Genomic DNA, 69431 nt, shown 5'->3' with positions numbered 1-69431 from the left:
GAACATGTTCTCAGAGTAGGGCTTTTAGATAATGAGACTGGTAACTCTGCCAAGGAAAGCGTATGACCCTTATACTTTGAGGCAGTCCTCTTTCCCTCTAGTTCATGACAGTAATTTGTGGTGGATAGAAATTGTGGATCCTCTATCCAAATCTGCCTCACATGTGATACAGCCTCTGGCAAGTCGCATCTAAGCATCCCGGCCCCTGGTTACCCCAGTTAAAACAAGAAAATGCTCGTCTTAAATATGTGCTGTGGAGCTTTGTGAATTAACATTTGTTAAATGCTGTGCATTGCTCTAGCACCGTAGCTCTGTGGTTTGCAAAGTAATGTTATATAGTCTCTGTTGTCTTTGTTTCCTGCAGACTTGGCAGCTTAGTATACTAAGCTGGCATGGGTGAGTGGGGGGGAGCCTGTTTAGATTTAATTTTGAGAGAGAGAAGAGAGAGTGAAGAATTGGTTCAGTTTTGTTGATCCAAAGGTGGTAATTTGATAAATAATGCTAAAACAGATGAACACACTATAACTTGGATAGACTGAGTCTGTTTTCAGGATATCAGATATTTTTAAGTGATTATTATGACTGTACAAGGCTCTACAGCCAGCTTTTTCTGTCTTTATTTTAATTTTAAAAATCACCTGTCTGCATGGTGTTGCATATAGCCTCTTGCTGCCTAACAGACCTGTAGTAAACCACCGTAGTTTCTCTTCCTTACCTACTTTAGATTCACTGTTACAGCAGTTTACGTTCACATACATGTGGAAAATTTATATTCATGCTCTATACTAATGAAGTATTCTGTTTCAGCAGTTGACTGGTGGAGTAGGGCAATACTCTGCTGAAGTCTTACTGATATAAACAGTGCTTTAGACCAGAGGTTCCCAACCCCTGGGTTGCGGCCCAGTACCGGGCCAGAAAGGATTGGCTGCCAGTCTGCAGGAGGGTTGGCTGCTGGACCGGAAGTCCTGAAGTGACCAGCATACTGCGGACAGGCAGCCAACCCTTTTTTTATATTGAGTATAAAAAGGGAGTTGGCTGCCAGTCCACAGTATGCAGGGTGCTTCCAGGCCACAGCATGCTGGTCTGCTGTTTGTCAGTCCACAGTCTAAAAAGATTGGGAACCTCTGCTTTAGACCCTTCTTCCTTCTTTCGCGTATTGAAAAGTCTTCCTGATCTTTACTTAAGCTTTTTCCTCATGCTTGACGGATCGTATTTAGCCCTTGTGTAAGTGGGTATAGTGCTGTTGATTTCTGTCAACTTATATCTGTTCATGGTAAGTCTCATTTTGACTTGATGTACAACTCATTTACACACAAGGTTGGCTAAAAAATTATTCCACCAATGTAATTATGCATTTGTCCAACAGAATCTACCTTTTTAATGCAACTTTCTCTATAGGACAAGATTTTATTAGTTTTCCCAAAGCTCTGAAAATCTTCAGGAGCATCATTATAATATTAGGTAGGGGTGTGCGAAGCGGGCCCTATTCGATTCGGATTCAGCCCAAATCAGGGACATTGATTCAGTTTGTTGATTCAGATCACTGTCCCTGATTCAGTGCAGCTGAATCAGAAATACTTCCAGACCACTTCTGGGTCTGCTGGGGAGCATGCAGGAGGGCCCCCCCCATGCCTTCCTGGCTTGGTGATCGGCCGTGGGGCGCCCCCAGTGTCCCCTCAGACCCAGGAGGGACCAGTTGCCGAGCCGGGGGACACAGGAGGGGGGCCCCTGCACGCTACCCGACAGACCTGGAAGTGGACCGGAAGTGCTTCTGGTTCACTTCTGGTCTGCTGCCAAGTGCGCTGGGGAGCCCCCCGCGCTTCTGTGGGACACTCCATGTGCCCCAGCATCCTAGCACTCATGAGCTGCCTGCTACCTAGAGGTATGTAGAAAAAACATTTAAAGCTGCACATATGTCTGAATCTCTCTGAATCGATTCGGAGAGATTAAAAGCTCCTCTGATTCAGTTCAGTGGCCAAAGCTCCAAATCCGAATCGGGTCAAATCATCTCCACCGAATCAAATCAGGGACCAAAGCTTTGCACAGCTCCAACACTAGGTCATTGGGAGTTGCTTATTCATATCTAAGCACAGCAAGTGGCCCTTGCACTGTAATGTTTTTTTCTTAAATAACTATTTTTTTTCTTTCATCCATCATCCTCAGGTTACATGTTTTCAAGAATTGAAGAGGAACATTTATGGGAATGTAAACAGCTGGGTGCATATTCCCCTATAGTCTTATTGAATACACTTCTTTTCTTCAACACCAAATACTTCCAACTAAAGAATGTCAATGAGCACCTAAAGTTGTCTTTTGCTCATGTTATGAGACGTACCCGGACTCTGAAATACAATACCAAGATGACATATTTACGGTTTTTCCCACCTTTTCAAAAACAAGAGATAGAATCAGGTATCTGACCAATTTCTGATTATTTTGATGTTTTAATTAGTATATACAGAGCAACAGCAGCACTCTCCCCCTTCCCCCATTTATTGAAAAATGAAAGAGAATTATATTATGCATTGTGTAGATTCAGGAGTGGTTTGGCTTTTGCTAATATTTTGTTACTTTTCCAAATGTTTTTTCACTTCTCCCTAAGTTTATACCAGAACTTTTTGCATGTGCCCAAATGTTCAATAGAAATTTGTGAATGATTGTCTGAAAGATTATAGAGCATCATAAACATAGTTGACATACCACCAACCAAATGTAGGAGGTGCATCCTCTTCAAGGCCCAGGTTCATTAAGGTACTTAGCACTCTTAACTCCCATTCAACTCCATGGCATGTAAAGTTAGTCTGCTTAACAAGATCCCGTTGGTACAATACACTGGATTAGGCCCAAAGAACAACAAGGCCCCCAGCTCTGGATGGTCACTGAGAGTAAAACAAGCCAATCGGAGCTCCTGAATGACAGGATTAGGAAGTGAAAATTGTCCTCTTCAGATGTGAAGAGATTGTCAATTCTCTTGGACATTGAGAGGTAGTTTGCTGTGGATATTGTGTTGGTTCAGCAATGTGTTGCTAAACTGGGGAAAGCAAAAGGAAATCTGATTCTGAAGAAAATGACAATGAGCTTTGCCTGAGGAGCTGTTGATTGGATGGCGTGTTTAACTTGTCCTTACAAAGTCACTAGCCAGTGAGAGATGCAACAGCAAGATAATTAAGCTACTGGCTACTTTAGTTAATGGTTCTGTTACATGATTAATTCTGTCTTTATTAAGATGGGTGTTATTGTCTACATGCTTTAGCCTGGTGCTAGTTCTTGTTAATTCCTCTACTTTTCCCTCTCAGAGCAAAATCCTTGACAAGATTGACATTGTGTGCAGCTTTATTTTCTGAGTGAGTGGCCAGAGAATATTTCTTAAGTGAATTTTAGGTGGTTTCTGCTGTTATAATGTCATTTGATTTTTTTCATAGCATTCTTCATGTGGGGCGCTTTTGTATCTGATTAAAGTAGATTAGTCGGTAGACTCTGGAAGATACTGGCCCAGTTTGTGTGTTGGCTCGCACTTAGTGCATGTTTTGTAAATCAGTGCAGAATTAGACTGTTTGCACACTGTTGAAATTTACTGGAAAATGTAATCTCTGTCCTGACAAAAAGCATTCACATAAGCAAGATATTACACTTGTGTTATGTTTAAACTTTATTTCATGTTCTGTAATTACTACCGGTATTAAAAGTGCAGGGCAGGGTTGCGTGTTAATGAGTTGGAGTGGATAATTTAAGGATACAGCAGGTGGAGAAAGTGATCATAAAAAGGAGAAGCTCTGCTTTGACAGGAAAGAAAAGTGGGAATAGACATAGGAAGACCATGCATTGTTACTCCAGTGTTTTCAGAGCTTAGGTACGTGAGCAGTGATGGGGAAGGAGGGAATCTTACCCATGCCCGTAAGTCAGCAATGAATCCAAATGTCGTTTAAGCAACTACGTTCCTGATCCAGCAGATGGATCTGATTCCGCACAGATTTATGTTGCTGCATTGGATTTCTTTTTCGGTGATCAGTAACACGCATTGTTTTGGCAAAATTGTTCCCAGTGGCCTACTCATCATTTGCCAGTTTGAATGAAAAATGAGCCATCTCAAGTTTATATATGGTGCAGACCCCCATCAGAGTGCAGCACTAAGCTACATGACTTCAGCATGCTTGAAAATGAGAAGGACTGGTTTCTGAACTCATATGGTATCATTTCCTGTATCCAGATAAATTATCTGTAGGCAAAAGGAAACGCAGTGAGGATGAGGAGGTTCCAACACCAGTGGAAATGGCTGAAAATACAGATAATCCCCTGAGATGTCCAGTCCGACTTTATGAGTTTTACTTGTCAAAATGGTAAGTGACAACAGAATCCACTTTTTGGATGGTATAGGAACAAGGATAAGCCTTCCAGCAAGAAACTTCATTGGGTGGGGCAGTTCTCTGGTGGAGCTTTCTCCAAGCCCCTGATAGGATTTCCTTTTCAGCTACTAATGCCCCTAGCATCTTTTAAGAGTAATGAATCCCCCAACCCCTTGGAAACCAGGAGCATTCACCTGAGCCCTTTTACTCTGTACTGGCTTGAAAGCTGCTTATTTTTCCTCCCCAGCACCACACCTCAAACAGAGCCTTGAAGACCGCTTCTACAGTAGCAGTGCTTCTGGTTTCAGCATTTGGGGGTAGTAATACAACTATGATTGGCAATAGTTTTAAGTGTTTCCCATGCTTTTTGGGGAGGAGAAGGAGGAGAGGGAGATGAAGAGGAAGATGGAGTAACACCCTCTGTACTTTGCCCTTCTGCTTAAAGATTATTGGCCCAGTAGGCCTTGAAGTGCAAAGGAAAGAGCAGTCCTACTGTGGCACTTGACTTCCCTGCCTCCTTTCTTCCCACACAGAAAACAACATACACATACATGTGGGCTTTTCTTTGTGGATCTCAAATTATCATTTGTCCCCTTGTTCTGAGAGGCACAACCAAGCTCTATATTGCTGGAGTCTGACCCAAGATTCCTTACATCACATACCGCATTCTCTGTGAAAGAGGGTGGGTAAAGTATGAAAGACAGAACATAGTCAGTGATGTTGACTTTATTTCCTGAAAGGTTAGAGTAATTTTTACTGCAGGAGTTACAAAAAAGTCTACTGAACAAGGACATTTATATAAATCATTCGCTGCATCCCTCCCACTATCCATACATTATGCTTAGATCATTGAGCAAATGGAGTACTGCATTCTTCTCTTCAAAAGAGAATACACATGCAAGAGAAAGCAATATCTCATTAGTGGTAGTTAATACCCTTATAAATCATTCTCTGAAACACACAGAAGTTTAGTGCACAATAGCCCTGCTCCTCAGGGAAAATCATGTCCAACAACCTTCTGGAGCTTTGCTGTTTTTTTTCTCATGTCCCTTGTGTCCACCTGCAGCGAGTAGGAGTCTTATTGGGCTGTCAAACATTTTGTTGTACCAATTCATATGACATTACAATTCAGCCTCTGCAGTGGTGCCTAGTGGCAGTCTGAAGCCACTTCCTGGATTTTAGTATAATAATACAAAGTCAGTAGGGGAAGGAATTATTTCTACTGAGGTCTTTGCCTTTTGTTAGGAGAGGTTTGCAAGGCCTTTTCAGATGCCGAAGGTCAGTCTTTTCAAGCGGATGGTTCACCATTCTGCTATTTCTGCCAGATGGACTAGGATTTAACTTTGTTTATCACTGGCTCTTGAACTCTTAGTACTCTAAAAAATGCTGCAGAAGTGTCAGGTGTTCTAAGAAATACCAGAAATGCATTTAGCCTGCACATGTTTAACAGCAGTTCCCACAATTGTCTGCATTAAAAAAAACAATTTTATTCAGAGACTAAATGCCAAATGCACCTGTCATATTGGCCCTGATAAAGAACGCCTTGCATTCAAAAGCTTTTCTAACTTTATCCCAATCATGCAGCTGGTCCAATAAAAGATACTGCCCACAAAAATCCTTGCCTCTTGCATGTATTAAGACAATAATAGCAGTATCATCCTATTACATGGTATTAATCACAACTGAAAGGAGACACTGCCATTCCATTTGGTTGTGTAAGCAAGCAATGGGCTTTGAACTGGAGCTAACTAGGCCTCACTGGGTGCATCTACATGTGCCTTTTTTAAGTGGGCTTAGCCTAAAACAGGGGTGGGCAATTATTTTGGGCGTAGGGCCACTTACTGAGTTTTGGCAAGCCATCAAGGGCTGCATGACAGGCAGCCCAGGGCAGATTAATATTAATTTTCTAAATTTTTTAGGGGCCCCACAGGCCAGATAGAATGGCCTGGCGGGCCACATCCAGCCCCCAGGCCACCCCTGGCTTAAAATCACCATTTTGAAGACACATTAAGGGCACATGTCTACATATGTATGCCCTTAATGCATCTTAAAAATGGTTATCTAAGGCTATGTGAGCCTAAATTTAATACCTTCATAAAGCAGGTATCAAATTTAGGTGAAAATAGCTAAATTGCATTAGCGCACGTGTAGATACACTAACACACATTAACAAGGTGTGTATCAATGGATGAAGAAGGTATATTTAATCACCAGTAGAGAGAGCTAAATTACGGTGATCTAGTCCAAGAGTAACGTCTACTTTCCTTGCTCACTCGCTCGCTCTCTCTCACGAACTGTGTTGTGACCAGGACTCTGTTAATACTGCCTTTTGATACATGGTCTTACTTTCTTTACACTAACAGTTCTGAAAGCGTGAAGCAGAGAAGTGATGTATTTTACCTTCAACCTGAGCGTTCTTGTGTACCTAATAGCCCTATGTGGTACTCCACGTTGCCAATAGACCCTGGGACCTTGGACATCATGTTAACACGTATTCTTATGGTGAGGGAGGTACATGAAGAACTTGCCAAAGTCAAATCAGAGGACTCTGATATTGAGTTGTCGGACTAAGTGAAGTGGGGTATTTTCCTTTCAATACACACTGCAAGCATCAAACTGTGAACGCATCCAGCCTTTGGAAAATGTTGTGTATCAAGTAAGCCAAGTCAATATCCCTAAAGAGGCATATTTTGAACCACAATGGGTGTGCAAACTGGAATCGGAAGGAAGAAAATTACATAAGCTGCAAGAAAGGACAGCATCTTATGGCAGTGATAAATCATCTAAACAAACTTAAGATAAACTAACCTGTTCAAGTGGTGCATAAATTCTTTATTTGTTTGGGATCTAAAACAAAAAATTGTGAAATATTTTTAAGGAAAACTGTTGTGTAACTTCTACCATAGTAAGAATGAGCACAGAGAGCTAGACTGTGGCACACGTGACTTCCCAGCCTGATGGCAGGCCATCCATTACTGCGGAAAAAAAACCCTCTGGAAACCTGTGAGCTTTTTCCCACATGGACAAGAGACGAAGTACAGTGATGTTCTGACAAACAGATGCCTTCTGTTACACGCACGCATACCTACACATGCACACACACTTTTTTAAAAAACCTTTTTTTAAAGGCCAGAAACCAATGGTACTATCCTACAGGACGGCTATCTAGACTGCTGTTGAAAAGTTACATAATGCTGGAGTCTAGCTCTCAGTCCATACTAATAACTATGGCTCTGATGGAGCTCTGATACAAGTGAAGTGCTGTAAATCAAGCATCAGAGCAATCATGTTATGGGACAAAAATCTCTGGAGTATTTATAGGAGAGCAAGAGTCCAGGGCAATGTGCAGAAAATCCCATGAATAGCCCACTTGCCTCCACAGTTTTGATAAAATTATCAAACGCTGTGGCACGCAGAAATTTTTTTTCCTTAAGGCGGCTTTCCTTTCCCCTCCTTTCCCAACTCCTACGTAATCCCCCTCCCCCCCTCTTTTTTTTTTTTTAATGAGGCAAGTCTGGAGAGCCTTGTCATTTCAAGTGAAGATATACACAGTCTTTCTCTTTTCCCCTTACAAAGCCTACAGTGTTGTACAAAGGATGCAGTATTACTTTTGACAACAGAACTATGGTAGAAGAGTACCTTGTGCATTTTTTAATCCCACCCTGCCCAAAGAAGTTTAGTCATAGTGTTGGAAACTGAAAGAATTTTTTTGATGGCTTGGCTGTTACTGCATCTCTTAGATGTGGAATTCTTCCGTATTGCATCTAAAGGACAGGACACTAATCAGATGATAACTGCGTCTCCATTTTCTCAAGCTCGAGATGCTTGTTTCTGAAGACCAGGTCATGAATGCATTGGAAACCCAAATTATTTTTAAAGAGAATTGTAAGGTTTTTATCTGTAGTTTTGGTCAGTAGCCCAGCTTCTGTAGCAGGGATCTGATATTTGACCTTGTCACTGAAATTCAGGAATTGAAAATCAACAGCCTTGAAAGAAATCTCTTTTTTGTTTGTTTGTTTGGGGTTTTTTAATTTTTTTTTTTTTTAGCAGTAACAAAAGTAATTTAACAAAAATAAAATCAAAGTAGTCTATTGACGTTGTGTACTCAGTAGTCCTGTCCCTGCTTGTAACAAATTTCACTGATGTATTTTTTAATACAGAAAACTGTGTGAAAAGTAAACCTGCCCCTGATTCTGTATGATCCAAGTCCATCTGTGTCTGTCATTTCTGATTGGAGATGCTGTTTACTTCACATCCTGGCCTGTCATTGTCGAGAGGAGATACTTAAGCCAACATATATTATCCTACCAATAAACTACCCAGACCCATGGAGGCTTAATGATTTCAACTATGTTAATTTTATAGTGTATAAACACTAACCTTTCCCTCGCTGTAGTTATATTAAAGTAGTAGTTAAATAGCAGGTGCACTATTCTGAGTTTGGAGATTTGGTATAATTCAGAAAAAAATCAAGTCTATTGTATGATGTAGCGTGCACATGTGTGCACGCACACACATGCAAGCAGGCAAGCACAGGAGATGTCTCGCTTGCGTGCAAGTATGCCCAGAACTTCAATATTAATACAGACCAGGAAATGTCCATGTATTATTGTAATTCTTGGACATTCACCACACAAGTGCAGCTATTCAGGTCTGTTTCAGGTTGTTTTCCCCGTGTTTGATTTTTCAGGTAATAAGAAAGGAAAATGGTCAAGACCAACCTTGTTTGTTTGTGGGGGGGGTTTCCTTTAAACAACAACAAAAACAAAAATCTGAGTTTTCCCTTGATCAAAGTTATAGAAATATTCCCATAGAATAAAATAATCTATTTGTATATGATGAGTGACTTCATTCATTTTTCTTTCTGTCTCTTAAGAACCTCATTCTCTTTCCTGTCTGCAGAACTACAGCGTATCAGTTCGGTCTCGGTATCTGAAATGATTCTTACCCTTCATGCCCTCTTCAGAAAACAAACCTAAATCACTTTAGCCTAGCTGATTGAGAACAGAGTTGTTGAACATTTTTGTCTTTTTTTTTATTTAACTTTTTTTTGATGTTAAATGGTTCACTGCAGCTTTTTGGTAACATTTAATAGGATCATAGTTTGGGTTTTCCACAGTGATACCTTCTGCTTTGTGGTTCTTCATTAGGGACAGTGTACGTTTCCTGGGTATTGCACTGTTGTCTCAGCCACGCAGAAGATCTGTGGTCAATTTGGTTAGGGTTTCTTAGTTAGAGGGCCCTCTTATTTAGAAAGGTTTAAATATATTTATAAGTTTTACGTAGAGTATCAAAGGAACTGGATATCCTAAAACACTTAGACATAACTATTTATAATAAAAGGTTTCTATATTGTTTGCTGTCCACGCAACACTTCCATTACTTGAAATGCTCTATTTAAAGAGAGAAATCACTTCCTTTAGTCTATAAATGAGCATAGAAATAACAAAGATGTGTGCAAGAAGGATGAAGGCATTTCTCCTAGCTAATAGGATTTCTGTGATTATTTATATGCCTTCTAACCCCTGGAGGCTTCTAATTTTGAGTGTGCTATCCTATGTATGCACAGAGAAACATCTCTGTACAGGCTGTTACGCTTGAGGGCCTGGGAGCTGAAATGTCTTGCTAGTTATTATAGGGTGTGTTATAGTAAATTACAGCTCTATCCAGTAATTAGAGTCCTTGAATTTTGCTCTTTTTATTTTATAGCCTTTCTGGGGTATGGCTGTGCTCTGTGCAATTCTGTTATTTTTCTAGTGTGAGTTACCCTAAAAAAATGCTTAGTACTTAATGTACTGAGCTCCTTCAGCTTCAGTTGACTTTAGAGGGAGACTGAAGGCACTTGGAGTGTCACAGAATCAGGTGTAAAGGAAGGTGCATGTTTTATAAATTATTCCATCAACCTCAGTCACCACTGATCCAGAAAAGGCTGGATTTATCTGGCAAGTCTCCAGTTTGATCATGTTTTCTCAGAGGCTTGAAATCAAGTGATGGCAGCATCATCTCTTTCATGCAGTCATATAACAACCAGGCAGCACTGATGAAGCTTTAGTGCTGGGGTTACAAAACTGACTCAGAATGTGCAATAAAGTCTTTCCTTGAGCAATAGGTTCACTGTTGCCTTAAAACCTAGAGAACAAATGATGTGCGTAGAAATGTTATTGGTAGGGTGGTTTTTTTTCAATTTCCATCTTGGGCTATCGAAACAGAATAAGGGCATTTCAATTTTGGTAGCCTCAATGCAGTAGGGTGTCCTTTTTGTGTGTGTGTATTATTTCTAATAAACCCAATGAAATCAGAATCTGGATTAGTTTTCTTTTGCTGCATGGCTGCTAATTTAACAAACGTGGTATGTAAAAAAGGGGCATCTTTTCAGGCTAGCTTGCAGTACTAGAACAAGCAACTGGACTTGAGCAGCCCGTGATGCAGATACATTGCAGAAAACAGATGGAACATACCCGTATTCACTGTGTTTTTTGTAAATCTTTGCAGAATTTTTAATTCTTGACAAACCCCTGAAAAAATGGCTGATGCTTATCAAATACTTCTATATTTTTTCATGAATCAGATTTTCTAAAGAGCAACATGAAACTGGGTTGTTATCGGTCCTTATACAAGAGAGATTTTGCAGCCAGTCTTTGTGGCATGGTACTTCATGATGGCATATGGATTTCACTCCTGTATTGAAAGTGTCAGACCATTGCTAGCTGCTTATTTTCTGCAGGATGAAAGTTAGTTTAATCTTACTTTGGTATTAATAAAGCGGAATCAAAGAGTCTGGTTTTCCCTTTAAGAATTGCAACTTTAGAGTGAACCCTGCTTGCGTTACACAAGAATTACCACTGAAGTAAAATTCCCTGTGAGATGAGCCGTATTACCATTTTGTGTCTTTCTGCTCCTTGATGCCTTCAGAACTGAAAGGGTGGGACTAGATTTTTATGCTATAACTGTTCTGTTGTGGGCAGTAGCTTGAGTACAATTTGTACTTCAATATTGTGAGCGAAAGCTTGTCAGCTAGTTGCATCTAGCCACACATGCAACAAAAATGCTTTTTTTTTTCCTTTGGGGCTTAAATGCACGTGTAGATGGTGCCATCAGGATTAATTTACTCTGGCTCAAATTGAGCCAGAGTATATTCAGGCGTATTAATTGCATGTGTAGACATGCCCAATGTTACTTGAGCATAATACAAGACTGACGGTATGGTATGCAGATGCTGTTATACCAGAAATGGGACAGACTTTGCAAAGCCCTACTTTGAAAACTCAGAAGTTTTTAAGTTTAGAATTACAAACTTTTGTTTATTATTTTGTTATTTCAATTTGAGGAAGAGTTTTAATGATGAACATAAGATTGTTGTGGGCTTTTTCATTTAAAGTTAGGTGCTACATCCATTTGAATCAACAAAGTTAAACTGATTTATAAACCACTGTCAGCTTGCCCCATCATATAACCATTCTATAATTTTGTAACATAAGTTTTAATGATGACATGAAGCCTAGATATCTGGGATTCTCCCATCCCTAGTACCTAACTTGGATAGGATGATAACATTCACACAGCTAAAGCTTTTCCTATCTTCCTGAGAGATTTCATGGTGGTGGGGTATCCCCAAAAACCCTGGAATTTACTAGGGTAGCTATAAAAATATACAGTATTCTCTAAAAATGATCAAGTTTAAAAAAGCACATAATTCTGAATGGATATGCATTTCTTTGGCCAAAAATCCTGTCCGGATTCTTCATGATCAGATTGTGCATGCAAAAGCAACAACAGCTGGTTGAGCCATGGATGGCTCATATGGTTTATAACAAACTGTAATTGTTCAGTTTACAAAGGAATAGCTCATTTGCGATCTTGGGCCAAACACTTCTCTCGCATTTGAATATTGCCTGTGTATATTTATAACCCAAAAAACCCCTAGAATGGTCTCAGTCTTGATCTTGGGTAGCCAGTATCCCTACCCATAGCCTACTTGACACGGGCTGATTCATGGCACTTGGGTTCTATTCCCAGTTCTGCCATGGACTCATACCAGAGCCGTAGGTCCAGTTCACGTTACAAGAACTATTACTATAATATAGATGAAAGCCTCCACGGAGTCACTTGCTCCCTTGTACCTCACTTTCACCACCTGTAAATTGGCTATGGTTTCCCACTTCATACCGGTTGTGCAAGCCTGATTTCTGTAACATATTTTGCATCCCTTGAATGAAAGGTGCCGTGTAACTGCAAAACATTACTTCCAGAGCTCTAAAAGGTTAGGTAATGAGTAAGTATTTACTAACTTCAGCCTTTATTAAAAGGCAAATATTTCTTAACCCTGACAGGGAGGATTTTTGTTCGAGTAACATCTGTGTCGTAGAAAAGTGACTAAGAAAATCTTTAACTTGACCAGAAGAAAAAATCCTTATCCCACAAATCATGTCAAGATCTCGCATTGAAAATGATATCGTCATGGTTTTTTGAGCTAATTAAACCCCCACAAGTTTAAATATTTCAGGGCAGAACATACGTATTTTTCCGTATGTTTGGACAGCACCTTGTACAATGGGACCCAGTCTTTTTGAGACCTCTGAGTGTCTGGGTGCTACTGTGATCAACTGACATAAAGAAGTGTTATGCATAACACTGAATCGGGGGGAGGGAGGGAATCGTTTAATCTGCAACCATGATCAGCTAAGACAACTGATTTCCCCTATCCAGTTTCCTGCTTTGCAAAAGTAATTCCATCTGCAGGTCTGTTTCTCAAGGTGTTTTGTAACCTTAATGCTCCTCTTGTGGACAGATTTACAAAGTATAAAACAGCAACTCTTAATAATCTTATCAATCACTATTCACTTGATAGTTGATAGCCAGTGCTGTAGCTTGGGAAAGCAGTTAAAACTCCCTTTGCACTGTTAGGAGAAATATCTAATAAACCTTAATAAGCAGAAAGAGTGAGTCCTTGGCACAGGAGGGTTTACTGAAGTTGCTGCCATTGCAACTCCAACTGTTACTTAACAGCTCAAACTATTAGCTATCTCACCTACCTGAAACAAAGTCACTAACCAAAATCACTGATGTGTGCAGTTAAAATTACCTTTGTCTTCTGAATTAAAATGCCTGCTTCCTCTTTATTTGGATTCATAGCAATTTTTCTGTACGTATTTTTTTTAGACCTTGATCCTACAGGAACACATGCATATATTTAAATGGATTAATCCCACTGGCTACCATCTACAGCATACACAAGTAATGTCAAATGTGTGCATCTATGTTGATGGCCTCCTTGTGATAACTTTTCTAGCTGTGTCAAAACAGTTGAGGAAAGCCATTTAAACTGACTTGTCATTCAAAATCAGACAAGTGAAACTAATTAACTGTTCCAGAAAGATGTATAACATTCCTCTAGCCATATTTCTCTGTAAATAAAAAAAACCTCGCAGTTAAAATTTGCCACAGCAAATAACTATTCCTATAATTGTATATGTACTGTTTATAAATACATATCCTTTTATTAGCACTACATCCCAAATTAATATTGTATAGTGGCAAACTGCTGAACCACAGAATATCCTGTTACACAGAATATGTGACTAGACATTTTATACCAGCTTCTGAAAGTATACTCTGGGTTCATAGGCAGTCAAATCTACTCATTCTGTAACGAGTTACAGAAGCTCTGATTGATTTTTTTTTTTTAATTGAGGTGTCTTTTAATATACTGTACATCTGATATTTTTGTACTGTTATTTTAAGAGAGCTCAACTTAAACATTTGCAGCTGGTATTCAATGAAGGAGGCAAAAAATGTTAAGCCTAGATGTTCTTGTTAACAATAACGGCATGTGATTTGAAAAAAGTAGTGGCAAAATAATGTGAATGGCAGCGTAGTGACTAAACTATTGTTTAATGCATTTCTTTTAGATAGTTTATTGTGGATGGTCTAGTAACTGAAATTCAGATGTTGGCAGTAGGAAGCTTTGTATACCAATGTATTTAAGTGTATAACACTGGATAGGTCTCCCTTTTCATAAATGCTTAAAATACAAAAAGTGGAGATTTTTGTTGTTGTTGTTGATGTGTTGTTTTTGTTTCTCTTGAAATCCATCTAGGAATTAGGGAGGGCGTCACAGTACTGCTGTGAAGGCACAGAAACACATTCCTTACCTCTAAGGCAGAACTACTCAGAAATATATTTTGAAGGGACTACAAGTGAAGTTTTCCTGCTCCAGGGAAAATTGTGTACCAATAGCATAACAATAAGTTAAGGTATATTTCCAATCCATTCTGGAAATTCACAGTGCATTATTTTCTTTAGTTTAGCTCTTGCAGTGAGATATTTTTACTTTCCCCAATGGGTTTAGGCCCAGATCCTGTAGACATGAATGGGCTTAAACCTGTGAATAAAACCCTAGCTTGAAAAGGGACTATTCACATACTTAAAGTTGTGTATACGCATAAGCGTTTACAAGATCAGGGCCTTAGTATGTAAAATATGATTTAAGATTTAGCCTGCATTCTTGATAACAAAACTGTCTTTAGGTGATTAACAAATGACAATAGATCTGTATAAGTTCTTGGGCTGGTCCATGTTATTGCAGTGACTTTTGGTTTGGGGGTTTTGGGGTGGGGGTTGTTTTGTTTTTAAACCAGAAGCTGTATGTCTGGTCCTTGCTATCTGTGTGTGTAGTGGCTACGTTTTGAGGAGTAGCAAGCTGTTACCTTGCTGTGGCAGCATGTGCAGAGGTGGGAGGTTCTGGGGACAATGGCGGGTTTAAATGTGTGTATATATTGAGCACCTACTGCATTTGTATTTTTTTATATTGTTCAGATAAAATGTTCTCATTTCACATGTCAGTCCAGTCTATCATCTACCACCATGTACAATTTGAATTAAACACCGTTTATAATAAAACTATATCTACATCTTTGTCAGTGTCTCATCCTTTTGTGTAGAAAGATTAGAAAGGAAACAATGCCTGGGCTGATTCTGCTGCTAAACCAGTGTAAACCTTGAGGAAACTCAGGATGTGGACAGACGTAACAGTTGTATCGGTATTAAATTATATCTAGAGAAGCTGTTCCAGTAGAACTCTTAGGTTATATCTACTTATCTGTTCCTATACCAGTATAAGTGGAAGTAGACTACTTTGATCTTAAATCTCTTTCATTCTGGTCTACAGTTACAGCAGTTTAGTTGGCTTATGTTGCTTTTTCAGGGGATAGACATAACCATTAGATCAGAAAAGCGGATGCATGCTCCCAAGTCTTCCCATCCTATTTTAAAACAGTTTAGTTAACCTCTGTCCACTGCCTGAACAAGCTTCTCTACTTTTACACTGGCGTAATTACGGGTATCACCTGGCCTCAACTATTACTTCCCCATTTCTTCTGCATGTTTAATTTTTGCATGCAGCCATCTCTTTATTCCCAACCAAGCCATGTGTAACTCCCCTGAACGAACGCATGCACTTTCGCTAGGCGAGTGTGGCCTGTGCAAGCTAATAACATTCATCAGTGTAGAAACTGTATGTTGATTTAGCCTGGTAAGGAAAAAGGGAAAGCTATGTTCCATAAGTGCACCCCAGAAAAGTTAGTTCCCCCCCTCCCCAGGTGCTTAATTAGCTTGTACTGCACCACCAGGTGCCTTATGTTAAAGGACAGGTGTTAGGGATGGGGGAGAAGGCTAGCTAAATTTGAGAGCAGTAACAGGAACTTTATTTTCTGCAGCTTGTAAAACATTGCTGTCTTGGTAAAGGTGATTGTTTTTGGCAATCTGAAGGATAAGCTTATGGAAGTATCAGAAAGACTGCAGCCGCAGCAATGTAAGTGGACACGTAGGTTGCAAAATCAAGAGAAACTGCCTGAGGACAGAGGGTTTTTCCTCCTGGAGTGAATGCACTGAGGTAAGACCATCCTGCTTAGAGACTCTTTTAATCAGATGTCATGTAAATATGCTTAAGTGTGTAACAGAACTTGTCTAGTAGACCCATGTGCTTTCTGCAGTTTGGAGGCAAGCTACAGGAGTAATAAAGCGGGGGTGTATTGCTCCATGAGGCAGGTGGCTGCTGGGTATGTTTGCTAGAGAGAAGGCTGAGATTTTTTTCAGCTCCGGCTTAGGCCTCAGTCTGGGTGTGAATTTAATTTTATTCTGTGGTATCAGATCGCTGCGCTGACCTTGTCAGAGAGACAACATCCTTCTTGTTGCAGGCTTTCCCTGGAAGCTCGGTGCTGAAGCCTGTTCAGGCTGGCTGGCTGCAATTGTAGATAGAGCATGTGGGCTGAGACATGTTTCATGCTTTGCTGCTGCTGCTGTAAACCTGCTTGCAGGATCTGGGAGAGGTTGTGGACTTGGCGTGGGGGAGACAGGTGTGCACACAGTGTACCATCTGGTGGAAATTTGGGAAATTGGTCTGTGAAGTTTGGTTTGATTTAACACAGCACCTGAAAGTCAGCCAGTTGTTCAGTGAAAGGAGGTCAGTACTCTTTCAAAAGCTGCTGCTCATGTATCGCACCTGATTCCATAACAGAGAATTACAGTACATTAAGCCAGCAGTGCCCGAACTCTTCACCCCACAGGCCAGATGGGCAGTGCTAGGTCCATCCACGAGCCAGATCCAAGCCAGTGGACTTGACCCAGTAATTAGGATCCAGCCCCTGCTGGATCCAGTGGGGTGCACGGCCCAACGCTGATCTTTCTGCCCTGGAGTGGGAGGGAGAAAATGGCCTGGCCCCAATCTGAACACATAAGGGCCAGGAGGCCCAGATCCGGACATGTGGCAAGGCCCAGGCAGGGCTGGAGCCAGCTGCCTGGGGCTTCCACCACTCCCCTGCTGCCAAATTTTCCAACCTGTGGGGATGCCTGCAGGCTAGGTGCCTGGTTCTGAGGACCAAAGGTTGAACGCCCCTGCTCTAAGCTGTTGGGGTGAGAGGGACAAGGATAATGGTCATCAAGTAACTGAAGTGCTTGTTCATAGATGCAAAGGTGGGAATGCAGAGATCCTAATAAACTTACAGGGTTACCTGATGCTGCAGGACCTGGCTAATACCTGCTGCTACCTTGATTTTCCTACTTTAATGTCACGTGATCTTCACGCCCATTTTGCAGGATGGGGTTGGTGTGCCTAAATACCTCTCTTGCATGAACTAGAAGCAAAGCTGTTAAACTGCACCCACATTGTATGTGTAAGTTCATGCATGGCATATCTGTCTCTATGCCAGTGGTACATTTAGGCTTTAAGCACCCCGGATAGATTTATGGCACCCTGTGGAAACTGCCAGAACTTCATTTTCACTCATGTTTTGACAACAGAAAAATAATAGAAAGATTTTTTTCTGTTGCAAGTAACTCAGAGCACAACTATGGATTTCTGTTTGAAACTTCTGGGTTTATCTTGTGAATCGTGTTTGCAAACCTAACGGTACTAACAGTGTGCAGCACCCTTGAAAGTAAATCAAGGCACCCCAAGGAATACCTCTGGTGGAAGCCACATGGTTAGGAGTTGGACTGAGGGCCTGGAGACGCAACAGCAGTGTAAGCGAGGAGTAGACAGACAACAATAAACCCTTTGCTGGTGTAAGTGCCTCCAATGTAGGATAAAGGTACCCTAGGAAAAATCTAGTAAAAATGCAGTGTGTGTGTGTGAGAGGGTAATCTATGGCTTCTGTGTCTATCCAGGGTACTCATTTCTCTTTCTATCCAGGGTAGCAGTCTGCTGTAGGCAGAAGCTGTTCAGTGCTGCCCCACCACCTCGTGGTGAGGCACTCCTATAGCAGCTATTCAATAGCTGCTCACCCATTTACACCTGGCTCCCAAGCAATTGCACTAGTGAAAATGTGTCATGTGTTCAGACTCTGAGACTGTTACTCATTGCACAGTTTCTGCACAGCTGTCAGATGATCACTTCTGGCTACTGCTATTCCAAGCAGCATTTTGGATTACAGGCTCTTTTATGAGGCATGTGTGCTGTACCAAATAGAACTGGGGCTTGATGCAAGTAGTAATAACCTGGCTGTGTGAGGTCCTCTATGCCAAATGTGCCACCCATTTGAGAGGTTGCACCAATTAACAGTCATCTCCTAATGCTCTTGAGTGCTCAGTTCCTCACAAACCAATGCACGGAGAAATCTTGCAACTTTCCAAATCTTATTGCTTAGCCTACTGGTGTCAACAAGGTGGCTGATCCTGAGACTACTTCCTAGCTTAATCTTGCTTTTGGTGGGGTCACAGAAGGGTGCAGGGGAGGGTATTTTTCTGGCATTCAGCCCAACTCCTCTTTTTTTTCAATTTCATTCTACTTCTCTTAGTGTTATCCCTTCAGCTTAGAGTGTTTTATAGAGATGAAGTGCTGTGTGTATGTATAAAGGACTTCATATGGTGATTTTTTTCAAATAAGTAGATGAAACACTAGGTGTGCAGTGCTGCTGTTGCTGCTGGTTCAGAGAGCAGAGACTTGTCTTGGGGGAAGGACAGAGGATAAAATAAACTCTCACAAGTTCAAACATTGGACATGTGGCTATCTCAGGCTTGCACAGCTCGTCAGATGCCAGTCTCCAGATATTTAACATTTAGAAAGGAAAAAAAAAAGACATTCTGTTTTCCATGCAAAGAAAATGTATAATGCGGTCAAAACTAACCTGAGCCACACAATTTTGCCCTGTTTTTAATTTAGCCCCAATTACTTGGGACTCGAAAAGTTTTTTGATTCTTGCATGGGGGAGGGTCTTCCTCCCTCCCTTCCCTCCTTCCTTTTTTCATGCAAAAGGGGAAAAAAAAACTAGCGGGTGCCTAAATATGTGATACAAGGCATGACATTGAGCAAGTGAAAGACACAAGAAAATGTACTGATACAAGAAATAAAAAGCTACAGGGGGGTCCCTTCCGTTAGAGAGAACTACACGTGAGGTCAGTCTCATGAGTCTGCGTTCTCATGCAAATGATTTTTCAGTGATCAGTAAGAAGATACCAAATTAATCTGTAATAATTTGGGACCAAAGGAAATGACACCCGTTGAAATGAGGAACAGTTCACAAAAGTCTCCGAACAACTTTTAGTCTTTTATAGCCTGCACAGGTGCCTTGCTCTCTCACTACCCTAGTTGTCAACAGCATGTTCCTGTATTTAAGACAAAATGCAGCAGAGACCTGTGCAAATATTAGAAATTGTATGCTTGGGGGAGGGAGGCTTGGGACTCTAACTGGCAGGAAAGCATCTGGTGTAGCTTCCAGAAGAATAATAAAGCTGGCTGAACACTTCATCCTCAGTGATGAAGTGTTAGATGGGACTCGCCCATCCATGCCATGCTCTGGCATCAATCAGCAGTGACATTTGTGCTATTTCACTTTTAAAAACATCAGACCTAAGCTACTTGTCATCACTTTCAAGGCCCTGTAGCCTAACCCCAACCGATCAGTCTACTGAGAGTTGATGCCTGTTGGCTCTTGATGCCATCTCTCATTGCCCATACAATCTTTATGTGCTTTAATGTTTTATCCCATGTTGGTTCTCTAGGCTTGAGAGAGACTCCCCATAAACACCCACAAAGCAACCTCTTTAACCTCCTTGGCATTTATCTTTTCTGCAATGCTAGCAACAATTTCCCAAGAGTGGGGCCATTGGCATACCGAGGCAATGGCCAGTTACATTGACAAGAATTATCTCCTTATTTCTTTATACTCCCTCATCTGTCTGTCTCTTAGCTCAACTTTGATTGTAAGCTCTCTTGGGCAGGGAGTGTCTTTCTAGTAGTCTCCGTTTATACAGTGCTTGGTGTAGTGGGTTCTGCCCATGACTGGAGCTATAAGGGCTGCCACAACTTGGGTTAAGGTAGCAGTACCTGGTACTGAAACAGTGATTCAAGCTTTGCCGAATGCAGCCTCCCAGCAGGAACTATTGTTCACAGAAGGTCGCAAAAGTAGAAAGTAGTTTAAGTAAATATGAGGGGCCAGATCTCATCTGACTTGGGGTAGGCAGTCATCAGCTTCTGATTTGCCAATTGAGGATCAGTCCCTAGACTGGTAGTTTATTGTCCCTAATGGAGAATGAGGACCGGATAACTCTTTAAATGTATGCGTAGTGCTGGTGCAAGGTGTTCTGAAATTTTCTCCACAAAACTAGTGCTGCATAGATCTGTTCATTTATGAGCTGCATTTTGCAGGGGTTCTCCATGGAGAGCATCTCCAAAATGAGGAGTCCAGATATCCAGCCCGCTGAGAATTTAGTGAGGCTTATCTATAGGCAGGAGCTGAATCAGGAGCTGGAATCCCAGCTGGGCTGCTGGCTTCCTCACTGCTTGAAATGTCTCTTTAATAATTAAGTTGCTATGTGGAATACCAGTTATTAGTTGCAGGCAGGCAGAGGCTGTGTAGAGCTCGCTGAGTGCCGCTTAGTCACAAATTCACCAGACAAGACTGGAAAATGCTGTCTTTGTCTAGAAGGAAAGGGGGATTTTAAAGTGTGGTTTTAGTCTGGGAACTTGCTTTGTTAATAATGCTCACTGGGGATCCCCAGTTGTCTTAAACTCCCAAGTTATATATGTTCTGTCTACAAGTTAAAAAGATTGCAAGCCTGGCAGCTGCACAAAGCTAATTCTCCTATGAACTGAGCTGGGCTTGGTGCTTTGCAGATGATGGCACATTAACCAAATGAGGCCCCAAGTGAACCTTGTGTAATGATGTGACTTTTCATGGGTTCAAACAGGCTTGGAGTTCAGTCAGCGGCTCTTCTGCTGAGGTGCAAAGAGGAACTAATTCCAGTTTATTCTTCCATGCCTGAGTTGGTTGAAGGGCTCGCAGAAGGTAAAACTTACATAGTTAATAGAGCCAGTGTGTGTGTGTTTACTCAGGTCTGCAGGGAGCTGGTAAGTGCAGATGTCCTTAATATAAAACTGCACTTCAACTTGCTTTTTGAAGAAAAACTGCAGTTTCCCTTGACTTCTATATGTAGCCCCGTTGCATTAGTCACACTTGGAGATGAACATTTCCATGCTAGGCTAGATCCATATGTTTCTAACGTCTGCCTTCTTACACTTGTGGAAATCCTATGCCTTTTGAATTGGACCTCTCAATCACAGTGGCTGCTGCTTAGTTTCTCTGGCATTGAACATAGTAATCACTACCTCAAATCTTCAACTAGGTAGTAGTACCTGTTTGACATCAGCTTTAAGCACTTGGATTAATTTGATCATATCGGGCTATTCCCAAGCGGATGGAAGTATCAGCATTTCAGGAAGGGAGGTTAAATCAGGCAGAGGTGGTTAATTCAGCTGCAGTGAGCGCAAGGACAAATTGTAAACAGGAGTTGCAAATCAGATTAGGAGAGGAAAGGAGACCAGGATGTGGAAGAGCTAGTTTGAGACTGTATGCCATGTTAGCTTACAAGGAGGGAGTTATTAATGATATCTCCCACTAAGGTAGTGTTTCCCAGATTCTTGATACTTGGGGCGCACTTTTTTTTCTTCCTGTATTGAAATCAGCAGCACACTTCACTCACCAGTCCGTGAGCTGGATCCAGTCTGAGAGCCTGATCCAGTTGTGTAGGGCCCCATCCAGCCCATTTTTGTTTTTTCTTGTGGAACACTTCTGCCATTCGTACTGCACACGCTTTGGGAATCGCTGTCCTAAGGCCTGCACAGCACGGCCTTTTCTTGGAGCCTTCAGGTACTCTGTACGTAGGTAAGTTCTAACTAAATGACCGCATGAAAACCACACACAACTTCATGAGAGAGGCAAGCTGTAGCGTTATGCTCCCTAGTAACTAGTGGACTGCTAATGGCTAGGCAAAATGAATGGATATTGCTGAAACCTCTAATGTACTGTGATGCCTCCTTGGAAGGATGTGTTCGTGCTGGTCCTGTTGTTTAATGTGTGTATGTGCTCATGCGCCCATGTCTGTATTACTGTACAAGCAGTAACTGTCAGCTAATTAATAACGTGGTGCATTTAAATTGGCAAAATCGTTATTGTCTTTTCCCATTTCAGCCAGAAGGAATGATTCAGCCATAATGCAAACCAATTCTGCCGTCTGCTGGGGGGGTCAAAATAATAGGCAAGCGTTTCAGTGGCTGGCTTGTTCTTGTGTTTGCAAAGAAAACCATTCATAACTTTCATTTAAAAAACAAGGACCCAGTTCCAGTTCCAGTAGCCATGGGGGCATGCTCTCAGCACCAAAAAGCTTCTGCCACTCCTGAGAGGAAACTTTAGTTCACTAAATCTCCCAGCGGACCAGCTAGCTAGCACCTGGCACTAGTGTATAGTATCTACCCTCCCAGCAAAGCCAAAATCTGACTTGTGCCACATCAGAACTAATGGGAACTTCATGGGTTTTGGCAGTGGGGTAATGAATTACAGGCTTCAAGTGGCTTGGTGGAATTGAGCTAGGAAGCTAGTTGAGTGCTTTGCTCACCTGTCTTGCTAGAACAGGGTTGTTTTGATGATTTTCTAGCTCGGTTCCTGTATCTTATATAAAATGGTGAGTGAGCCCTGTTCAAAGCTATACTGGACCAAGCCACATGCTACCTTTTGGCTGTAGCCTTTAAGGGCATTCTAGAGACTTAGATCTGTAAAAGTAGCTAGCTTATAATCTCTTGTTCACCTTGCTCTCTTCTCTTGAAGGTTTACAAGCCCTCCAGCATTGGCAAGCCCTTGAACCAAGATACTTGTTCATCTCCACTGCCAAGCACTGGAGGCTTAACTACCTGTATCCCAGCGCAGAGCTGTGTGCGTCTATCTGTTGCTCCTCACTTAATTTCATGTGGCTTGAGTCAAGGGTAGGGGCTGCTGGGAGATGGAGTCTGCTGTGGCCCTGATCTGGCCTGCGGGCTGGATTTTGCCAGCCCCTGCTCTATGACAATTTGAACCTCTGTCTCTTGCCTGATAACATTTGCAGCTAGAGGGCCTGCCTCCAATTGCCTGATTTGTAACAATTCTTGGCAATTGCTTAAACAAGCTTCTAGGAGATTGATTTTTTTTTTTTTTTTTTTTTTTTTTTTTTTTTGGTGGGGGTTTCTTCTTTTTCTCAAGTCCTTGTCATAAACTAAATTTTTTTTTCCAGAATCACGCACAAGTGATGTCTCTTTCTGTTGCTGCAGCAATGTCCTCCTTTGTCTCGCTGAGAAGTTGGCAAATGAGCATGTGCTCCATAGTCTGCACTTCGCTGCACTTGCATATATTCATGTTGTTAGAATAGCCCCATTTGATCATGTTGGTTTTTTGGGGGGGTTTTTTTCTTCCCCCAGTTTGCATGCATAAGTGATTTGGACATCGCGATTTTAGCCAATCTAGATCCACCTCTCTCTTGCAAAGTCCCCCTGGGGTTCCAGGTCCGTTCTGGAACACCTGATTGCATGTAACCTTTTCTTCCATAGCCTCAGCCATTGTGTCCAACGGTGCAACATTGGTCACGGAATTCTTTCATGTATTAAGCCATTAGTTACTACTTTGCATCCATAGAGTGGATACCTGGAGTCTTCCATCTGCCATGATCTTTCTTTTTGGCTTGCTAACTTTCTTCTGATACCAGGTGGTACAATACCAGCCATGATTTGGTGTTGGCGTTAGACATCCTGTTATTTCATGACAGATGCCGTTTAGAACTGGGTCTAGTTTCTTGGCATGAGCTGATAATTCTCGTACTGGATGTGCATACTCTACAATGCAGTAACACAAGGCAACAGCAGTGGTTCGTAATGTAGCTGGGTTCGGTTCCCCACTTAGAGGTGACCAACTTTTGAAGTATGTTGTTGTGAATGCTTGCTTTACCTTCCCGACACGTGCTTTGAAGGTAAGTATTCGGTCCAATGTAACCCCCAAGTACACAGGGTTTGGGTGTTTACTTAGCGGGATTCAGTCCCAAATTTCTGTTTGGCTTCTCTATGCCATAGCTGAAAAACTGTGAGCTGCATCTCGGTTGGGTTGGCACAAAGCTGGTTCTTATTGTAGTCAACTGAGAGGCTGCTCAGTGTGCGTGTCAGTCTGTTCTCAACAGCAGCAAAGTCCTTCTCTTGTGATATAATGCATACATCATCAGCATATATGAAGCTCCTCTTATTGCTCTGTATGAGTTGGTCGCTGGTATACACGTTGCAAAGAACTGGTGCTAGCACGCTCCCCTCTGGGGTGCTGTTTCCTTGTAGCCTGCAGCGGCTCCGTTTCTTGCACAGTTCTACATAAAAACATCTGTTTTCCAAAAAAGATCGGATGCACTGCACTAGGTGGTAGTCGTGCATCATATTATAGACTTGGGCAAGCAAGTTTCAGTGGTTGACTGTGTTTTAGGCCACTGATAGGTCTACAAACACAGCACCCTGTGGCACTCTGCGTGGGGCCAAGCCCTGCCTGTTCCTACGCAGGGCAGCCAGCACCACAAGCCTGCTAGCCCTGGTCTCGGCCCCAGCCAGGTTGCACAACTTCCTGGTGGGACTGCAACCGCCCAGATGCTGCTTGTCCCCCCCACCACACACACACCTCCAGCAGCTCCTCCTCGTCCTCCTTCTGTCCCTGCTGCGCCACTCTGGGCAGGGGGAAGGTGTAGCCAAGTGGCTCCTGCCCCAGCATGCAGGGCTCCAGCTCCAGCTGCTCCGGTGGGGCAATGAGCAGCCATCTGTGGGCAGCCAAGGGGGTGGAAGGTAACTGGGAGCTAGAGCTGGGACCCCATGCACTGGGGCAGGAGCCACCAAGCTGCATCTTCCCCTGCCTGGAGTGATACAGCAGGAGGAGGAACCGCTGGAGATAGGGGGGCTGACTAGCATCCAAGTGGCTGCTGCTGCTGCGCTGGGAGCAGCCACGCCAGGAAGCTGTATGCGCTGGCTGGGACCAGGGCCAGGGCCAGGGCCACGGCTGGCAGGAGCATAGTGCTGGCTTCCCCAGGTGGGGCTTGGCCCCGTGCTGAGTGTTTGGGGGGAGGGGGCGCCAGCCACAGGCTGGATCCACTCAGGTAGCAGGTGCCCCCCATGGGTTGTATCCAATTGCTTGGTGGGCCAAATCCAGCCCGTGGGCCATATTTTGCTCACCCCTGGTGTATGGCACGTTAAAATGATTTTCCTCCAGATCAGTTTGCTGTCTAATCCATTTTTAAGCTGTTGGCTCAAAGCTCTACTGCTGAGCAGAAGTTGGTGAGCCACCTGGTTGGCTGTGATGTTGAAGTGCTGCTGTACTTTCTTCAGGACATTACTCAGCTTGTGAATGATTAGCCATGCTTTCCTGCTAGCACGGGTCGTATCTATTCCTTCAATCAATTCTTTCCATTTCTGTCTCCTTTCTTCTTGGAGCTTGTTAATTAGAGCTGTCCCTGCCACAACAGTGTCTTCTGAGAAAAGATCTCTTTGAAACGTTTGCTGTTATCTTTTGTATTCAGCTGCTAGCATGGGAGCAAGCCATGGTGTATACTCAGTTCTGCATCCTTGAGTTTATATACCTCATGGACGTTTTGCACAGTGCATTCACAAAGAAGTCCTAGTTATCCAAGATTGGTTTGATGCGCATCTCTTTTTTGTCAAGGTCTTCAGAAAAGCCTCTCCAGTGTGCTTAAAATTGAAACATCTGCAGATTGGTATGACATTTTGGGGTTATTATGACTGCTGTGACACTGCTAGCAGTTGGTCTGTGCTGTGTGTGGGGAAGGTGTTCCAACACGTCTTTTTTTTTGCACATATCTTCTATATTGCTGTTAACAAAGGTGAGGTCTGAATTATAGCTTTGTCTCCATTGAGAGCTAGTCAAAGACCCAGGTAGCTCTGAGCTCTGGTATGCCTTGGCTCACATCCCGACCAAGTTGCCATTCTCATAATTTTCACTGTAACCCCATGTGATGCTGAGACTATTAAAGTCACTGATCACACATGCTTTTTCTTGGTCTAGGTTTCCTGGCCCACAAAGGCAAATCACTTCCCTGGAGGTTTATAAACAGATGTTATTGGGATGTTGTCCATATTGGTTATCAAGATTTCAATGCAATTTTGTTGTCATCAGTGCTGTTGGTGCTGAGCTCTGGTTTTAAAAAGATAGCGCTGCCGTATTTCTTGTGCTTCCTTTTGATGGCTAATCTTATCCCAGGGATTGATGGCCTATTGCTGTTTGGCCCTCTTGTCTCCTGGAGACAGAGCACATGCCCATTGTAGCTGGTGCAAATCCTGGAAAGAATGTGCTGTTTGACTCCAACGAGTCCCTCTGTGTTTACAGAGATGACTGTTGCTGCCGGCCCTGAAAAAGGCTCATGGTTGTGACACAGCAGGTCAGCCTGGTGTGAGTTTTGAGGTTTGCATTATATACATTCTGAAATGACTGATGGTGGGGTTTCAGCCAAATTCGCATATTTGTTAGGATCTGACAGGAGCCACATTGTAAATGGTTCTGCCATGGCCATTGAGGAAGGACAATAACCACCCAGGGAGCGGAAAGAAAACTTCCTTTGACATGAGCAGGAAATGGGAGTGAATTGCAGGAACAAATAAGAAACTAGTTCTGCAATGGTTTGGTCTCCAGGCCCAAGATCAAACAGTGGTGATGTGAAAGGCAGCTTAGCTCCCGCCGTCTCCAGTATCCACTCTTCCTGTACTGCCTGTAGCAGCAAGTGCTGTCATCCTGGCAGCAGTGGATCCAGCTGAATTCCAAGGTCTTCTCAACTTTGATTTTGACTAAAACCAAGGAACAGCTCCAGCTGTCTGCACTGATAACACGGCACTGATATTAAAATGGAACTCGTGCCCTCAGTTTCGAGTTCCCTGCCCAAAGAGACTGCCAAAAAACCAAAATAGGGGTCCAATAAAGGCCGATGCTGAACCTGACCCACCATCTGAGGATAAATAAAGTGAGTCTGATAGTTTGAAGTCTGCTAACTTTAATACGATCTGATCTAATGACTTCGTTTGCTTGCCTAGCAGATTTCTCTCTGAAACAGCACTTGCTCTGCCCAGCTCATCCCTGTAGGCAGCTAGAAATAGTGCTTGGTCCCTGTTGGAGTTGAAGGCTCTGGGGGAAATTGCTGGGAGACTGGGGAAATACGGGGCAAACAGCTCAGTCTGTCAGCTGTATAAGGCAGCCAAGGGAGAACCCCAGAGTTTGGAGTCTGTTTTTCGGCTGGACAGCCTGCAGATGGGAATCGGTTATCCCAGGTCCATGGCTGGGGATCCCTCCCTGATCCAGCAGGCCCAGCCTCAGAAGGGTTTGTACAAAACTAAGCAAAAACCCTGTTTCCCACCCCACCCCACCCCCTAAACTCTTAACTTGGACCTAAAATGACTTCTGCCTCAAATGCTATTGAAAGGTGTGCTACAGAGCAAAAGGAAAGAACCATTTTATTTTATTTTTTGCTGCTGCCTAACATTTAGGAGCAGGGATTGGGCTTAACATTATATATAACTTTAATTGAATTTTCTAGGCTACATTTCACTGATTTATCATTTGATGAACTCTGTTTGTACATGACTGAAAGATAAAAACTGCTAGACTTTTAGAGAGAGGATTTCAAGGTCAGTGGTCCAAAACTTTCCTTACTGTTGAACATCCTACTTCACTCTAACATTTAATAAAGGGAAACCAGAGCCACCAGTTCTGTACAAGCATAGTATGACTACTACAAGCTTGGAAATGATGGGACCAGTTGCAGCATCCTCTTCACAGTCTCTAATAGCAGATCCAGCTTTTGTTAGCCAGACCTCTTCCTTCTTGGTACACTGGGTAAGAGTCCTTCAAAGCTACAAAGCCAAGTGAGAAATGAAGCAGCACAGGTAACCATGGCATGGTAAACCCTGCTGTTCAAGAAGATGCTATGTGCAGGGCCTCTGAGAGGAAAGGTGGGGGCCTGCACCTCATTTTGAAAACAAGTAGAGAGTGATCTGTTTTTTTGCAGGGATTGATACCCTCATTACTCTGCTGTCATAGGTTCTGGCTATGTGTTTCCACCTCTGAAAGCCCCTTAAGGGGCCCCAGTCCTATTTTCCCTTTGACAGCCACTAGCTACTCATCACAAGAGTGGTGTGTCAGTGAGTGTGTTAAGTTGAATATTTATGAAAAAGTTACTTGCACACCAGGGTCTGCATTTGAGGACTTTATTACTCCTCAGACTTCAGCTGCAGTGGAGAAGAAGACAGATCTTGCCCTGTCTTGTTGAGAGAGAAGCCAGGGGTTTTGGGGGGCTGATCCAGCATGCTGTTTCTTCTTGCGGTGAGTTGATGGCATGAGTCAGATGGTGCAGTTTGGGACCAGTTTATCGCTTTCGGATCAAGGCACCAATGGCAGTACTAGCAGTGATCACTGCACTTTTTGCAGCTCCAGAAAGTCCTAGGGCACCTGGCGGGAGGTGGGAAAAAAGGGAGTCAAGAATCAGCATCACTTTTATCATCCTAGTACGCTGACTCTCCTGGCAGACTAGTTACTCTTTTTTCCCAGGTCACTCCCACACAACACTGACCCGGTGTAAATGATTCGGCCTGCTTTTTGCACAGATAGAAGGGATTACCCTGTAATGCATTTGGTTGTTCAACCCTCCTTTCACAGGCACCATAAACCCTTTATAGTACTATATGGTACTTTCCTCACCTGCCTGGATAGAAACTCCTGCAAGAGGAGAGCGATTTCTCAGCCAGTCAATAGGAGTGTCCACAGGGAAATCAGTAGACAGTTAGTTAGGTGAATGGTTAGCAGTTTTGAAAACCCCAGGGGATCAGTGATAGCAAGGCAATGATGCATGGTACTGTGGGGTGCTACACTAGAGCTCTGCTTAGGTTTCTAGAAAAATTGCTGAGGAGCAGTGGAGGAAGAAAACTTGCCTGCACGAGCTGCACAAGAACTATGAACCACTGTGAAATGCCAGGTGCTTTCTACCCAGAATTGTCAATAAGCCATTAGAGCTGGAGGCATTCAAATAAAAAGTTAGCTTTTCGTGACCTACCAAGTGACTGCAGACACGGAACAACACCTCCAGCAGCCAGTCCTCCTCCGTTGGCTACAGCTGCTGCAGACATCATCTTGGCAGCCAGCGATCCAGCTGTAACTCCTGCCGTGGTAAATCCTGCTACCCCCAGTGCAGTTGGGACTCCAACAAAAGCAATTCCTGCATTGCCAAGAGTGGTGCGGTATTAGTTACCTACCCACCAAGACTGAGGGTGTATGTTTTCCAGTTTAAAACATGGATCCAGCCTAGCTCATCCCAGTATGGGATCTCTCAATCTGCAGAGGAAATGCCTGGGGCATGGGCTTGCACGTTTTTCATGCGGGCTTTCTTTTTCATGAGGGTCAGTTTGGAGGGACAGGCTTGAGCCACCTTGCTGGGTGCCCTAAGAGCTTCCTTTTGACCTGGAAAGGAATCAAAGCCAAGAGAGGCATTCTTGCTCCCCACGTGTCAGTTGGACATGTGGGGAGTGTCCTCTGTATCAGAGACGAGGCTTGGGCTTTGGAGGGGTACATGATCTGAGTGAAGTCCATGCACTTTCTGATTAATTCCCCTCTGCTGGGATTGGGAGTGGAAGGAGCGATCAAGGAGCTGGGTCCCTGTACTGTATGCAAAGGAGCCTTGTACAGGGGGGAAATCAGGTGAGAGTGATCAAGGAGCTGGGATCCTGGTTTAGCCCTTTATGACAGATCCAGAAAAGACTTGGGAGACTTCAGAATGGTGCCTGGTGATTTACAGACATTAAGTCTTGTGTAACTTGGATGACGGTATGACTGGAGACCTAGTGAGATCTCTCGGAGGAGGAAGGCCAAGCAATCGGGAGGCTGGGGTTGTTGCTCAGATGATTTAAGATAATTTAACGTTCTTTCCCAATTTTAACTCTGTGCCTAATAGACACTTGGAAACAAGGACATCTCAGAAGAGTCAACACCCATGCATTTTAAGTTTCCAGTTTAATATCTATAAGGAAACGTGCTGCCCCACATGAAGGCCATAGCCCACTCCCTGAGTATAATGCTTATTCCATAATGCATGATGATAATTCAATTAACCATTCCATATCCTGAGCTAACATCTTACCTAATCCGACAGCTGCTCCAATGGCTGGGGCAACAAATCCTAGGAAAGGAGAGGTTTATGAAAATGAGCCATGAAGGAAATGAGCACACCTTTCAGCAGAAAAGGCTAGATAGATGGAGTGAGGCATTTATGGCACTAGCTAGCATTAACAGATTAGACTTTGGCAAATGCTGCATCAAAACAGCGAAAGCAAAACTAACTGGCTGTTTGTTCAAGCCCTTTGAGGAGCAAATGCAATTCAGTGTTAAGTTCAGCCAGCACGTGCCTTTTTTTGGGAAGGCTGGCTTGTACTTGTCATACAAGAGGACTACAGATCACACCCCAGGTATGAGTGGGGCTAGCAAAGTTAGGAAACTGGTGAGATTCAGCACAGTGGAAAGCAGCGGTGCAAAGGGAAATGTGGCTTCTAGTGCTCCAAAAGGTTTTTACAAGGGGCAGGCAGGGAGGGGAAGCCTGGAGATCCTGAGAAGCTGGGAGAGCAGTGAAAGTACCACTGCTTCACCTGGCTGTGCCTCTCCAGACTCTGGTGCCAGCCCATCTTCCTGAGCTTAATGCTGGTCTCCTCAAAATCACTAGTAAATGGAGAGGAGCCTGAACCTGGATCTTTTCAACACACTTGCAGGGTTTATTGGGAGGTGAGTCATCCTGGGCCTGCCCCTGTACACAAGTAGGATAATGCATGTCCTCAGGCTCCATCACCTGGGCAGCCAGGGTCTCGTGTCCATCAGTGATGTGAACTGTCTATCAGGAGAAGACTCTGGGCTGGGCAGGGATCACTTGATACCTCCAAGGGAAGGCAGCTGGTTAGTTTGTGTGTGGGATGTGTACAGTCCCTGTTCAAAGGTCTCATAGTAGAAGCCAAGTCTTACCCCGCATGTTGGAGACTGGCTTATTTTTGTTGGGTTTAACTTCTGATCCTGTAGCCCTGCAAATAATGCAGAAAATGCAGTTAGACTAGTTCAGTTCCTTCCCAACTCCAGCAACACCGGAGGCATTTTAAGGTAATTCCCCTCAATAAACCAGAGTTTCTGGTTGAGTCTGTGCTCCATGGTCATTCGAAACCAGGACATCCACACAGCTGTGGAACCTGGCCTGTGACCCACCTCTTGCCACCTACACATCTGCTCCCAAAGTGCAGCTCCTGCCCAGTCCATCATGAGAAATGCCACCACCATGTCACCCCTCCCAAGCCTCTCCCCAGCCAGGTCTAGTGCCTTCGAGTGAGATGGGGGGCCGGGGGAGTCTTTTCAGCTCACTCCCTGCGCATGCCCAGCTTCCCAGATCCCAGAGGGAGGCAATGTTCACTGGGCCCCAGGATGTGAAGTCAGTGATGCTTAGCTGGTACCTACCCCAGGGCAGACTAGCCCCGCAGTCCCAGCAGCTGCATCCTTTGGTGACTGGCAGGGCCAGATTACCCCTTTAGTGGGCCCTAGGCAAACAAACTCATGGGCCCCTCCTTAATACTGTATATTTATATTACTTTTTCTTCATTTGATAATTATAATATGTAAAATAAGCACAGCTGGGCCCCTTCTTCACTTGGGGCCCTATGCCTGTGCCTGACCCAGGAGAGAGACAAGGGCAGGGGTGGAACTGGCCGCTACCGGGTTATTGCTGCAGTTCCAGCAGGCGCATCCAGGAGGTCTGGGGCCAAGCACAAACCCCTGCCAGCAGCAGCTTGCATCCCCCACACCTCCCAGAGCCTCTTGGGCTTTTGTCTTTCCCAGCCCTGTTCTCTTTAAATGCCTGACTGGCGGGGTGGGGAGATGAAGCAGCGGCTGCTATCGCTGCATCCTGCTGTGGCATCCTTCCAGCCTGAGAAAGCAGAGGAAGGCCGAGGTTTCAACACACCTAGTAATAACCTACCAACCTGGGCTTTGCTGGTCCGGTTTGGAGTCCAGCCATGCTTTGCAGGCTCCGCACAATCTCCTTTCGCTGTGCTGGGAAAGGGAAACCTAACGCAAAAAAACAAGGCTGCAGCTGGGCGAGTAGTCTCCACCCCCGCTCCTTTCCTACTGGAACCGCGAGCAGAGGCGAGGAAGGAGCAAGTCTGCCGGGTCCAGTAAGATCTGGCAGCACAAGGCGTCATTCGTATCCCTGGCAGGGCCTGTCTGCCGGAAGCAGCCTCAGCCCTGCCCCGGCTCCTACGCAGAGCCCATTAGCAATGCTTCCTGCCTGTTGCAACCAAAGTCTCTTGCAGGGCAGCAGTTGCTCTCCAGGCAGGAATCCCCAGCTGTCAGCTGCAGGAGTTAAGATGGGCACTTTTTTAACACGAAGCGGCAGCCTGGAAAACTCCCAAGGTCAAAGGAAGTTAGTTAAATGGTGACCTTACAGAAAACCGGAAGTCCGTCAGCCAAAGGGAAGGGATTTGGGGTCCTGAGGTCCTGACACTTGTCTGTGTACTTGTGTGTTCGTATGTCTTATCAGCCAATGTTATTGTGCATGAAAACCAGTCACCAGTGTGGTACTAGTGTAAGCCTTTCACACTAACTGGGAAGACCAGGACCCGTTCAGCACCTACCCCCAAGGTCTCTAGTAGCAGACGCAGCTCTCGTTAGCCACAGCTTTGCATCCCAGCGCATTGGGTGCGAGAAACAACAAAGCACGGTAAGGAAAGAGGCGCTACAGGTAGCTGCACTGTGATACAGCCGACCACTGATGGAGAATGGTTGTCCATAATGGGTGGACACAGAATTGGACCATATACATGCTGTAGCACCCTCGGAGGAAGAAGCCGTGTGTATCCACCTCTGAAAGCTTCCCAGGGTTTGTTTGGGGGGGTTTTGACAACCCCTAGGTGGTGGGGGGCTTAATCTAGCAAGTTCTACATTTATGAAAAAATAATTGTATACCACAGCATACATGTTTGTAAAGGCTTTTTCTTCCACAGCAGTGTTAAGCAAGGCATAACATGTTAGCTTGTACTAGGCAGATGCAAGAAGCAAGAGGTCTTCAGGGGCTGGTTCGACATGCAGTTTCTTCTTGAGCGTGCTGAAAGCAGTTCCCGTAACTTGCTCTGTATTGTATTTAGCCTGGTGGGTGATTCGGGCATGCCAGAGGATTGTGTTTTGGTCACCCAGGCACCAGGGGGACCTGCTGCAGCTTTCAGATCAAGGCAAAAAGTGCTGCACCAGCAGCCGCCAGCCCCCCCTGGGTGGCTGCAGAGAGTCCTGCAGCACCTGAGAGAAAACAGAGGGTGGGCGGTCAGTACGGCTACATCATCCTAGTGCACTGGACCTCCTGCAGTTACTTGTCCCCTCCCCGGGTCACTGCTGAAAGAAGACTGACACGATGGAAACGGCTCTGCATGTGGAAGGGGCTGGGGATCTGACCAGCCAAATGTGACCCAAGCTTTGCCAGGAGCCCCTGGACTATACTGTATTGGCAGGAGAGTCCATGTAGGCAGGTGAGCAGGAGATTTGCTCCAACAGGCTCCCCCGATATCCGTGGAAGCATCACTGGGCATCTCATGAAGAACAGAGTTAGGTGAATGCTCAGCACATAACATTCGGAAAGGCTGCGACTAGGCAATGAGCTGTGGTACTGAGGACGTGGCCGGGGTGCCAGGAGGCTGAAGCAATGTCCCGTATCGCCCATCTAAGTTTTTAGTTAAGAGACTTGAGGACGACCACAAAATGCCAGGTTCTCTCTATGCAGAATTGTCCGTAAGCACAGAGGCATCTGAACAAGAGGTTAGCTCCCTAGGACCTACCGACTGACTGCAACACTGCCACAGCACTTCCAGCAGCCACTCCTCCTCCGTTGGCTATGGCCGCTGCCGACATCATCTTGGCTGCTACTGACCCTGCAGCAATTCCTGCAGCAGTAAATCCTGCAGCCCCCAGGGCTACAGGGACTCCAACAGCCGCGACCCCTGCATTGCAAAGAGCATTAGTTATAAAATGGGATCCTGGGGCACGGTATATCCAGCTTTCTGCTGCAGAACCACCTTTACATCCATTCACTTAGTGCTTTAGTGTCTTGTGGTTTGTACCACCACAGCGACAGGTTGGGGAATGTCTTTCCTTGATGAAGCACTTCCCCACTACTTAAAATAGAGATCCTAATATTGACGTGAGTTCAGAAACTGCAGCATTCCTTGGTGCACTGGTGTCAAAGAGAGGGTCATGCAGGACACAGAGGTAGGATGTTGCCTGGGAAGACAAAGCCAAGACATTGTAAAGTTCTTGTGGGGGGAAAACTCTTGCTAAGAGGTAGGTGTACAGTTTGCAGCTAAGGCATAGATCCAACCTAGTCTTTCTGTCTGCAGGCACAATATCTGGGGCAAGGGCTTGTACATTCCCATGAGGGTCAGTCTGGCGGGATGGCCTCCAGCCACCTTTTTTCCCACTTCCCTGAGACCCTGGTCAGCATCCCTTGAGCTGGGAAAGGAATCAAAGTGCAGGGGAAGGGATTCTTACTCCGCACAGGTCAGTTGGGGCAGGGGAGGCTCTGGGGAAGGTCTCCCCTGTTCGGGGAGAGGCCTGGGCTTTAGAAGGGCAGATGAGCTGAGTGGCTGAATAATGTGAGCTAAACTCTTGTTCTTTTTTTAAAATAAGCAGCCTGTCTCTTGAGCTAATGACTTACCAAATCCGATGCCTGCACCCAGCGCAGTCACCAAAATTCCTGAAAGAGGAAAGGTTTGTGTTAATGAGCCATCAAAGAAGATTGCTGGTTTTCAGCAGACAGTTTTCCTTTGAATGCTGCTGGTCAGTATTAACACTCTGGCATTCTGGTTGGAAAGCCCTAGCACCTGAACCTGCCGGCTTTGCGCTGCTCTTCTCAAGTGTCTTTTGGAGAAGATGCTGCTCAGCAGTGACTTTACCCAGAACACATCCCTTGCTAGCTGCAACTCCGCTTGCGCTTTGTCCTGCCTGACTTCATCCCTGCATGCCTGAGCAATGCTCTTATATTCCTCCCAAGTTGCTTCTCCAAGCTTCCACTTCTTGCAAGCTTCCTGGTTTTGTTTAAGCTCACCAAAGAGTTCTCTGCAAAGCCAAGCTGGTTGCTTGCCACATTTGCTATTCTTCCTGGACATTTGGATTCTTTGTTCCTGTGCCCTTGATAATTTTTTTTTTTTTTTTTTTTTTTTTTTTAATGCAACCAGTTCTCCTGGACCCCCTCTTCCCCCTCAGACTGGCCTCCCAGGGGATCCTGCTCATCAGCTCTCTGAGGAAGTCAAAGTCTGCTTTTCTGAACTCAAGGGTCCATACTCTGCTGCTCTTCTTCCTTCTTTTTTTCAGGATCCTGAACTCAATCATCTCATGGTCGATGTTGCCCTCATTGCCGTCCACTTCTCCATCCCCCACCAATTCTTTCGTGTTTGAACAGCAGGACAGGAAGAGAACGGCCCCTAGCTTGTGTCTCAAACACCAGGAAGTTATTCCCAATGCTCACCAAAAACGTCTTGGATTGCCTGTGCACGGCTGTATTGCCCTCCCAGCAGATATCGAGGTGATTGAAGCCCCCCGTGAGAACCAGGGCCTGTGATCAGGAATCTTCTGCCAGTTGTCTGAAGAAAACCTAATCCTCCTGGTCGGGTGGTCTATAGCAGACGCCCACCCCAGCATCACCCTTGGTGCTCTCTCCCCTCTAACTCAGACTTCCAACAGGCCTGTCCCCAGTTTCATACCGGAGCTCTGAGCAGTCATACAGCTCTTCTACATGGAGCACAACTCTTCTCCCCTGGCTTGTCCTTCCTGGACAGTCTGTACCCATCCATAATAGCGCTCCAGTCACCCGAGCTCCCACCAAGTCTCTGCTGTTCTAGTCACATCATAGTCCCCTGACTCTCTGCAGTTCTTCCTGCTTGCTTCCCAGGCTCCATGCATTTGTGTACAAGCTCCTGAGGTCACTAGCTGATTGCCCTGCTTTCTCAGGAAGAATGAGCCCACTCCTGCTTCTGCTTCCTCCAGGCCTCCTACTTCCCCACCTACCACAGGCCTTTTTTTCCTCCATCCCCCTGCAGTAAGTGGGGGACCTGAAGGAAGATCCTCCTGTCCTTGTATAAGAGGACCACTTTCCACACCTGGGGTCCATGTACACCAGGTAGCTCCACACTGGATCAAAGCAAGGCTCCTTTGCCATTTAGGGTCTTTTGTCTGTCAGTGTCCCAAACTGTTTGGGAGCCTTCAATGCGATGCTGCAGCTAGTAAAGTGAGCAAAATGCTGGCTTGCATCCCTAGATGCTTCTCAAGCAAATCCCAAGACATCATTCTCCCCTTGTACTTGGCCTTGGTGAGGCCACAGCTGGAGTACTATGTCCAGCTTTGGGCTCTGCGATTCAAAAAGTCTGAGCCCCCAAGGTCTGGGATAGACTGCCGCCAGAGGTGGTTCAAGCACCTACTTTGAACACCTTGAAGAGAAATGTGGATGTTTATCTTGCTGGGATCCTATGACCCCAGCTGACTTCCTGCCCCTTGGGTGGGGGGCTGGACTTGGATCTTCTGAGGTCCCTTCCAGCCCTAACGTCTATGAAATCAAATTCAATGCTTCAGAGCGAGACGGAAGGATTTGGGGTTGTGCAGGGGCTCACTGGCTGCCTGGATGGTTTGCCAGCTTGTTAATTGTGCCAGGGCTGTGTGCAATTCCTGTCCAGGGGTCTGTCGGTGAAAAGAAAGTGGAACCTTACCAACCATCCTGTAGAGTGGAGAGGCTTTTTGTGGGCCTGGATCCGGGGACAACTGAGGATAACACAAGAAATGCAGTTAGACCAGTCCAAATCCCTCAAAACATGGTCCAGTGGGGGTGAGGAGGGACACAGGGCTGGGGCTGCCACATCATAGGGCAGGTCCATCTAACAAGCTGTCTTTTCTTGTAGGTACATATCCCACTGCTGCTAAAACTAGGGCCTCAGCGCAGCTGAGAATAGCTGACCTGCAACCCACCTCTTCTCCCATGTCATTCATTGGGTGGGGCCTTCTGGGAATTGCCACCATCACGGTTCTAGGGTAATGCACATCCAAACCTTTCTTCCTGCAAGGATTAGCACTGCCTCTGTCATGGGGCGGGTGGAGGAAGTGCTTTCAGATCAGCCCTGAGCATGCTCAGGTTTGCACATCCCATAGAGGTGCGGGAAGGCTCACTGGCAGAGTGGCCACCTTTGTAAAATGGGAAGGCAAGACACGTGCCCCTCCCCTGCCCTCCCCCCAGCACAGCTGGAGTACAGCCAAGCAGAGGGGCCAGGGTGGATGCAGGATATCTGCTGTGGGTTCAAGTCTCCCTGCCCTGTTGCCCTGCCCCTGGGAGCCCTGCATCCGCTGCACTGCCCTGGGGAGGCGCCTCCTGTCTGCACAAGGGCAAAACTTTGTGCTGCCACCACTGCTGCTGCCAGGTCGGAAGGGGACACCTTGCCACGGTGGCACAGCCAGCATCGGGCTCCGGGTGGTGGCAGCAGCATCACTCAACCTTTCAGCCGTCCTGCGCCAGGTCCTGCCCGCTGCGGTGTGGTGGCCCCAGGGCAAGGACAGCAGGGAGGGGAGCCCGGAGTCCACAGTGGGCAGTCCACTCTGTGTACAAACTGGGGTGGGGCACATGTGCCCTCCCGTGCCCTCTCCCTGGGAGCACATACAGCGGCAGGGAGTTTGTCCCCTTGCCACCCCTCAAATGAACCACCCGCGGCTCCATCCCACTCCCTAGCTGGGCTCTATGGCCATGCATTCCCACCCCAGCCCTGGGCCCTAGGCCCCACTTTCACCCTCGCTGGTGGCCTCAATCTGTTCCCCTTGCCCACCCTATGCTTCTCCCTCCACCCCAGACTTATCTGCAGTGACATGATCTCTACCGTGGCCTGGCTGTATTCCCAGCCTCGTGCATGTGTGTGTACACACACATACACCTAGCGCCTCCTGCATCCCGCTCCCCCCAGCCCCAAGCAGCCCTTTGCAGGCTGGAGCCCTGCCAGCCTGCAAGGGGAAACCTCCTGTTTCCTGCATTTTTCCACAACAAAAGGAAAACCTGGATCCCTGCACAATACCGGGAGTCCAGGACAAATGCTGTCCAAGAGTCGTTCAGCCCAGGACTGGGAGTTGGTGTTCACATTTCAGCACTGCCCTGCCTAGTTAGGGCTGAGTGGTCAACCTCGCTAGGCAAAAGGATAGTAAAAGTTAGTAGGGTTTAGCTGGGGCCAATGCAGACAAGAATTATGCTAGAGACCCCAGGACCTCCATCCCTTAGTGATTAGTATCCCCAGACCCAAGAAAGAAATAGTAGCGTAAGTGCAATGGACCAGTATCAGGTAATTGCTGCGACACTATCAGCCTGATCAGGCGCATTTAGCCAGCCCCGGGATGAACCCAAATGCTCACTAGATGCACACAGGAAGCATGTGCAATGCACCACAGCAAATCCCAAAGTGTCTTGAAGGGGTTTTGAGCTGCCCTTTCCCACTCCCTTTTTCCTTAGAGAGGCCCTTAAGCTTGGCTGGGGAGGTAAAAGCAGCAGCTTTCCCTGTTTTCACTGCAAACTGCTTTTACAACTGCCCTGAAGACGAATTTGGCTGCCTCCAAAATCAGAATTAGCCCAAGATTCAAATGCAGGAAGGAAAAGAAAAATCTGTTTACCTTGTTCAGTAGACAAGAGACTTCTCCAGCTGCCTCTGCATTGATCCCTCCTCCTCCTTTATATGTCCAGGGAACCAATGGAGCTTGCCTGTTAGGTTTCAGTTTCCCAGCTAAGTGAAACTTAAGATAAGAGCCAGCATAATAAGCAGAAGCTGAGCTGGACCCACCAGGGGACACCCAGGGTTGTGATTGCACCATTGGCAATATGAGAAAACAAGTCTGCCTGCTGCAGTAAAGGTTTGATTTAATAGCATCAAGTACTTGTTGGTTGTCCTTTTGCTCTTTGAAATGGCACCTGCTGAGAGTGGGCTAGCTAGGGTAACCACCTCTTCCAAACTAGAAGGTGGGACACATGCCCGCCTTCCCCACCCGCAGCACGGCTGGAGCTGGAGCCCATGGGGGACAGGGGCGAACGCGGGATGCCTGCTGCGGGCTCAGGGCTCCCCACCATGCCATCTTGCTCCTGGGAGCCTGGTGCCAGCCGCACCACCATGGCAAGGTGCCCCCTGCCCATCTGGCAGCAGCAAGGGCCACAACTCTACACCACTGCCGCTGCTGCCAGGCAGGCAGAGGGTGCCTTGGCATGGCGATGCAGCCGATATAAGGCTCCAGGGAACAACAACCCCCAGCCTGCATAATCCTCTGCCCCACACACAAATCTGGGGGCCGTGTGCCCCCCATGCCCCACTCCCCAGGAGTGCGCACAGTAGCAGAATGCTGCCTCCCCCCAGACGAACCACCAGTGCCTCTATCCTGTGCCCCAGCTGGGCCCTGTGGCCACACATTCCTACCCCAGCCCCAGCCACCATGACCTCCATCACCCTGGGGACCTCAGTCTGCCCTTTCTTCCCCACCCCCCACCATAGACTTACCTGCAGGCAGCTGGGGAAGCTGCTCTCCATCTCTGCCTAGGGCTGTACTCCTGGCCCTGTGCGTGTGTGTGCATGTACAGGCACACATGTGGTGCCCCTCTGTCCTGCTCCCCGCAGCCCCTTGCAGGCTGGTTAACCCCCCCATTTCCCATGTGTTTCTATCCTGAATGGAAAAACCAGATCCTTGCACAGTACTGCAGATCCGGGACCAGTGCTGTCCCAGAGTCATTCAGCCTGGGACCAGGACTTGATGTTCCCATTTTGGGACTGTCCTGTCCAATGAGGTATGGTGGTCACCCAAAGCCTAGCTCATCCCAGTATGGGGTGTCTCTATCTTCAGGGGAAATACTTAGCACAAGTCTAGTGCTCCAAAGGGAGTTTCTCAAGGGGCAGGCAGGGAGGGGAAACCTGGAGATCCTGAGAAGCTGGGAGAGCAGTGAAAGTACCACTGCTTCACCTGGCTGTGCCTCTCCAGACTCTGGTGCCAGCCCATCTTCCTGAGCTTAATGCTGGTCTCCTCAAAATCACTAGTAGATGGAGAGGAGCCTGAACCTGGATCTTTTCAACACACTTGCAGGGTTTATTGGGAGGTGAGTCATCCTGGGCCTGCCCCTGTACACAAGTAGGATAATGCATGTCCTCAGGCTCCATCATCCGGGGTCTAGTGTCCATCAGTGATCTGAACTTGAACGCATCAGAAAAGGACTTTGTGGGCTGGGCAGGGATCACTGGCTACATCCGAGGGAAGCCAGTTGTGTCTGGGGGTGCTTGTACATGTGACGGGGGTTTAATAATCAGGGTTTTATTTTAAGCCCCCTAAATTGAAACGGTAGCTTTTTAATTGAAACCTAACATTTAAATGTTCCTGTCATGGTACGGCAAGGGACCCAATCGGTTGTTTTTTTGGATTTTTGGGGGATTTTTGTTGGAGCCAAATCCTGCCCGCGGCCAGGGGATGAGCTGCCAACTGGTCCCTGAGCTGCAGAAGGCCCTGGTCCTTCCCTCCGCAGTGGCGATACCTCCTGAGGCCACCCGGGCAGGCTGCTAGTGGGCCAGGTGCTGCCCCAGCATGGAGGCAGCACCCAGCTTGATCCAACGATTCCCCCAAGCCTGCTCAGGCAGCAACGCCCAGCAGGTTTCCAGCGGGCTCAGGGAACAATTGGATCAGGCACCTGAGCTGGAGCAGCACCCAGCCCCACATCACCCCAGAGGCAGCCCCAGGGTGGGCCACTGCTATGCAGGGAAGGACCCCCTGCCCCGTCTCAGCAGCCCCTCGGCCCTCCAGCAGTTCGTCCCCCCCCCAGCTGCAGGAAAGGCAGGCAGGCTCCGCTAAAATAACAAAAAAGAAAGGATTCAGGCACCTCATTGCTTCTGCCTTCAGCAGGCGCCTGCAGCGGGCAGGACACCCGGAGCCACCTGGGAACAGGCTGGCTTGCCCCTGGGACGGAGCAGGAAGGTGCCAGGAGGCAGCTGCATTTTCTGCTGCCGGAGCAGGCAGTGGGGATGGTGCACGGGGCAATGAAAGACTCTTGCAGGGCAGCAGTTCCCTCCAACTCTCAAGGCAAACAGCTCTGGCTATTAGCTGCAGGAGCCAAGGCAGGGTTGCAGAGTTTGCAGTCTGCTCTCCACCGGATGGGCAGATAGACAGAAGCCACTTATCTTGGATCTGTGGCACAGGATTTCCACCCCCGCCCCCCGCAGCCAGAGGCTCTGCCTGTTTTTTGATTTTTAGTGCACATGAATAAGCAAAAGCCCTGAAATTGCTTTCGCTTGGGATCCAGGCCCTCATAGCTTCCAGACCTGAGGAATAATTAACCCTCCTCCTACTGGGCACATTTTTTGAACACAAAGTGGCTGCCTGGAAAACTCCAAGTTCAAAGAGAATTAGTTAAATGGTGACCTTACAGAAAACCTGCAGTCAGGTCAAACCACAGGGAAGGGATTTGGGGACACAGAATTGGACAATATACATGCTGTAGCACCCTCAGAGGAAGCAGCCGTGTATCCACCTCTGAAAGTCTCTTAGGGGTTCTCTTTTTTCACAACCCCTAGGCAGGTGTGTGTGTGTGCGTGGTAATCTACCCACATTTATAATCTAAAATAATTGGACACCACAGCATACATGTTTGTAAAAGCTTTATTTCTTCCACGGCAGGGCTAAGTGGGGTGCATCGTATTATCTTGTACTGGGCAGGTGCAAGAACAAGAGGTCTTCAGGGGCTGGTTCGACACGTTTTTTTCTTGATCATGCTGAAAGCAGTTCCTGTAACTCTCTCTGTATTGCATTAGACTGATGGGCGCTTCAGGACAGACCAGCCAATGGGTCGCCGCGTGTCCAAAGCACAGAGGAGTAGCTGTTGCTTTCAGAGCTGACCCAAAACTGCCGCACCAGCAGCCGCCAGCCCCCCCTGGGTGGCTGCAGAGAGTCCTGCAGCACCTGAGAGAAAACAGAGGGTGGGCGGTCAGTACGGCTACATCATCCTAGTGCACTGGACCTCCTGCAGTTACTTGTCCCCTCCCCGGGTCACTGCTGAAAGAAGACTGACACGATGGAAACGGCTCTGCATGTGGAAGGGGCTGGGGATCTGACCAGCCAAATGTGACCCAAGCTTTGCCAGGAGCCCCTGGACTATACTGTATTGGCAGGAGAGTCCATGTAGGCAGGTGAGCAGGAGATTTGCTCCAACAGGCTCCCCCGATATCCGTGGAAGCATCACTGGGCATCTCATGAAGAACAGAGTTAGGTGAATGCTCAGCACATAACATTCGGAAAGGCTGCGACTAGGCAATGAGCTGTGGTACTGAGGACGTGGCCGGGGTGCCAGGAGGCTGAAGCAATGTCCCGTATCGCCCATCTAAGTTTAGTTAAGAGACTTGAGGACAACCACAAAATGCCAGGTGCTCTCTATGCAGAATTGTCCGTAAGCACAGAGGCATCTGAACAAGAGGTTAGCTCCCTAGGACCTACCGACTGACTGCAACACTGCCACAGCACTTCCAGCAGCCACTCCTCCTCCGTTGGCTATGGCCGCTGCCGACATCATCTTGGCTGCTATTGACCCTGCAGCAATTCCTGTAGCAGTAAATCCTGCAGCCCCCAGGACTACAGGGACTCCGACAACTGCGACTCCTGCATGGCAAAGAGCATTAGTTATAAAATGGGATCCTGGGGCACGGTATATCCAGCTTTCTGCTGCAGAACCACCTTTACATCCATTCACTTAGTGCTTTAGTGTCTTGTGGTTTGTACCACCACAGCGACAGGTTGGGGAATGTCTTTCCTCGATGAAGCACTTCCCCACTACTTAAAATAGAGATCCTAATATTCACGTGAGTTCAGAAACTGCAGCATTCCTTGGTGCAGCAGGTGAATCACCGAACCAGAGTTGGCTGGATCAATTCAGGGCAGGGATTCAAATCACCAAATTGAATCACTGTCCCCCGAACTGGCCAAATCTGAATCGAATACCAGCCACTTTGCACAGACCTACTGAATAATGCCTAGTTAAACCCTCGTTCGTTTTGAAACAAGCAGCCTGTCTCTCAAGCTAGTGACTTACCCAGTCCGATTCCTGCTCCCAGCGCAGAGGCCAGAAAGTCTGAAAGAGGAAAGGTTTTTGTTAATGAGATGTCTTCAGCAGACAGTTTTCCTTAGGATGCTGCTGGTCGGCATTAACGCTCTGACATTCAGGTTGGAAATGCCCAGCTCCTGACCCTGCCAGCTTTGCGCTGCTCTTCTCAAGTGTCTTTTGGAGAAGGCGCTGCTCAGCAGTGACTTTACCCAGCACTCGCCCTTTTGGGAAGATCCTCCTGCCCATTGTGTGTAAGAGGACCGCTCACCACAGCTGGGGTCCATGTCTGCCAGGCAGCACCACACTGGATCAAAGTCAGACTCCTTCGCCATTTAGGGTCTTTTGTCTGTCCGTGTCCCAAACCCAATGCTTCCGAGCGAGAGGCTAGGACTTGGGGTTGTCCTGGGATCCCTGGCTGCCCGCATAGTTTGCCAGTTTACTAGTAGTGCCAGGGACGTGTGCTATTCCTGTTCCAGAAAGAAAGTGGGACCTTACCAAACATATTGAAGAGTGGCTCGTGATCCCGGATCCAGGTGGCAGGGCTCCTGTTGGTGGCAGTGGAAGCACCACGGGGAGTCTGAGGATAATGCAGAAATGCAGTTAGACCAGTCCAATCCCCTCAAAACATGGTCCACCGGAGAAGAGGAGCGAGGCACAGACACAGGCCTGGGGCTATGGCTGTGGCATCATAAGGCAGCTCCATCTAGCAAATCACCTTTTCTTGTAGGTGCATGCCCCACTTCTACTAAAACTAGGACATGAGCGCAGCTGAGAACAGCTGACCTGCAGCTAGGGTTGCCAACCCTCCAGGATTGCCCCGGCATCTCCAGGAATTGGATCTAAATCTCCAGGAGACTGCTGAGAGTCACCCAGGGGTTAAATGATAGGGCAGTCATTACAATAAATATTAAATGTTGAATCTGATTTAAACAGTAGTCCAGTGGGTTTTTAAAATGTAACAGTAACGCGCATTTGCCTGCCTGACATAACGTCTATGCATCATAATCCGTAAGTGATATACGTGAGCACGCAGGCACGCTGGTGTTCTGGAAACTCAGGCAGAGTTGGCAACCCTACCTGCAACCCACCTCTCCCCCCACATAGCAGTCTTTGGGCGAGTCCTGCCCTGCACCCTGATAGGGATGGCGGATCTGCTGGGCAAGGTCGTACACATGCAAACCTTTATCCTTGCCAGGATGAGCACTGCCTCCGTGGTGGGGCTGGGGCCGAGCAGAGCCCACGGGGGGCAGATGTGGATGCAGGCTGCCCACTGCCAGTTTGGGGCTCCCCGCCCTGCCCCTGCAAGCCCTGTGCCAGCCACGGCAAGGTGCCTCCTGCCTGCGGGGCAGCAGCAGGGGACACAACTCTGTACCACTGCTGCCACCCCGCTGCTGCTGGGCAGGCAGGGGGTGCCTCGCCACAGCCGGCGCAGGGCTTGCAGGGGCAGGGGCCCCTGAGCTTACAGCAGGCATCCCACATCTGCCCCTTTCCCCTCCCCCAAATCTGAGGGGCATATATCCCCACCATGCCTCCCTTCCCAGGAACCAGCCCCCTTCCCCCCAGGAGCAGTTCATTGCTACGACAGCAACAGCCTGAGCAGGCACATCTAGCCAGCCCCCCCACATTCTCCCTACACGCATCCAGGAAGCCTTTGCAACGCAGGGCAGCAAATCCCAAAGTGTCTCTAGGGGGTTTGGAGCTGCCCTCTCTCAGTCCCATTTTCCTTAGAGATGCCTCCCGGGTTGGTTGCAGAGGCAAACGCAGCAGCTGCTTTTGCTGCAACCGGCTTCTGCAGCCTTCTGCCCTGAAGAAGAGCACAGCTGCCTCCAAAAGCAGAATTAGCCCAAGGTTCAAATGCAGAAAGGAAAAATCTACCAACCTTGCTTGCTAGGCTGAATCAGGCAGGAGAGTCCTCTAACTGCGCATCCCCTTCCCTGCTCTTTTATGTGCCTGCCGGGTTGCGGCTGGGAGGAGCTTGTTTCTGAGGTTTCAGTTTCCCAGCTCTGTGAAACGGAGACATAAGCCAGAGGTTGAGCTGAAAGCATGCGTTGTAGACCCACATTTTTCATTCAAGATGATGTGGGCAACATGAGAAGAGGAAATCAGTGTCCTGAGATAAGGGTTTGATTTAATAGCACCAAGTCCTACTTAGTCATCCTTTTGCTCTTCTATGCAATGGCACCTGCTGAGGATGGGCTCCCTGGTTGTAGATGCAGGTAGACGTCATCATGTTGCTTGGTCTGGGTTGCAACGGGAGGCTTTTTTGAACCCTGGGAGCAGTATCTTTATTTCCACCTAAGCAGGTGTATTATAGGGGTATTTGAGCAGTCGAATGCAGGAGCCTAGTGTTTGGAGTTTGTTCTTAGCGGGATGGGGACCAGGTGGGAGCTGGTTATGTCCCTGGCCCAGCAGGCCCAGCCTCAGGAAGATTTGCATCCTATTGATTCTCAGTGCACAAGGATAAGCAAAAGCCCTTGAAGGGCTTCCCTCTGGGCTCCTGGCCCACGTGGTTCCGCCCACCAGCTCCCAAGCTGGGGACATGGACCTTATGTCCCCTCCTACCAGCTCAGCTTGGAGACCCACTGGCAGGTGTCTTGCTGCCCCAGGAACACTATTAAAAAGTGAACCGCAAATCAGTACATCCTCTGTTACTGCTTGTCAGTGGGAAGAGGATGGTCTCTGCACGTGGGTGTGATTCAGGTTTAAAGTCGCTCGTTCTACATAAAGAAGCTGCTCTTTGCACTTTCTATACAAACAGAATTAGTGAAATGGCAAGATGGCAAAGAGGAGCAACTGGAGGGCTTTCTCGGTCCAAACTGGTTCGCCTTTCTTGATACTTTAAGTAACTTTGCAACCTAATAAACAAAAAACCAGAAGGTGCTTAATCTCTTCCGACTGCAGGCCTGTTCCACGCCAGAGAGCGGAGGGACCCATTGCAGCATCTGCTAGCCAAGGGCCCTTGTAGCAGGTGCCATGTTCTCATTACACAGAACCTCCCCCTTGGCTCATCGTGTCTTTGGTAGAGATCTTCATCAAACAGCGTGAGGAAAGGCAGCAGTACTATGGTACAGCCTGCCAGTGACTGGGGACGAGATCATGAGTGGTCAGGGGATAAAACCTTATATTTACCATGGAGCCCTTGGAGGAAGATGCTATCTAGATCTACCATCAAAGACCTTCTCGGGGTTCTGGCCCTGTTTTCCCGCTGACAACCCCAGTAGCTGCCCATCCCAAGAGTGGTGTGTCGGTGAGCACGTAGTAATTCAGTATGTTGCATATTTATAATGAAGTCATTCAGAAAAGGACGTGGGGGTTAAGTGCACAATAAATTGGATATGAGTCAGCAACAAGGGCACATAAGAAGGCTACCAGCATACTGGGCTGCATTAGTAGGAGTGTTGCTAGCAGACTGAGGGAAGTAACTATTTCCCTGTCTTCTGCACTGGTGAGGCCGTATCTGCAGTACTGCGTCCAGTTTTGCTTCCCCCCCACCTCCAACTACAGCAAGGTAAATGGACACGTTGGAGAGAGTCCAGCAGAGGACAAGGAAAATGGTTCAGGTGCTGGGGCACATGACTTCCGAGGAGAGGCTGAGAGAACTGGGCTTATTAGTCTGGAGAAGAGAAGAGTGTGGTGGGGGGTGGATTTAATAGCAGCCTTCAGCTACCTGACGGATGGTTCCCAAGAGGATGGAGCTGGGCTGTCTCAGTGGTGGCAGATGACCAACCAAGGGGCAGTGGTCTCAAGTTGCAGCAAGGCAAGTTTAAGTTAGATATTAGGAAAAACCCCTCTCCCGAGGAGGGTGGTGAAGCACTATTACAGGTTTCCCAGAGGTGGTGCAATCTCTGTGCTTGCAGGTTTTTAAGACTCAGCTGGATCAAGCCTGGGCTGTGATGCTCTAGTTGGGGCTGGTCGTGCTTTGAGCAGGGGGTTGGACTCGACGTGACCCCCTGAGGTCCCTGCCAACCTTCATTTTCTACGATTCTAAGTGGTGGCAACCGTTGATCCTCCTAGATCATGCTGTATGCATGAGGGCCACGCAGACCTTCAATGCATATGCCTGAGCAGGAATTTTTGGAGAAGTGGAGGCTGCCCCAGACTTTCCATCCTCCCTTTAGGCCACCGAGACTAAATTCAAAGACTGGACTGTGTCCAGATGCTTGGTGTCTCCATGGACGTACCACAGGGGACTCATGAGTCTACCTAACAGGAACTGAAAGGAGCACACTTTGTACAGCTAATGAGCTAAGCAGCTTGTGCTGCAGATAAACCTGCGTCCTAATCGGTCTAGATAAACCACTCCACCCACTCTCGGGTCCATCAAGTCCGCTGGACCCCAAGCTCTTCTCTGTGTGGCTCCTGTTAACATCTTCAGCATGAAGGGCTATCCTGGGGTCAGTCGTCACCCACCAAACAGTGCCTGGAAGCTATTTTACTCCTGTAGGTGTGGGAGTGATTTCATCTCGGCACACTACATACAAGAGAACTGGTATCAACCTTTCCAAAAGGGGTGTGAGCTGAAAGGAGCTGACTCAAAGGTCTGTTGATAAGAAAGCTATAGGTAAGTTTGACTCCTGTGTTGGAGGTTAGGAGCTGCAACCCTGGCATGGAGCTGGCTACAAACTGGTGTCCCATTAAGCCAAGCTCAGGGGAAAGTGCAGTCTCCGTGCTGCAGTAGATCCAGGAGCAGGAAGATGTGTCCCGTGTGATTTCTCTAGTCCGGGTATTGAGACAGCCTGGTGGTAAGAGAGGCATTGATCTGGTAGAGGGGAGAGGATCCACCTATACAGAAACCAGCAGTCTTCACTCTCAGTCACTCCAAAACTATCTCCTTGGCAAGCACTTCGGCTCACCTCTGACAGGCTGTGGCCCTCCACACATCAGCAATGCTTTGCTCTTCCAGCCCTCACCGTGCATGGAAGGCCCCCCTCCCCAAGGTTTCAGTGACATCATTTTAAACAACTTAATTCATTTATTGTTTCCTCCCCTACCCCAAATGATCAAAGGAGATCAAGAGCTGTTCAGGAGACGGGGAAGGAAAGGGGGAGAAGGCAGGGGGAAGTGGTAAATTCACAGTGGCGCTTTCCACAGAACTGCAAAGGCGGCACATGTTTCAGATTAAAATAAATTTGCTGCTTGAGCAACGCTGATCCTGGAGCTGAAGAGTCCTGCAACTGGCTGGTATTTGTTCCAAGCACCACAGGAGCAGGTTCAGTCCTTTTTGTTGAAGAAACTCTTAACCGCTGCCCCAGCCCCGCCCCCTGCAGCCCCCAGCCCAGTTTGGGTTGTCACAGAGAGTCCTGCAGCACCTACAAAAAGAACAGAGGTCTGCATTATACCAGGCCATAGACAGAGAGCGAACCTTTGTGCTGGTGCATGCATGGAGTCTCACTCTAACCCAAGCACAAGGGCTGGACAAGGAAGGCGTGCCAGGTGCCTCTGGCCTTCACTGGTGAGAAAAGGCTGCCAATGAAGTCTGACCTCCTGCACAAGGAGCTGGAAAAGTCTTTGAGATAGCTTTTATTGGTCTGATCTCTGTACCCCCACCAGGGTTTGTTTACTTCATCAAGCAGTAGATATGCCATTAGAGGGACCTAGCACAGCAAGCTTTATGTAGTTGCCTCTCACTACTAGGGTTTGGGGTCTGAACTTGCACCCAGTTTTGCCACTCCTGTGGTTCTTAAGAAACTCAAGCATGTAACTTAAATCTACAGCAAGATCTAATGCTGTTTGGACTACATGCAGCCCAGTGAAGCAGCTCGTGCATGCTGCTGTTGGTGTATGTACAGCATCCTTTTTATAGTTTGTCTTGTGGAGTCAAGAAACATCCCTCCTCTTACTCCCTGAAGTAGGGGAGTTCTGTCTCTAGCTGCAATTGCCACAAGACCAGGGTTGCCAGCTCCGACTGACGCTATCCCGGGAGGAGGCGGTCTCATGCACAGCGCATCCGGACGCTGCAGCGCACGCTCCTGGATTTCTTTCGATAGCCACCAGGAGATGGGTGCTGATTCCGGTAGGCTCCCAGGCAATCTGGGAGGGCTGGCAACTGTACACAAAAGACATGTAACACTGGGGCAACATCCGATACCATATATCTATGTTGAGCTATACTCAGGAAACTGCAGGGCACACAATACCCTCTGTGCTAGGCACTGCAATGGAGGCCAGGCCAATAACTGTATAGCAGAATACAGCACGGCCCCTGCAGATCATATGAACAGGGTTAGTGAGCAATAGGTTTGGTCAAAGAGAGACCAGGCTCTGCCTTTTAAAGAAGACCTGGAGACTGTGAAGAACTGGCAAGATGCTGAGCTGTTATCTGGGAGCAAGTAAGTACATGTGGATGAGTGTAGGCTTACCAGCTGATTGCAGCAGTGCCACCGTGCTTCCAGCAGCCACTCCTCCTCCGCTGGCTATAGCAGCAGCTGACATCATCTTGGCAGCGAGCGACCCAGCTGCAATTCCCATTCCAGTAAATCCTACTGCCCCCAGTACAAGTGGGGCAGCAAGTAATGATATTCCTGCATTTGAAATAGAGCAGGGTTAGACACAGGACAGGCTGGGGTGTGTGGGATGCTTCAACCAGCAGAGCTTTCTGGTGGCACAGCTCTGGGACAGAGCTTTAGGAAAGGATGTAGGAACCGCTAGGGAGTCAAGAGTACACCAAGCAGTTTCCCCTAGAAGAGCGTGGCTGGGGCTTCCACCTACAGGATATCCTTTATGAGGGGTACATTTCTGTAAAAGAGCCAGAGCGGCCATATTTCAGCTGGTGCAGGCCTAAATAAAGGTTTCCAGACTTAATGCCAACAGGTCTACTTTTCAGGAGACCCTACAGCCTCGACGGCAGCTCAGATCCATGCCCAGCTCCCTTCCGACCAGCATGATCTGGCATCCATATGGACTGTGTTTTCCCCATATTCTGATCCCTGCACTGCAAGGCAGTGCTTTCCAATCTGTGGTCTGTGGGGCTCTCGGGGTCCACAGACTAAGTCTAAAGGGCCCACGAAAGATGATTATGATCAAAAGTGTGTGAATTCCCATGCTTACAATTCAGAGGCTCTGCATCGCCATTCAAAATTTCCAGAGGGGTCCGCAAATGAAAAAAACGTTGAAAACCTCTGCTGTAAAGCGATTAACCCAACCAAACACTAGGTTACATGCTTTGAGCTGGCCCCTTACCTGCTCCAGCACCTACTGCCAAGCCAGTCAGTATCTTAGACCCTCTGTTCGTATCTAGAGGAAGGAGATGATTGATTTTAATGACAGCGGATCAGCAAGTTGTAAATGTGGCAGGACTATAGGGAAATCATGGCTTAGACTTCTCAGTGGCCTAAAGTTGCTTCACAGACCACACCTAAACCCACGGGATTGAACACCATTAGTTACATGCAGTATGTCACTTGGGCAGACTCTGCATACTTTTCATTTAAGAAGCATCTTGGCCAACCCAAGTGACGTGGCTGAAGCCAGCACACCTTGTGAGACTGTACTGGAATCCTAGAAATTACATAACAGGTTGTAAATACACTAGAAAAAGGAGGAACAAATCTTGAAAGGCTGCAGAAGAGACACTGGAGAGGCATCGGGGGAGTATTACCCTGACAAAGCATTTGCTCCATGCACTCAGTTAAGGAGACCTTCTACCCTGCACATCATAGATTTGCCTTGGTGCTGTCTGCTGCAGGTGGTGAAGTGACTATTTAAACTAGTGCCTTCACGTGGCAGTTTCAGGTTTTTTTAACACCCAGTTTCTGTTACAGCAGAGTTGAATCAGAACTTGTATCACATCCAAATGTCCAGTCCCACATTAACCCCTCATCAGCCACAGGTACAGAGATTGCTTCACATGAACCCCAAAGGGCATTTTTATTTTTGGAAGGGGGAGTGGGAAGCTGATTTCAACCCTGCCCTGGGTTTCATGGCAACCAACACAATATTAATATTAATAGTACTTGTACTTCCGGTGACTGAAGGGAACACTCCTACTTACCACTCATGCCTAAGTCCTGCTCTGAACTTTCACCCGCCATGTCACTTGGAAATAAGATGCAGTTTGATCAGCCTTGAACAGAAAGCCAGAAATGCAGTGAAACCAGTGCAGAGCCCCCCTCTCAAACCCTGCTAAGGACCTGCACTGCCAGGACTCAATGCCATTTACTCCCTCACCCAGTCCTGTACTTTTAGTTATACCTACCAAAAGCATCACCCACTAGTGGGGTCTCCATTTTTCTAGGGACCTAGTATTAGTCTTCTCTGGAGAAGGTTGTAGGGGGTGTTTGGATAACAAACCTGTCAATTTTCCCCGCTTTTCTCTCTCCCCTGCCAGGATTATACCAGCTTTAAGTAATGCATTGAAATGTCCTACCTTGGCAGAGCAAGAGCAGAGAACAAGGTGTGTGTATGGGGGATTTTCTCTTCCTGTTCATCAATGGGTAATGGCATTTGCCTGCGTCTCCTCTTGTGGCAGAGGAGGCGTGAACTGGGCGCACAGCTCCCGAACATGTCTCTGTGCCAGCAAGGCTGACCCTTACAATGCCTCAGCCAAGCAACTCAGCTGTGCTAAGACCCCAAGGCTCCCTGCAAGGCAGGAACAAGGAGCTTTCACGTGGCTGTAGAGACTTCGTAGTGTCTTTGATCCTATGCAGTTGAAGCTAATTAGAGCTGCAGGACACGGAGGGATTTCATCTACGCACAAGAGCATTGGTATTGGCATTTTCAGCAGGGTTTCAAGCAGTTGGGTGAAAGGTTAGTTGGTAAGAAAGCTGTAGATCAGTTGGATGTCTCTGGGGAGGCTGGATAAAAGAGTGCTTGGAAGCTGTGACCCTGGCAGGGAGCTAGCTAGAAACCATGGTGTCCCACTAAGATGACCCCTTCTACAAGAGAGATAAAAAAGAAAGCTCATTTCTTGGCCTGCCTAACTTCAACATGTCTGAGTCTGAAAATTCAGGTGAAGTCTCTAGGTAAGGTGTACCTGCTCTTTAGCATTTTAAGGGGATTACACTGGTTTTAGGTAACCGAAGCACCTAAGAGTTAGAATAGACCAGGAGCAGGCAATTATTTTGGGCAGAGGGCCACTTAGTGAGTTTTGGCAAGCCATCGAGAGCCGCATGACAGGCAGCTGGGGCGGATAAATATTAATTTTCTAAATTTTTTAGGGGTCCTGCGGGTCCGATAGAATGGCCTGGCGGGCTGCATCTGGCCCACGGGCCACATTTTGCCCACCCCTGCAACAGACTTAAGATTGGATACTAAAATCTGCTCTGATGATGTGGGCATCATTTTGCCTTTAAGTCTCGTTATAAACTGGCTGGGATCCATGTCAAGTAAAAATAACCTTGATTCACTCCATGCCCTGCCTTGTTGAGTGGCTGGCATGCGAAAGAGGTTAATTACGTAAGGATCGCTGATTGCGGGTACTGAAGGATAGCAAAGCCACAAGGGTAGAAGTAGGAAATAAAGCAGCTAAACCATCCAGACTAGGAATTTCAAAGATAATTCTCAGCCCCGAGAGGCAGCTTGCAGCAGCACCAGGATCAGAGAGAAATAAATCGCTTCCTTTTTTGCCTGCCTTGCACCTTCCTTCCCACCCAAGTAATTTAGTCCTAGCACTACTCCCTCCTGTTGCACCCCTGCAAAGGACTTTTCAAAGGAGTCACTACTCATGCTTGTTCCCCCGTACCTAATGGGAAGTTACAGACAACCTTTACAAAACCCAAGGCCACTAGAAAAACATGCACAAACCCTGCAGGCCAGCAAACCCAAGTGTGCAAGGATACAGACTTGTGGTTTCTACACCCCCAAGAGATGCAAGTAACAAAACAGTAGAGCCAGCAAGAGCCAGAACTAGATTGTCAAGCTTCTTCAGGTTTAATAAAGGAGGTCTTATTAGCAACATGAGATACAAAGTAGTCTCCTTGCATTGCTTTTCTCTTCAAAACATAGCCCATTCCTAGCAGACTTATTTAGAAAAATCCCAACTCCAAATGGAGCTACAAATGCCATTTGATCACCATTAGGTTATAAATTTCACTTACCCTGGTAGCAGCCAACTGATAGAGTATGCCAGTGGCTCCAGGTATTTAAAGGGAACCATGACGCAAGTGCAGTTGATTGGCTTTCAAACAGTAGCTGTTCAAAGGAGAAAAAGACTGATCATCCCAAAGCAAGATTGCAGGAGGAAGCCTTGCCCTTCATTTACTCTTCTTTAGGCTTAAAAGAGAATTCGGAAGATTTTCATGTAACTTTTTACATTTTTAGTGTATAAAACCCCAACCCCATCTTGGAACTCCTCCCGCACCCCTCCCCATGCTCCAATGGTACAATCCATGCACTTTGGCCAGGTACAGACATTACACTTTTACTGGTACAGGTGATTGGGAACCTGTCTATACCCATAACAGAAGACAAGTTTGGCACATACAGCTTGGTTAACAGTGGCAAAATCCAATCTAAGAGTTGTGTCCCTCCCTGCTCCCCACCACCCTCCCCAAGGGCAAACGTGTCTTCTGTTCACTACAGATCCAAACTACAGAAAACCACATAGCTTAGATCTGTTCCACCTCAGGCTTTTTAAGTGTCTGTACCTAGCCTTCCTGAGTCCACCCTGCAGAGATGGGGTGCAACAGAGTCATCAAAGAGGTGTCCCAGGGACCCTGCACTATATGCAAAGGAGCCTTGCAAAGGGGAAAAAACAAGTAGGGGCTGGGATTCTGATTTAGTCCTTTATGATGGATTCAAAAAAGACCCAGGAGGCTTCAAAATGCTGCCTGGTGATTTACACAAGCACGTGTAACCTGGGTGACATTGCACGATTGGACACCTAGTGAGATGTTGACACTCTCAAAGGAGGAAGGCTGAGCAATCAGGAGGCTGGGTTGTTGCTTGGATGGCTTAAGACAATTTGATATTCTTTCCCAATTTTAACTCTGTGCCTAATACACACTTTGGAACAAGGACATCTCTGAAGAGTCAACACCCGCGCTTCGTCATGTAGCGTAGCAGCACGGCCCTGGGTCTGCTTTGTCCGGCGTAGTGTCTGTAGGAGTGGCCAGCACCAGCTGCTTCACGGCCCCTGTAGGCAGGAAGGCCTTCACATGCTGCCCCACGGGAAGGTCTCATCCCACTCTCCAAGGCAAGGTGTGCCCAAGCTTTCTCTTTAGCACTGGTGATTGTGAACTAGTGTGCTTGTTGCTGTAGCAGGGCACTAAGATGTGCCTGCTACTGTAAGGGCAGAAGCAGCCTGGCCAGGGAGCCCTGTAGGCTAGGCAGAGCTGCGGGAACCTGAGCAACAGCCTCATGGGGTAAGTGGCCAGCACCTGCAGGCGGTCAGATGACCGGAAGGAGGCAGGGCTCTGGGGGCATATAAGTCCGGGGCTGGAGCTAGCAGGGGCTCTCTCCCTGGCAATTGCCAAGGGAAGGAGCCCCTGCACACATGAGCTACCCAAGACCTTGTGCAGTCAGATCTTCCAGGTCGTTGATGATGATATTGGACAAAACTGGCCCCAGGACTGACCCCTCGGCCACTCCAGTTGCTACTGGACTGCCAACTAGACAGCCATTTATTGCTACCCTCTGAGCCCAATGATTCGGCCAGTTTTCTATCCAGCTTATGGTCCACTCATCTAATCCATACTTCCTTAGCTTGCTTCTGAGAATGTTGTGGGGGAGGGTATCAAAAGCCTCGCTAAAGTCGAGGTATTTCACATCCACTGCTCTTCCCACATCCACAGAGCCAATCATCTCATCATAGAAGGTAATCAGGTTGGTCAGGCATGACTTGCCCTTGGTGCATCCATGTTGCTTGGTCCTGATCTCATTCTCCTCCGCCAAGTGCTTTGAAATGAATTCCTAGGACCTGCTCCATGATTTTTCCAGGGACTGAGGTGAGGCTGACTGGATCCTCCTCCTTCCCTTTCTTAAAGCTGGGCACTATATTTGCACTTTTCCAATCATCCAGGATCGCTCCCAATCATCGTGAGTTTTCAAAAATAATGGTCAGCGGCTCTGCAGCCAACTTCCTCAGCACCCTCAGGTGCATCATGTCCCGCCTCATAGATTTGTACATGTGTAGCTGGTTCCACACCTCTTCTCTCACCACAGCTGGCTGCTCACCTCCCCCCCAAACTGCTGTCTGGTGCAGTAGTCTCCAAGCTGCACTTGCCTGTGAAGAGCGAGGTAAAAAAGGCATTGAGTACTTCAGCCTTTTCCATGTCCTCTGTCACTAGGTTGCCTCCCCCGTTTAGTAAGGGACCCACACTTTCCCAGATCTTCCTCTTCCATACTTGTAGAAACCCTTCCTATCCCTCACTAGCTGCAACTCCAGTTGCATTTTGACCTTCCTGACTTCATCCCTGCGTTCCCCAAGCAATATTCTTACACTCCTCCCTCGTCGTTTGTCCAGGCTTCCACTTCTTGTAAGCTTCCTCTTTGTGTTTAAGCTCACCAAAGAGGTGTCTGCTAAGCCAAGCTGGTGGTTTGCCACATTTGCTATTCTTCCTGCACAGTGGGATAGTTTGTTCCTGTGCCCTCGGTAAGGTTGCTTGAAAATACAAGCAGCTCTCCTGGACTCCGTTCTCCCTCACACTGGCTTCCCAGGGGATCCTGTCAGTCAGTTCCCTGAGGGAATCAAAGTCTGTTCTTCTGAAGGCCAGGGTCCTTACTCTGCTGCTCTCCATCCTTCCTTTCCTCAGGATCCTGAACTCAGTCATACCACGGTGGCTGCTTCTCAAGTTGCTGCATCTAGTTCTACATCCCCCACCAGGTTTCCCTGTCTGGGAGAAGCAGGTCAAGAACAGCATGGTCCCTAGTTGGTCTCCAGCACTTGTACCCTGAAGTTGTCCCCAGCACTCTCCAAAAACATCCTGCATCACCTGTGCATGGCTGTATTGCCCTCCCAGTAGATGCCAGGGTGATTGAAGTCCCCCATGAGAACCAGGAAACTTCTGCTAGTTGTCTGAAGAAAGCCTCTTCCTCCTGGTCTGGTGGTCTATAGCAGACGCCCACCCCAGCATCACCCTTGGTGCTCTCTCCCCTCTAACTCAGACTTTCAGCAGGCCTGTCCCCAGTTTCATACCGGAGCTCTGAGCAGTCATACAGCTCTTCTACATGGAGCACAACTCTTCTCCCCGGGCTTGTCCTTCCTGGACAGTTTATCCCCATCCACGACAGCGCCCCAGTCATGCGAGCTCCCACCAGCTCTCTGTTATTCCAGCCATATCATAGTCCCTTGACTGTGCAAGGACGTCCAGTTCTTCTTGCTTGTTTCCCAGGCTCCGTGCATTTATGTACAGGCACCTGAGGTCACTAGCCGATTGCCCTGCTTTCTCCAGAAGAATGAGAAGACCTCCCCGTGGCCCACTCCTGCTTGTGCTTCTTTCAGGTCACCTGCTTCCCCACTTACCTCAGGGCTTTGGTTTCCATACCCCAGTGAACCTAGTTTAAAGCCCTCCTCACTAGCTTGGCGAACCTGTCTGCGAAGATGCTCTTCCCTCTCTTCGTCGGGCAGATCCCATCTCTTCCTAGCAATCTTTCTTGGAACAACATCCCGTGGCTGAAGAAGCGAAATCCCCTGCTGGCAACACCACCTGCATTGATCTGCAGGTTGCATCAGCTCCTGCCCCCTTCACCCTTGCACCCAGAGCCCTGTAGCCACAGCTGATCTGCTGTCGTATCGTTGGTGCCCACATGGATAAGCAGCGTGGGGTACTAGTCAGAGGGCTGGATGAGTAATCTTTCCATGACAACTCAGATCTGTGCTCTGGGCGAGCAGCAGATCTCCCGAGACAACAGGTCAGGCCAGCAGATAAATGCCTCCGTCCTCCTCAAAAAGGAGTCTCCAACCACCGCCACCCATCACTTCCTCTTGATGGCAGTGGTCTCAGTCGATCCAAACTTGGGGAGGGCTGGCCTGGCCTGGCCTCCTACGCCAACGGAAGGCGCTCCTCCTCTGTTGCTAGCGCTCTGTATCTGTTCTTCAGGCAAACCACTGCAGGTGGACATGAAGATTTCCGCTTGCTGCTGAGGCCACGAGCTTCCACCTTCCTGGGAGTCCATGTTCTCTTGCTTCTCCAGTACTGCCGCTGGCAGTCCTTCCCCTGCCATCCTAGGGGTCTCCTCCACCAATTCGATGCTGAAGTCCTCATGGCAGAGGATGCTTTGGAGCCTCACCACCTCTGCCTGCAGCTCTCTTGCCTGCTCCCTGAGGGAGAGCTCACATGGCAGGTGCTCCCCGACCTGGCTGTCCCTGGAAGGGGCCTGCAAGCAACGTCTCTGCAGCACCAAACCAGACCCTGGGTGGAAGCCTCAATGATGAAGTCCTGCCTGCACAGACACCTCACAGGTGCAAGCCGAGGAGGAGCTGGCAGCGGCAGTGGCACTGGCATTGCAACATCCTCCAGCCATTTCTCTGGGACTCTGAATCCGCCCCTCTTTTCAAGCAGACCTCCCCAAGCAAACTCCCCTGTGAGCTGGCCTATTCGCTGCTCCTTGGTCCTGAAAGGTTCCCTCTTCCTGCTTCTTCTCACCACGCTTTCAGTGAAGGACGGTGTGGGAGTTTCCAGGTGACTTCCAGGTGAACTCCCCCTCACTCGGGACCGTAGTTAAGCAAGGGGCTTAAGTATTGGACTAACTGCTGAGTTTTTGCTACTTGTACTACATGTGTAGGTTAGCTACTCTTAATTAAAAAAATTGCTCACCCTGCGGGGGGCGGAGGTGCAGCAAATTCACGTGGACTGCCTGCAGACTGCCCCGTTTTCTTGGGGACTCTGCTTTTATACCCTGCTGGGCCTGGCCCTGCTCCCTTGTTAGGGCTGTTGTCAGACACAGGCAGCAATCGCCCAGCGAGCAGCGCTCGGTTGCCAGCCTTGGCCATTTTCAAGGGGCCTAGGCTAAGCGGCAGGAGTGTTGCCAAGCAGAAGCCCCGAAACCTATTTCTGAGAGACCACAGTGTGAACCTTTGCAGATGTGACAACTAACTTGGTCAGGAAGTAAAGGAAACCATCAGATACCATTGAACAAAGTACAAGACCTGAAAGGGGATAAGGAAAGACTATACATTAAATAATCCATATACACTATATCATCTTAAAGTAGTAGCAGTGATTGATGTAACCAATGCATTGGATGTTAGTTTGCTATAATAGACCTATTTTTGTTAAAATGGTTAGATAATTTATAAAAACGAAAGCAACCTTGTCAGAAAATACCATACCACGAGATAAAGAAGAAACAGGAACAGCATTCCACCAGGAGGAAGGAAAGGAAATAAGAAGCCCTCCCTCTTTCCCAAGGATATAAATATATCCCAAGGATATCAGTTCCAATTAACTGACACCTTGCACGTCCACAGGAGTTCTGGTTCAGTCCAGTTCCAAAAGTTTCAGCGAAATAAAGACATTTAAATAAAACCAAGCAGAGATCATTTATTGGAATATTAAAATCAGCCATATATAAATATTGGGTATAGGCTGGAGGGAAATTTGGAGAATTCAGGAAGACCTGCTGCCAATCTGCATGCCACCCTCCTCCCACCTCCTGAGAACCTACGTTATGCTGTTGTGGGTAGCAAGATAGACTTTGGGATAAATGCTTGTTTTCCTGTTTTAAGGTGCAAGCAAATAAAAGATGGGTCGATAGACCAGTTTCTTCCTCTTTTATCAGTAGCCTACCCACAAGGCTACCTGTAATCTGGGTAATAAATCTCAGCTGCTCAGAGCACAAGCCCAGAAACTCAGCCTACCAACCAAACACTCAGCAAACCAAACACACAGGCAGCCCTGACTCGCTTACCTTCCCAGAGCTGGATCTGGTGCCTGGCTCCTCTTCTTCCTCCTCTTGCTCCTGTAAGCTGCTTGCAAACTGCTTGAATTGTATTAACTTTGCTCTAAATTGCATTAACAAATTCATTTTATTAATATTAACAAAGCAAAAGTCTTGCTTTAAATTGTAGTAACTTCCTGATCTCAAGCAGCTGCGTCCATGAGCCCCACGGTCCAGTTGCTTTCTGAGACCTCTCCTAGGCTGCTGGTTGATGTGCCACTACAGCTGGTTGAAGGGGACCAAATCCAGTTCCAAGTTGATCTGGTTCCTTTTTACCAGCCCCAGGAACACACTCTTTCTCTGAGGGCCTTGTCCTGCACCGGGTCTCCTGTTCCCTTGGCCAAGGCAGAGCTCACGTTCTTCCTTCGGCAGATGGGTGTAGACCCCTTCCTGTGCCAGCGGCTCCGGGGCACGGGGGTCCCAGCCCAAAGATACATACTTCTTAACATTCCATAATACCAGCCGACTCCATATGGGCATATGAAGAAGTATGTAGGGTTGGGAGGGAGCTGTTCTTCTTTTGGCCCTGCATCTATCCGCCAGCCTTTCTTGGTGCCAAGTCTTCTGCTGTCACCTCTCAGGGCTGCATGAATCCCATCCGGGGGCAGGGAGGTATCCATCATATCGGTCTGTAGCTCTTCTCTGCCACACCATGCTTCTAGCTATGACGGAGAGACAGGAGAGCAAATCCACTTGCTGGGGTGGAGAGGCCCCAGAGGCAGGGCCCACCTGAACAGGCCCCCTGCATGGGGGAGGAAGGTCACTGGCCAGGATCGCTATGTACCTACCTTTCCAGAGCTGCCTTTCAGCTGTCTTCCCAAGCTGGGTGGATGCCATGTCCAGCAGGCACCAGGACAAGTGCTCCCAGTTCCCCCCCTGTCCTGGTGTCCGCCACAGGAGGTTCATTCTGGACCCTGAAAGGATAAGGCAAGGAGACAGCAATGATTTAAAGAGACTCAGTGGAGTGGTTTGTCTCTTACCCCAGGGGTGGGCAAAATGCGGCCCGCGGGCCCCTAAAAAATTTAGAAAATTAATATTTATCTGCCCCTGGCTGCCTGTCATGCGGCCCTCGATGGCTTGCCAAAACTCAGTAAGTGGCCCTCCGCCCAAAATAATTGCCTGCCCCTGCCTTACCCTGACCTTCCCTGCAGGAAGGAGCTGCGAACTGCCTAACTTGTACAGTGCCCCTGGCAGCTGGGCCATCCACCACCTTGAAGGGCCAAGTGCCCTCAGGGAGCTCAGCCCCGGGTCATGTTTGGGGCTGAGAATAAGAGGGACTGAGGGGCATTGCATTACACTCTGCACTGACAAAATCATGCTGGAGACGCAGGGGCAAAGCGAGGACCTCTGGGCTTTAGCTCTGACTCCTGCATATCTCTGGCTGCAGGCAGGTCATGCATAGCCTGGGTTATGGGTTTAATCTGCAGAGGCTGCCCCGTACGGGGAGAGGCATGAGCCGGTGGCTGTGGAGGTTGCGGTGGCAGTGACTCCCAGTCTGTGGAACGGTGCCTGGAGCCTGACACCCCGTGCTGTCTCTCAGGGAGGGCTTAAAGGGAGCCCTGCTCTGTGCTTCTCACAAGGCACTTGCCTCTAGGGAGTCTCTCTGCTCCAGTTCTGCCCATCACTCACCGGCACTGTGTCCATTCCTCCTCCACCCGTGCTCCTTCCCCTCTGCCTGCTGGAACACGAGGATGCACAAATCTGTGTCTGCACCAGGCGGCATTTTGTGACACGGGGTGCTCAATTGGCAGGTGTCATAGGAAGGCAGGGCCTTGTGGTGCCCTGGTGCTAGGGCTGTGTTTGCGCAGGCATGAGTATGTATAAAGCAGGTGTCGCTGCTCTTTGCTGCACAGAATTGAGCCATTCAGATGTGCTTCGTTGTCCCTGTCGTGCTAGCAGTTACAGAGGATTTTGCCTGTCATTCAGAGGGAAGGGACCTGTGTTTTCCAAGTAATGTCCCTGAAGCTAAACGTCTGCAGGGTGCAGCGCAGTACGGTGAAGTGAGAGACATAGTTAACCTTATTGGTCTGAAGTCGGGGTGAAGTCCCCGATAGGACTTGGCCAGGGATTCGTCATAGTCATTGCTATCTCCCTTGCCCACTTCCATTAAAAGTGACTGCCCCAAAGTGATCCCCCTGTGCTAAAACCTTTTCTGAACTAGCCTCATTTTTCAAGAGAAGATGGCATGTTTTTCACCAACCACACTAAAAGCCCCCGTCCCCGGCATCTCCTCTCTGCTCAGGAACGTTATTAATTTTGCAGCTCTAAATGCTATCGATCCCTTCCCAGGGGTGGGGTGGGCCAGGCGAGAGAGCCTGCATCTGCAAGCACAGAAAGGGGGACTGTCTCCAGCACAACCTCTGGGTGCTGCCAGGTCACCTCTGAAGCAAGTGGTGCCATCTCTAGCTGCAGTCTGGGCTAATGTCAGGGCCATTACATTAACTGCACAGTGACTGTGGCCTTCGGTGCCTAAACCCCAGAGCGGGGAGATTCCCTTGGAGTCTGACTTTCTCTTGTAAGTATGGGAGGATTGGGGCAGGGCACATGTCCTTGTGCTTAAAAGTCTGCGCGTGAGGAATGACTGGCCGTATAGAAGCGTGGGTTATGGGACCCCAGGAATGAAGAGCCGGGGGGGCTGCTTCAGGGCCCCTAGTCCATCTCCCTGCACTGAGACAGGGCCTAGTCTCCCTACACTGTCCCCAACTGCTATTCATCCTTGCAAAGCTCCAGCAACTGGGGTTCCCATCCTCCATGGGAAATCTGCCCCAGGGCTTCCCTGCCTTGGCAGTGAGAAGGTTTCCCCTGACAGCTAACCTCCCTTGCTGCAAATTTAAACTGATTATTTCTTGTCTTATCCCCAGTGGATATGGAAAACAATTAGTCCTGGCCTCCTGAGAACAAGCTTTCCGTAGTCTGTTCTCATGTCCCTCCTCACTTTCCCCACCATCTCCCCGCTTTCCGACCCCCATTTTAAACAAACCTATTTCTTTCTACCTTCCCTTAGAGGTTGTTCCCCAAACCTTTTACTTCTGCCTTTCTGTCTATCACTTTCCGGAAATGTGGTTTTCAAAGCTGGACACTACTCACCAGTGTCACGGAGAGCAACCGTGTTTCTCTTGCATATACCCCTCACACCAAGCCATCCCACAGGGAGCTTTTTTACATGAATCAACAGACGGCCCTGCCTTTGAAAGGCCCCCCCAGGAACCAGGCAAGGGAAACCCTCAAAGAAAGCGTCTTCCTAAGTAGGTTGGAACAGAAATGGGCTCAGCCCATTCGCGGGCGTTAGGAGACTGCGCTAGGTCTGTATAGACACGGTGCCACGATAGACATGGTGGCAAGAGGTGGTGCTGCACCGGGCTGCTCCCGTGCCATTGCAGCTCTGCGCTGGGCCCTGCAATGGCGTCCTTGGCCAGCCATCAGTTCCAGATAGATGTGAGGCGGCTTCAGGGATGGTTTTGCATGCCAGTTTCCCTCTAATTTAATACCAGAGAGGGCGAGAGGGGTGTTTGCGCTCAGGGCTTCTGTTGTCGCAGGCAGGGATTAAAGCCAGTCGAGACGGGAAGAGGTTCTGGTCCCGCAGCAGCAGGGGAGAGGAGTGGCTGTCCCGCGCTGGGGAGCAAAGGGGAGCCCCTTCCCCAGCTCTCAGCTGCACCTTCCCAGCTTTCCTCCCTCTTTGTGGCTCCTCATGTAACAGAGACTGAGCACAAGATCAAGGAGAGGGGGACCTGTACATGGCTCTGCTGGCGCCCCTAACTCTTGACCCCTCACCCAGACTCCTGCCATCCCATCCCTGGACAGATGTCCTTGGCCCCCTGCTTGCTCAGCTCTGAGCATCTTGGAGAATCCTGTCCACCTAGCTGTTTTCGCGAGGCAGAGGCCAATCTTCCCCAGCACTTGGCTGAGGCCAAGGAATTTGCTTGGCTGCCGTGAACAGCAGCAGGGGAAGGGGCTGGTGCCCTGCACCATCGCATCCCTCCATCCCCGAGGAGAACAGGACAAAAGCGTCAACTCGGCAGAACCAGCCCCTCGCTTCCCTAATGCACGGAGCAAGCGAAATCCAAGCCTGCGATCACACGGGGAGAGAGGGAGTATGAGTCTCAGAGGGGCTTGGCAGTGGCTGAATCTCTGAAACAACCCCTTCGCCAGGTGCGGGAAGGGCTCGGGGGCTTTGAGCCACAAGTTCATAAATTCAGGTCCCTTGGACCCAAACAACTGGGTCATTGCCCTAGCATCACCTTCCCTCCTTGCTGTCATGTAACCCAGAGACCGAGGAGATGACCTTTGTGCTACATCATGTAGGGATCCTGGTTTTCCCCGATAAAAAAATCCCCAATTTTCAGATTAAAAAAAGTAACCCAATATCCACATTTTTCCATGATTAATATGAAATCCCACTAAGATATAGATATAGCTATAGGTATAGATATAGTGGCGTTTCACTTTGATCATGGAAAAATGTGGATTTTACTTTTTTTAAACTGAAAAGTGGGGATTTTTTTTTTGTCAGGAAAAACCAGGATCCCTGCATATCTGTCTAAAAGGGAAGCACTCCCAGCTCATCCCTGTTGCCGCTGCCTGCCCATGTTACACTCGGGAAAGCGGGAGAGGGCAGAGATGTCTGCTGGTGATACGCTTGTGACAGACAATCTGGCCGGCCAGCCCTCAGCAGGGGAACAGCGGTGGTGGCCCTTCACATCCCCAGGGCCCTACTGGTTTCCATGGGCTGAACAGCTCCTTCTCCAAGCCAGCTTTTTAAGCACTTAGCACCCAGACATCCTCCCGTGTCACTTCCAGCCCATATGAGAGGTGACGGGTGTGAAAGCCAGCCTCTCAGGCCTGAGTGAGAGCTGATGGGTGCATGTGAAGTGAAGTCCCTGCCTGGGACACTATCGCACATGTGTGTATATTAGAAAGCAACACTATTCCCCAGCTTTTTTCATTACGATACCTAGTATAAGACTGGTTTGCTCAGGCTGCGCCAATAAACCGGGTTTATTTCCTACAAAGCGGTGTGCTGGGCAGGAAAGATGCCCTGCCAGGACTCATGAACTATGGGCTCAAGACTCAGCACCGTCACACTCTGCACGTGACCCTGGGTAGGTTACTTCACCTCTCAGTGGGTGCGTCTACATGAGACACTGAATACGCAGTGGCCTAATCACTCTGCGCAGTAGCGTGCCAGGCAAAAATCATGCTAATGCACTAGTGTGCGGTAGTATTAGGCTACTGCACATTAAGCATCGCTAAAAAACTGTGCATCGGCACTACGGCGCAGTAACTGTAGTTACTCCGCTTTTCGTTAGTACTTCATTAAGCAAATACTAAACTAAATGTGCAGTAACTATTGTGCATTAAGGAACATGTAGGCGTGCCCAGTGTGTGTTTGCCCTCTTCCCAAAGGGGACAAGGGCCCACTCTGCACAGAGAGAGGCTGTGAGGGCAAAATCTAGGAAGGAAGGTGAGGTGCTGAGATGCTGCAGCAGCAAGGACCAGGTAAGGTTTTTATTCAGGTTTGCTAGATCAGACTAAAAGATCCAACAGCCCCGCAAGCCTCCAAATGCATAAGTAAGAGCCCAGCGGGGGCAGAACGGAGGTCTAAGCCAGCAACAGCACAAAACCCCTCGAGCTGAGAACCCATGCTTGTCTCATGAGTTAAAGTCACAGGTTTCTTTGCACTTCCATGGTCTTGAAAAACTCGACTCCTCTCCCTGGCACCATGCCCAGGCAGCAATGGACAGGGGGAGATTCTTCTTTCACTGCCCGTTAGTTTGAAAGTGCCCCCATGCCCCTCACCTCCACCACGCACGCACACCTTGTTTGATTCAGGACGCAAATCCTGGGAGCCGCCACTATTTCGGCAGGCTGCTGTAGTGAGGCAAAAGCCCCAGGTTTAACAGGGCAGGGAACCTCTCAGGAGAGACTAGAAAGCACTGATAACTCAATCGCGTGTTTATGTTCATAAGCAAGGCCCACGCTGTGCGGGAAGCCTGGTCTAAAGCCCTCTGAAGCTGACTGGAGGTTTCCCGTAGACTCTAGTCTGCTCTGGATCAAGGGCTCAGAGGCCACTTTTTGGCACAGAGCTGAAGCTGCTCATTCTCTACAAAAACAAGGGCATGACTCAGCCTCAGCTGTAACCCATTTGGACTGCGCTCTGTTTACCACTGGGGCCGATGGCAAAGCTCCCATTGTGATGCCAGCCGGGCCAGGTTGGGCCCTGGAGGCCCACCGGCAGCCCCTGCCAGCCTCAGCGCACAGGCTGCTGGAGCTGATTTCTTTGCACAATTGGCCCTTCCCTGGGGCCCACTTCTCTGCCACGGGTTTTAACCATTTTAGCCCCAGGCTGCCACCTGCGTGACTCATTAGCATGGATCAGATAAAGAGCTGGGTGCTGGAGGGATGGCTTTGGGGTAGAATCACTGTCTGCGGGCTCGGGGAAGTGGGGTTTGGCCACAGGGCTTCCTGTGTCACCCTGGGGACGGCACCTAGCCTGTCTGAGCCTCAGTTTCCCTAGCGTTACATCAGGGCAGCGATCCTTCCTTTGTCTCACCTTCGGCTGTGAGGTGAGGAGAGTTCTCCAATTTGTACCGCACCTAGCACAGCAGGACCGGACCTCAGTGCTAATGCAGGCAGTAGCAGGGGGAGTCTGTCACTCCTGTGATGTTTTCCCTGCATGTTTGCCTCTTTCTCCCCACGTCGGTATTGATCCCTTGGAGCTGGGGGTGCCATGGAGCTACCCGACTCCCAGAAAGAAGGAGTGAGGCGCTTTGTCCCGCTGGAGCCCTGTGATGCATGCAGGTGTCCAACCCCAGGCCTGGCTTTACAGTCCTTCTGTCTCCAACCCAGCCTCCCCTCACTGGGTCTTGGCCCAGAGACTCCCTTGCTTCCTGCCTCAGTTTCCCCAGCTGAAGACTCAGGTCACCTTAACTCCACAGCTCTGGTGCAGCCACTCCAGATTTCACAGCAGCAAGGGAGAGCGAGCCCAGATCCTCCTACCCCAAGGGCAAGGGGCAGTGAGCCAGGACTCCTGGGTTTGATTCTTGTAAAGTGCTTCAGGTTTCTCTTAGGTGTGGCTCCTCCATGGCAGACGGATGCAGACACATGGCACCTCTAGTGCTCTCAGTGCTATTAAAATACCCCCAGGAGGTATAAATCAGCATCATTGCTCCAGTCACTGGAGCCCACTGAGCTGTGCTGGTTTGCACCGGGGCATGGTCACTTGTTGGATTTGCACTGACAGACTTGCTTAGGACCTGCCTGGGGGGGAAGGGGATGGTGAGGGGGGCGCTTGCTTTGGGCCCACCTGCAGTCTCACCTCCATGGGAATCGAGGGTCGTTCCAAAAGCCCCGGGGCTCGGCGGGTGGGAGGGAAGAGCTCAGGAGATTTGGCTCGTGTAGACAGGGCCCCTCACGGAAATAAATCCCGGAGGCCAAGGCAGGGCGGGTGAAACAAGCCCCTGTGCCCATGCCTGGACATTGCATCAGTGCCACTTTAGCCCACTTTTCAGGGCAGAGCACAGGGCAGACAGGGCTTCCCGTCTAAGCTGTACCTGCCTCTGCAGAGCTGCGCGTGTCTCCTATGGAAGTGGGGTCTGCAGATGAAGCCTATCCCGTTCCCCTTGCAGGCGAGGCCCCGTGTATGCCCGGTGGGTGGGCACGGCTCACAGCATCATGTTTCACTGTCAGGACGGCATTTCCCCGTGGCAGGTGCAGAGCTGTAGAAAGTCAGGTCTTCCAAGCTCTGTGTCTGCACTGGCCCTGCACTGACTCTGCAGAGGGAGCATTTCAGGAGAGCGTGGGTGGTCTGGAGGCTCGCCTGCCCTCGCAGTGGGGAAACTCTAAATAGGAGCTGGTGGGGGCAGAAGTTTGGAGACGAGACCCCTTTCCCAGTCCCTGCATTGGTGCAGGTGTGAATTTGGCCCCACAGGAGCTAAGGGCTCCTCTCAGGTCCTCTTGGGGTCCGGGGGTAGGAACGCCTAAGGACCAAGGGCTAGGGGAGGGGCTGGGAGGTTGAAGAGTGCCACCGGGCCTGGGGGACCACTCACTGCCCCCAGCACGGGCAGCCCTTCCCTGCCAGTCTGCCCAGGCCCCTGCCATGCCGCGCTAGCTGAGCACAAGGGAGCCTTTCTGCAGCCTGTTTTGGCCACTGCTGTTAATCATCACCTCCCCACTCCCAGGGAGGGGAAGTGGCTTCCCCAAGGTCACAAAACCCAGCGGTAGCGGAGCTGGGAACAGACCCTGAGAGCCCAACCCCGCAATCCCCTGCTCTGTCCACTATCCCCTCCCTCTTCACAAGTTGCAGCTGGATGAGGACGGGTGAACAGACTCTCTGGCCCTCGGCACGGGGCCTAGGGGTGTTTGCGGGGACGGCTTAGGGACCCGAGGGCTCTCGTCTGCTGGGCTGCCTCTGGAGCCACCCACACGGGACACCACGGCTGCGCCTAAGGAAGTGGACCAGAGCCAATCCCCAGAGCTCTGAGACCGCGCCGTAACCCATGGCTAGGGGCGTGGCAGGGGCAGGCTCGCCCCCAGAGGGCATCTGCACTCCAGGCCCTGGCCAAGTGGTGAGGCTGTGACAGCACGGCCCGCGGGGGAGGCGCAAACTCCACGTACTGCAGCTCTGCAAGGAGCCGCTGGGTGCCAAGTGTGCACATCAGCCCTGTTGCTGGGCCCCACGCAAGAGAAACTCCCGGCAGCAAAGACACCCCTTGGCCTCTGGGCCAGGAGCAGACACTGGGGGCAGCCCGTGCCAGCAAAGCCACCCCAGGGACTGAGCTAGTGCCCTGCGACTGCAGCACTTTCCAGCATCCTGGCACTCCCGGGCAGCATCCCTGGCATCCCAGCTCAGCTGCCTGCGGAAGATTGTGTTTCACAGGAGCTCAGCTCCAGGCCTGTCCTGGCCCATCCAGCAACTCCCTGTGCTCCAGGCACCAGCCTGCCCCTGGCGCCCCAGGCTTTGACCTTGTGTCCCTGAGCAGTCCCCAGCCCTGACTCTGCAGAAGGCAGCGGTGGCTTAACCCTTGCTGCTGCTTGTCGCTGCAGTGCCGCCTGCCTGGGAAGGAGCGTGCTGCTGATCGCCCAGCCCACCCTGGCAGCTGGTACGCAGCCCAGAGGGGCAGGCTACACCCCTCAGCCCCCTTAACCCACCTGTCCCCTTCCCTGGGTCTCACGGTGCTGAGCTCTGTCGTCGGCTGAGATCCTGGGGAGGGGGACAGGGCTCCTTGGGATCTTTGTCACAGCTCTGGCTGTGGCTGGGGTCTCTGTGCCAGATGCCTTAACCTCCCCAGAGCCACTTGCCATGAGGAGCCCCGTGTCGCCCCGGGTCCTTTCCCTTTGGCACCTGCCCTTCCCCAGGGGGGAGTAGCTGCTGCGGGACTGCGGCTGCAGCCCCTGAGTGCGCAGGAAGGAGGCGAGCGTGCGCGCAGCGGGTTTCTGCACTGCAGTTTCTCGGGGGTGAGCGCAAGGGGGTGACGCATGTCTGCTCAAGGAGGGACAGATGTGACCTTCCTCCCTGTGTTGCCCCAGCAGCTGGCAGCGGTGCTGCGGAGCTGAGCTCCCCCCATCGGGGCAAGAGGGGCTCTGATGGGGGCTCAAAGCACTCCCGAACCTCTGTGCCTGGATGCTAGCGATGGCACTGTCATGTCCAAGAGGCACAGCCGCTCCCCAAGTGCCCAGCTGAGTGTTCAGACCAAGCGGGCTGGGCTGCTTGCGGGATATGGCAGCGCGATGGGTCTCTGCCTTGCCCATAGCCTCAGAGCGGAAGCACCATGGCACAACCCAGCTGGTGCACGAAGCCTCCCCCTCCACCCACAGCCCGGCTGGGGCATCTCTGTGCTGCTCCTGGCCTGCGCTTACCCTGCTGGCCATCGCGGGGCTGCTGTCACCACTGGGAACTGCTGCCTGGAGGGCCTGGGCGCAAGGGCAAGACAGAGGCCAGTGGTGCAGGAATCCTCTGTGAGAGCTGGGGGAAGATGGGCTGGGGGTAGGGCACAAACCAGGCACGTGGGAAACCTGCGCTCAGAGCCCTGCCCTGCTGCAGGCTCCCTGTGACCTTGGGCAAGGCACATAGGCCCCAGCTCTGCAGGAGTAAGTGGGCAGGACTGCTAAGGCATTTAGGCACTGAGGTCCTGCTGGGAGCAGTTAGCGTTAGGTGCCTAGGTGCTGTTTAAAACTCTGGCCCGAAGTGGTGGAGGCTCCTCGCTCTCACTGCAAGTCACTGGGACGGGCCCCTTCCCCTCCTGTTCAGGACTTGTACTGGGGGGAGGCTCTAACCCTGCGGGCTAGAGCCAGCCCCCCGCAGCCAGGGCTGGCGCGAGC

At 48.6% G+C, this 69431-nt stretch overlaps 4 protein-coding genes and 1 long non-coding RNA gene across 9 annotated transcripts in view; 1 reads left to right on the top strand and 4 right to left on the bottom strand.

Moving 5' to 3' along the window:
• LOC109318469 (zinc finger MYM-type protein 4-like) overlaps window positions 1–10120 on the top strand; it is a 52001-nt gene extending 41881 nt beyond the window's left edge. For all 5 annotated transcript variants that reach the window (XM_019547758.1, XM_019547759.1, XM_019547756.1 and 2 more), the window contains 3 exons: window positions 2164–2412; window positions 4208–4337; window positions 6707–10120. In XM_019547758.1, the coding sequence (XP_019403303.1) occupies window positions 2164–2412; window positions 4208–4337; window positions 6707–6914 (587 nt within the window). In that variant the 3' untranslated portion in view covers window positions 6915–10120. The remainder of the gene's footprint in view (window positions 1–2163; window positions 2413–4207; window positions 4338–6706) is intronic.
• Window positions 10121–28357: 18237 nt separating this feature from the next.
• Window positions 28358–32496, bottom strand: LOC109318465 (interferon alpha-inducible protein 27-like protein 2A). The gene is made up of 5 exons (XM_019547752.1): window positions 32164–32496; window positions 31163–31218; window positions 30294–30332; window positions 29214–29375; window positions 28358–28612 (listed from the first exon to the last, which is right to left on the bottom strand). The coding sequence occupies exons 1-5, from the start codon at window positions 32196–32198 to the stop codon at window positions 28530–28532; spliced, it is 375 nt and encodes a 124-aa protein (XP_019403297.1). The 5' UTR covers window positions 32199–32496; the 3' UTR covers window positions 28358–28529.
• A 656-nt stretch (window positions 32497–33152) lies between these two features.
• LOC109318467 (interferon alpha-inducible protein 27-like protein 2A) lies at window positions 33153–38950 on the bottom strand. The gene is made up of 5 exons (XM_019547754.1): window positions 38855–38950; window positions 36925–36976; window positions 34881–34919; window positions 34006–34167; window positions 33153–33472 (listed from the first exon to the last, which is right to left on the bottom strand). The coding sequence occupies exons 2-5, from the start codon at window positions 36929–36931 to the stop codon at window positions 33399–33401; spliced, it is 282 nt and encodes a 93-aa protein (XP_019403299.1). The 5' UTR covers window positions 36932–36976; window positions 38855–38950; the 3' UTR covers window positions 33153–33398.
• Window positions 38951–41849: 2899 nt separating this feature from the next.
• LOC109318466 (interferon alpha-inducible protein 27-like protein 2A) lies at window positions 41850–45263 on the bottom strand. Its single transcript, XM_019547753.1, has 5 exons — window positions 45178–45263; window positions 43794–43875; window positions 43287–43325; window positions 42695–42856; window positions 41850–42163 (listed from the first exon to the last, which is right to left on the bottom strand). Exons 2-5 carry the CDS (start codon window positions 43798–43800, stop codon window positions 42090–42092), a joined length of 282 nt encoding a protein of 93 aa, XP_019403298.1. The 5' UTR covers window positions 43801–43875; window positions 45178–45263; the 3' UTR covers window positions 41850–42089.
• Window positions 45264–48273: 3010 nt separating this feature from the next.
• Window positions 48274–53571, bottom strand: LOC109318468. Its single transcript, XR_002103258.1, has 6 exons — window positions 53333–53571; window positions 51664–51875; window positions 51289–51360; window positions 50478–50531; window positions 49658–49819; window positions 48274–48607 (listed from the first exon to the last, which is right to left on the bottom strand). It is a non-coding gene; the product is annotated as an uncharacterized LOC109318468 (long non-coding RNA).
• Window positions 53572–69431: the final 15860 nt, after the last annotated feature.

This window comes from Crocodylus porosus, unplaced genomic scaffold, assembly GCF_001723895.1.
Source record: "Crocodylus porosus isolate Cpor-Errol unplaced genomic scaffold, CroPor_comp1, whole genome shotgun sequence".
In the NCBI taxonomy this organism is placed as follows: Eukaryota; Metazoa; Chordata; order Crocodylia; family Crocodylidae; genus Crocodylus; species Crocodylus porosus.
Note: the sequence above shows the minus strand (reverse complement) of the source record. Positions and strands in the feature narration are given on the sequence as shown.

Coding starts and splice junctions, on each gene's coding strand:
- LOC109318465 (XM_019547752.1), bottom strand. CDS start 32,198: ATGGCTGGACTCCAAACCGGACCAGCAAAGCCCAG. Junction 30,333..31,162: donor GCCAGTCTCCAACATGCGGG/GTAAGACTTGGC, acceptor CTCCTTTCCTAG/GATTTGTTGCCCCAGCCATT. Junction 28,613..29,213: donor TCCGTGTCTGCAGTCACTTG/GTAGGTCACGAA, acceptor ACCTCCCGCCAG/GTGCCCTAGGACTTTCTGGA.
- LOC109318467 (XM_019547754.1), bottom strand. Junction 34,168..34,880: donor GGGTGCAGGCATCGGATTTG/GTAAGTCATTAG, acceptor TTTGCAATGCAG/GGGTCGCGGCTGTTGGAGTC. Junction 33,473..34,005: donor GGCAGTGTTGCAGTCAGTCG/GTAGGTCCTAGG, acceptor GTTTTCTCTCAG/GTGCTGCAGGACTCTCTGCA.
- LOC109318466 (XM_019547753.1), bottom strand. Junction 42,857..43,286: donor GGGAGCAGGAATCGGACTGG/GTAAGTCACTAG, acceptor TTTGCCATGCAG/GAGTCGCAGTTGTCGGAGTC. Junction 42,164..42,694: donor GGCAGTGTTGCAGTCAGTCG/GTAGGTCCTAGG, acceptor GTTTTCTCTCAG/GTGCTGCAGGACTCTCTGCA.